Source organism: Dreissena polymorpha, chromosome 4 (assembly GCF_020536995.1).
Source record: "Dreissena polymorpha isolate Duluth1 chromosome 4, UMN_Dpol_1.0, whole genome shotgun sequence".
NCBI classification, from domain to species: Eukaryota; Metazoa; Mollusca; class Bivalvia; order Myida; family Dreissenidae; genus Dreissena; species Dreissena polymorpha.
Genome location: NC_068358.1, coordinates 124,393,021 through 124,465,109, shown reverse-complemented (window position 1 = coordinate 124,465,109; position 72,089 = coordinate 124,393,021). Strand labels below are relative to the sequence as shown.

The window sequence follows — 72,089 nt, the reverse complement described above, 5'->3', positions numbered from 1 at the left end:
TGGATGTGGGTGAAGGCATGGTAGTCGTGGTTCGTGTCCCTGAATAACATCGGAAAGTGGTTATGGATGTGGGTGAAGGCATTATAGTCGTGGGTCGTGTCCCTGAATACCATTGGAAAGTGGTTAGGGATGTGGGTGAAGGCATGGTAGTCATGAGTCGTGTCCCTGAATAACATTGGAAAGTGGTTAGGGATGTGGCTGAAGGCATGGTAGTCGTGGGTCGTGTCCCTGAATAATATTGGAAAGTGGATAGGGATGTGGCTGAAGGCAAGGTAGTCGTGGGTCGTGTCCCTGAATACCATTGGAAAGTGGTTAGGGATGTGGGTGAAGGCATGGTTGTCGTGGTCGTGTTCCTGAATAACAGTTGACAGTGGTAAGGGATGTGGGTGAAGGCATGGTAGTTGTAGGTCATGTTCCTGAATAACATTGAAAGTGGTTAGGGATGTGGGTGAAGGCATGGAAGTCGTGGGTCGTGTTCCTGAATAACATTGGAAAGTGGTTAGGTATGTGGGTGAAGGCATGGTAGTCGTGAGTCGTGTTCCTGAATAACATTGGAAAGTGGTCAGGGATGTGCGTGTACGCAAGGTAGTCGTAGGTCGTGTCCCTGAATAATATTGGACAGTGGTGATGGATGTGGGTGAAGGAAAGGTAGTCGTGAGTCCTGTCTCTGGATAACAAATGGCAGTTCAGGGATGTGCGTGTACTCATGGTAGTCGTGAGACCTTTTCCTGATTTACAGTGGACAGCGGTAAGTCATGTTGGTGAACGCAAGGTAGTCGTGGGGCGTGTCCCTGAACAACAGTTGACAGTGGTTAGGGATGTGCGTGTACGCAAGGTAGTCGTGGGTCCTGTTCCTGAATTACAGTGGACAGTGGTTAGGGAAGTGTATGTACGCAAGGTTATGGTAGTCAGGCGTTATGTCCCTGAATTACATTGGATAGTGGTTAGGGATGTGGGTGAGGCCAGGTAGTTGTGGTCCTGTTCATGGATAACATTCGAAAGTGATAAGGAATGTGCGTGTACGCAAGGTTATGGTAGTCGTTGGTCTTGTTCCTGAATAACAGTGGACTGTGGTTGGTGATGGTCGCGTACGCCAACTAGTTGTAAGTCGTGTTCATGTGTAACAGTGAACAGTCATAAGTGCTCGATGGGCGTGTACGCCACCTACCCGTAAGGCATGTGCCTGGGTACCAGTGAATTGTGCATTGTTACAGTGCTCGATGTGCCTGTACGTTATAAAACATGTGCCAAGGCGTTTAAAGATTGTCTCTGTAATGGAATTGTATAACACGAACCAGTAGAATTCTTTAATGTACCAACGTGTTGTTAGTCCTTCTGCTTTGCGGCAAAACATTCGGTAATGACTAATGCTAGTTCAAAGAAATAACAACATTTATTTTTAAATATCACAACATCATAAATCTGTCAGAGTCTTATATTGAATTTAACATATTGTCTTTTTTTTTCTCCTGATGAAGGTCTTTGACCGAAACGTTGAGTAAATTGATTTTGAAAAAGAGTGAAGTTGTTTCTCTGTTTTCTATAATTATTCACCGGACATGTTGTCTTTGACATGCGAAAATGGGTTTTATGTCATTTTCGGCCAGCATTGGTCCAGTACTGTCTTCACATCCTGGTCAGAAGCTACCCTGTCCGCTAATGAGACCACGGAATCTTACGTGACTTTATAGCGGACAGCGGAGCTCCTGACCCGACTGCGCGATTGCCCGCACATGGCACACAAATCATTTTCGCTTGACGCGCATCTTTCTTGTTCGTAAAGTATAATAATACAATCTATTAATACTACAGTCATAAAATATTTAACGAAAACCGATTATTTGAAAATATTCTTGTTTTGCGGTTAGGAAGGTGACTATATTACAGATTATACTATTTTGTTTGCAATTATGGTAACAATCGAACACAATGTAGATTGCTCACTCTGCGTAGCGTCCGCCCCATCCTGGAGAATTCAACGGCACTCCTTCGTAAGTTGCACTCACTGTCTCGTTGTAGCCTGAAAGAAAATACGACAAGCGGTTCGTTATTGTTCCGATGTTATAATAGCCATGGTGTTTTAACCCATTTATGTCTAGTGGACTCTGCCATCCTTCTAAATTGGATCAATTTATTTCCAAAATTAGGGATGTCTAGTATATTTATTTCTATATTTAGAATATTTCTTACAGAAATTCTTTTAAGCAAACAGCGCAGACCCCGATGAGACGCCGCATCATGCGGCGTCTCATCTGGGTCTACGCTGTTTGCCAAGGCCTTTTTTTCTAGACGCTAGGCATAAATGGGTTAAAGTCAGGTCGGTTAACCGATTGGCGTCTTGCGAAAATGGTTCTTATCGCATATGTTTGTGTAGCTCTAGACCATCCTGTGCAGTACCGTGCCCGCTATAAAGTCACGCAAGTATTCGCGGTGTCATAAGCGGACAGCGTTGTCCACGACCAGTCGGCGCGAATGCCATGCTGGTCTTGGGCTACGCTTGACACATATGGCATGAGACCGATTTTTGAATGACATGGGTCAACTAGTGAGTCCAATTTGCAACTTGCCCTAAAATCAAAGGCGAGCTGTTATGGCAGTTTTATGAGAACTGTATTTTATACATTTACATAAATGTATACTATTTTATACTGACACTAAAATGTTCTTTAATTTCTATAAATATTGTTTGGGCGTGGTATCAATTTAAAGGTGAAATGCAATTAAAACTGCAGTGGATATATTTATATCGTGCTAATTATGTATATATGCATTTGTTTAGAATGCATAGGGCATGAAAACAGTTTCAATACAAACCATATACGACAGTAAAATAAACGTCAACTTAACATTTCAAATTAGCTTACAATAAAATGCACACATTTTTTGTGTGGCAATAAAAACAATTAGCCCGTTTTAAATTGATAAATGACATATGGAAATGTATCGGTGCACTCGATAAAAACCAACTACCGGTATATACACGCTTGCGATGGATAAATACAAAAAAGGATACATATCTTACAAAATGCAATATTTGAACTAAGAATAACAATGGTTTATCTCGGTTAGTGTTCCTATGTACCTCTTCTCAAATAGCATCGCTTTGTTAATCGCATGCTATTTGTAGTATGGGGTGATATATTATTTAATTCCATTTGTGCACATCAATAAAGTGACTAAGAAAGCTTCTTTCAACGCTCGGGTCGTTAACGACTTATACAGTATTAACATAAATTAATCAATCTGTCATCGATAAGCAAATAAGGGTATATTATTTAAATGATAGTATAAATAAACATAGAAAATTAACGTCTGTTTCTACAAATATAGACTATTTATTCAACATTCTATATGTTTATGCATCATGTTTGAAGGTTTTGACTAGATTTTAGCAAGTTCATTTAGGTACTGATATCGGTTTCTTTCACCAAGATTAAGATATTTATTCATTTTCTCATAGCCATTAGGTTTGGACGTCCTCTGTCATTAATTATGTGGTATACTAGGTTTAACTTGTAAACGGACCTTTTAACCACTAAATGCCTGGTTAGAGACAGAGAAATAATATGATTATAAAAATACTTTTTTTTATTTTGAAAGATATTTTGCAAATATGTTTAACTTTATATTCGGCCTTGTTCCCCTTCATTCCGTGCTTCATCTCCACAGACGCCAATTAATTATTATTTTCGTTCAAACAAATACTCATAAACTTCGATAGGGTCTATGAGCTTTGTTAACAACATCCGGTTGCAAGCCGTGGCCTATTCTCGGAATGCACCATAAGAGTTATTTTTAGAATCATCTGTGCAGTGTCGTGGAGATAATATGCGTGACTATGGTGGAATGTAACTATATGCTCGCTTGCATCCAGTATTCGATGAAATATAATGGCGAATGAAATAATGCCTCACTTTCGTGACGCACTCACGCTACATGACGCTATACTTGCCGAGGACGAGAGGAAGCAGCTGCAGTAACAAGGCGGCGCTTCTCACTTCCAGTCCCATTGCTCAGCGCGGCGAGGTTTTCTGCGGAACACAATATACCGGTACGTTACCATCATCTTCTTATACACATTGCTTGTGTTTTATCACAACCATGTTAACGTTTAGTGCAAGGAGTTGCCTTTTGTCTGTTTGATGTTTTCAAGAAAAACGCGTTCTAATGTTAACTTATTGTAAAGCTACAAACAAATCAAACGTTTTATAAATGTGGCTAAAATGCAAGTGAGCATTGAAAATCTGTAAGTTATTAGTTATGGATACTGATTTATGAAAAATCGTGTCTATTTGTACTTTGAAGCACTTTGAACACCATTTTTGTTTCAGCGGATGAATTCACCATGCGACAAATGGCACCTTTTTAGTCTCACATTCAGATTTTTTTTCCGTGGAAGAATGGGCCATATAAGAAATAGCATCTTGTTGCTCTTAAATGCTTCATCAAAATATCAATTCTTGAAAATGTTTCTTTTGACAAATGGCATCTTGTTAAGCCCAATTTGTTTTAGCGAATTATATATTTTGTCTATGGAAAGAGTATCATACGCCATAATCCAATTGTTTTGCCCTCACCTTTTTGATACTTTGATCGATCAAAAAAAAAAAGGAATCACTTGTCATTTGTCTTCATTCTACATAATAAAATAATTTCTTTCCTAGAGCCGGAGTTGCCATTCGTAATGTGTGTGTGTGTGTGTGTGTGTGTGTGTGTGTGTGTGTATTTTTGTTAAATAAGACAGCCATCAAAACATGAATACATTTTTAGTAATTAAGAATCAATAAGCATCCTATATACGAATGTTTGCAATATTCATAGTAGAAACAACACACCAGGCTTTAATTTGATTAATGCATGTATATTTGAACCTCGTTTTAGGAAAACTGGCCTACATGCATGATCGATAAGTGTCGTCTCAGATAGGCCTGGGCAGTCCGCATGGGCTTTTCACGGACGATACTTTCCGCTTTTGAGGTGTTTTTCGTTGATACGAAGTCTCGTCGTAACGAAAATGCAGTTTAATCGAAAAGTATCGTCTCAAAGTAAGCTGTGCTAATCTAAAGTATCGTCTCAAAGTAAGCTGTGCTAATCTAAAGTATCGTCTCAAAGTAAGCTTTGCTAAACTAAAGTATCGTCTCAAAGTAAGCTGTGCTAATCTAAAGTATCGTCTCAAAGTAAGCTGTGCTTATCTAAAGTATCGTCTTAAAGTAAGCTGTGCTAATATACACATAAAGCATTCTTAATACATGTTGTATTTATTTTCTTTACATAACGAAATAATCTACTGCCCAGCATTATCGAATGACCATACTAAGTAGTTAAACTTGATTAATTACTCTGAAGAAACAACATGGCATACAAACATACTTCACAGGCACAGCATATGCACGGTCTTCTATATATTACGAATCGATGGTGATGAAGATCTTTCTATGCCCCTGTGTCGAAATAACAATTCGTAAGCAGCCCTTGAAAAGCTGCAAAATATACACCTCAAACAGAACAATTAAAATTTAAAGTTTAATACAAGATAAGATACAATATTTTTAGAGTATCATAATTATTTACGTTTTATTTGCACGTAATTTTTTTATTATCCTAAATCAATACCGAGAATACGAACTTATTTTCATCCCCACTGTATTTACAGTAGACAAAAGAGTGATTTAACCAAGCGGTCAGGCGTAGTGTAAGATTCTATATATAGCAGAAGACCATCGAATAATATTAAGTAAATAAAACATATAATTTCCAAACACGTTCACGCATATCAATGGGCATTATTGAGTTAAACCAATAGTCGATGGTCTGAGGTGTTGGTTGACCATTGGCTTATTAGCGAACAGGCGCCTTACTTACCGGTTAGATTGATTTACATGTGTTCAATAATGCATAGCAACCGATAGCAAACGCTTATTGTATGGTCAACACCATATTTGTCGGCTGAACAAATTTATGTAATTTAATTGTATATAAAGAGAGTTTCCATGATCCATATATATCACTTGATATTATTATAAGTGTTTGTTCTTGTTTATATATATATATATATATATATATATATATATATATATATATATATATATATATATTTATTTATTTATTTATTTATTTATTTATTTATTTATATAAACACACAAGAACAAACACTTTTAATTATATCAAGTGTAACATGCTTCTCAACATAATAACTGATTAGTCGATATAACTAAGTCGAGCTCTAAGGGTGAATAAAAGTCACATATAACATATGCAATCGACGTGAACATATGATAAAAGAAACATTTTCAACGCGATTCAATGAACGGAATCGATTGAGACAGAAATCCGTCTCTTACAACAATAGCATGCGATCATGAGTTGATGTGGCGTAGAGCTTACTTTAAACCCACACGGCGTGTTTGCATTGTGATGGCATTGAGGGTAGCAAAGTTTATAAACATGTTTATCGACTTTTAAATTGAAATTATTAATCAAGCCTTACTTTGTTTGTATTCTTTGTTGTATTCAAATATTTCATTAACGAATGTGTGTGGATTTATTCATCGTAGATAAAAATTACCTTAATCCAATATCGACAGAACGCAGAGACTACCTCAACATAGATAACAGTTAACGCATATTGGTCGGCGAATGCATTCTGTCCTACTACATACGAGCAAAAAAAAAATTGGGTTAGCCAATTGTTATTGTAATAACGACTAACTGAAGTATCCCATTTATACGGTAACTTAATTAACAAAAAAGTTGACTGTTGAATTAAACATTAATTCGCGCTAAATGTTGTTATTGTCATATGTAGCCAAGCAGCTTAATCGAACCATAACACTTGTCAATGTAGTGTTGGCATATCACAAACCCAGCTATATTGAGAATATATAAAGAACAAGCTTTATGTAGACTTGATATGTCACAAAAAGGTTCTATGTAGACTTGGTATGTCACAAAAAGGTTATATGGAGACTTGGTGTGTCACGAACAAGCTTTATGTAGACTTTATATGTTACAAAAAGGTTCTATGTAGACTTGGTATGTCACAAAAAAGTTATATGGAGACTTGGTATATCACGAACAAGCTATATGTAGACTTGATATGTCACAAAAAGGTTCTATGAAGACTTGATATGTCATAAACAATCTATATGTAGACTTGGTATGTCACAAAAAGGTTCTATGTAGACTTGGTATATCACGAACAAGCTTTATGTAGATTTGGTATGTCACAAAAAGGTTACATGTATTCTTGGTATGTCACAGACAATCTATATATAGACTTAGTATGTCACAAAAAGGTTCTATGTAGACTTGGTATGTCACAAACAATCTATATGTAGACTTGGTATGTCACACATAAGCTAAATGAAGACTTGGTATGTCACAAACAAGCTAAATGTAGACTTGGTATATCACGAACAATCTCTATGTTGACTTGGTATGTCACAAACAAGCTCTATGTAGACTTGGTATGTCACAAAAAGGTTCTATGTTTACTTAGTATGTCACAAACAATCTATGTGTAGACTTGGTATGTCACAAACAAGCTCCATGTAGACTTGGTATGTCACAAAAAAGCTCCATGTAGACTTGGTATGTCACAAACAAGCTCCATGTAGATTTGGTATGTCATAAACAGGCTCTATGCTATGTATTGTTGGTACATCACAACCAAACTGTTTGTTACGTAATCTTGGTACATCACAGCCAATGTCTATGCAGACTTTGGTATTTCACAACCCATAGCCTCGTGTAGTTTTGGTACATCACATCCAATGTCTATGCAGCTATTGGTATATTACAACCAATTCCATGTAGAAGTGAAATATCAAAACCAAGGTCTATATAGACATGAATTATCACAACGAGGCATTATGAAGACAACCGAGGTCTGTATATACTGGGTGTTCTCGAGTTATGTTATCGTGCGGTTTAAATCACCAACTGATATATTCCATTCGGTTTGTGTGAACGCAAATTAAAGTTTGGATGAGAATGGCGACTATAATATTTGAAAGTCGCCGTGTATCAACCAACATTAAATAAACTGTAAGTCGAATTTTTAGCAAACAAGCATTGCATACTGTGATATCGAAAACTTGCACACATGAACATCTTTCTTAAGCAGTTGTTTAATCACTTTAACACTGAATACAAGTATATTAATCTTATAATATAATAATAATAAAAGCAACTACAACAACAACAACAACAACAACAACAACAACAACAATAATAATAATAATAATAATAATAATAATAATAATAATAATAATAATAATAATAATAATCATCATATTAATGATGATGATGATGATGATGATGAAGATGATGATGATGATGAAGATGATGATGATGATGATGATGATGATGATGATGATGATGATGATGATGATGATGATGATGATGATATTGATGATGATGATTATGATGATAATAATAATAATAATAATAATAATAATAATAATAATAAACATTATTATTATAATCATTATTACTATATCATTTATTAATTATGCATCGTGTTCAATATCAGTTTTAGGGACTTGTTCGCATTTCTGCGTGGTGAATGATAACGTGCCTTTGGTTGTTTTGGATTCGACTCCATGGCAGGCATATTTGTTTGAAATTGTCTTTTTCATTATTATGATAATGATTTAAAAATATTCATAATATTATAGTTTTTTCTTAAAATCATTAAATGACATTTTAAGAAATAATACGTTAATCTGTCATCAAGTCGTTATAAATTTTTCCGCCATTTACATGAAACTATCATCTGTTTTACATGAACAATCACTTAAAACCCAGTTACGATTCAACTGTTAAATCCTACATGTACAACGCCAAATAAACGCAAGCCGGTTGTTTCTTTCGCATAGCGTACAGTCACAACCATTTTACAGTTTTTATTTTGCCATGTTTTGGCAAGACAACTCAACATAAGTATAAACCCGAAATAACTATTGGAACGTGCCTCATAATCGCTATTTATTGCTACTTAGTATTCCTATCATCAGATGTGTAAACTTGCATGTGTGCAAGTTGGAGCTCTTGGCTAATCGCACTCGACACCTTGCCACGGCGGCTATCAATTTGTGTCCACAAACTCCGGTCGTCAAACCACCGTTTATTGCTGCAACGAAAAGCTCTTAAAATACCGAAATCCAGTAGCTATTTTCAGTTGGCTAACACGTATCCCTTTCTGCTGCGATGGGGTATTGAGGCCTTGGTAGCACAGAATCGGCGCGATACGAACAAAATTTTCATCAGCCAATAACTTAACGTCTCGCAAGTGAATTTGTTATTTTTTTTATGACATAAACAACAAAACAAGACGACGCAAAAGTTTGATAATTGTTCATACCTATAAATCCTTTTAAAACTCAAAATGAACGTGGTTTATACGACATAGCCTCTAATTAAGATTTTTGCACAATATTAATGCTGGGTTAATTTATTATTAAGCATCTTGATTTGACTATTCTATTTAAAACATGAATTATTTGTGCAATACATCATGCACATGATTGCATTTTAAATTTTATTCTTATCGTTGCATCTATAGCCCCGATTCAGAAGTTAATATTTTTCCCGAAAACGCAAAACAAACCGAAAAAATACTCATAAATATTATAAGCACACGAAGTAAGTTAACCCTAAACGTTTTGTTACAGTAGCAGAACTATTTATGAACGTTTAATATCAGTTAACATACATTAATGCTCAAATCCGTATACTTAACTTGTTTTCATACAATTTGTAATTTCCCCGAAAAAACATTATGTTTTGAACGGATAATCTAAAACTTAAGCAAGTTTACATTAACAGCTTTTTCTTTAATAATTCATCTACATTCCACACGCTGTTAAACATGTATTTTTATACACGTGTTTATGCTGGTATATTTACAAGAATATTACTTACAAATTTAATTCTCTTTATCCGGTCTCACTTCCAAACTTTCGTAGACTGAACAGTGATGACAGCTCAAAGCACGTGACTACGTGATACATTGCTATTGGTCCATTGATTTGTCGGTGGACTGATATGGAAATATTCGATCTCTTATTTAGGGCTTTGAACTTTTATTGCAAAACACACTATTATACCTCGAACAAAGGTGCTATATAGATTTCTAGATTTCTCCAACTAGAGTTTAATCGTACTCATATATACACATCCGGCATTTCTATACAGCTGACAAATGGTTAATTTCAACCAACGTAATTCCTTTGTTTCCGCTGGTAACACTAATGTTTGTTTTAATTTCTCGATATTTCGCTTATCTTTGTTCTGTTAATGGATCGATGAGTTATATTCCATATAGGAGTGTATGGAAAAAGCAGATTTTTGCGGATTAACTTATGACTGGTTATACAACATCCGCGCTGTGAGTGCCATTTGATGTTTAATTTATTACACAATACTTTGGGACGAGAAACGAGACGCGCATGTACACACGCACACAAACAATAAGTCAGAGAAATTGTAGCAATGAATATAATACTTACTAATTTACTTAAAACTTGCGTGCCTAAATAACAACTTATAACATGTGCACGTTGGTCTTGTTTAATTATTTTCTTTTTTTTAAATAAGAAAACTTTATTTACCTCGTCAATAGGTATGTGTAGGTCGAGGCCATCCTACTCCATATCTTACAAACATTATGTGTTAGTAGCAATTAAATACAGCCTGTGTTAGTATACAACTAAATGATTTGAACGTTTATAAACAGCGGATGCAAGTTTATATTTAGCAATGTACAATGTATGCATGTATACATAGATACATAGTAGATGAAAAACTTTGTGAAAGCACAGAAAATACAAGTAGCAACTATACTTTCTATATAACACAGGGATCTTTATACTTAATATGGAGATTTCTACTACACATATCATTGTTTTCTTTTGTAAATGGTAAAGAAAGTGTAGATTTGAACAAAAAAATTATGTGAAAACAAAACCACAGTGTATAGTTGAAATCATTCATTTCAGTGCACATCAATGTAAAGCAAGAACATTTTAAGTTATGGGTTCATTGATTAATAATCTTACAACTGACCAATTTGGAAATTCCGATCCTTGGCAAATGGTGTGCTTTTGAATTTCCCATGCTAGTTGAAAACTCTTTTTAGCCCTGGAACTGTTGGGATTTTAATATGTTTTTTTACAGATAAAAACATACCTTTTCATTTCAAGAAATAAAATATTAATGGGGGTCATTTTTCAGAGCAAATCCCAAGTAGAACATCTTGGCAAAAAATGTTGGGCAAATTGATGTTGTTTAGATTCATTGAATGTTTTATATAGTTGATAATGGGTTGAATGTGTTCACATTCCCAGAAAAGATGAGTTAAGGTTTCCTCATGTTTTTTACAGAAAGAACATAGATTGTCTTTAACAATTTTCATTTTATATAACAGAGATTTTGTACCCAAGATTCTGTGTACAATTCTAGTTTGAAGCCATTGTATATATGTATCTCTGGAGTTTTCAAAAACAAAGTTATGTACAAACTTCCAGTCTATGTTATTAAATATTTCTTTCGACTTATTTTGACATGTAGGTTTTTCTTTATTAAATGTATATGTGCTAAACATTCAGATAGGTAGAGATAAATACTCCAGTGGTGTTTGGCTTGTTAACAGTAGCAAAACTTGATTTTTTAATAAAATCCGATACAGTTCTTTTAACTCCTTCATAGAATAAAAAATTTAGCACTTTTCCAGTGTAATTCTCAATATCATTCTTGGTCTTAAACCCTCCAGAGGTACATAATATGTCTCTAAAAAGTCGAATTCCTCTTTCATACATGTTCTTATCATAAATGCAATTCATACCAATTTTAAAGTTGTCATTGTAAAATAATGGCATATTTAATACATCATCAAATGTACAAATCTTAAATTTGTTAACATATATGCTATAGTAATATAATGTTTAATTAATTTATTTAATGCGCTTTCCATGAACAGGAAAAATCGCGTATGCATCGCTAAAAGCAAGTGGTGTGTAAATGATTCAGATCCTATCCGGAACCTAGTTCGCTACATGTCGGGAACGTTTTTAGCTACAAGTCGGGTGCGTGTTTCACGTCCAACCGGTAAACAGTAAACTAAAAGTTCGGTATCTGAGTAAATACGACTCGATTACCTGGTTTAATATAGGTCGGTTACCTTGTTCATTACAAGTCGGTTTAATGGTTTAGTACAAGTTGTTTTCCCGGTTCACTACAAGCTATGTGTCTGTTTTCTTTACATTTCAGAAACATGATTCAATGCAAGTAGGGTTTAGTATAAGTAATGCATCTGGTACATGTCGGATACATGGTTCATCACAAGTGGGGCTCCCGGTTCAAGTCGCTTACATACTTCTTTTAAAGTCGGGCATCTGGTTCAAAAGAAGGCGGTTATTTAGTTTAATACAAGTCAGGTACCTTATTCACTATAGGGTCCGATTTCTGGTTCATTGATCAGGTACATGGTCCACTAAAAAGTCGGGTACCAGGTTCAATTCAAGTCGGGTAAATGGTTCACAAAAAGTCGCGTAAATTGTTCGCAAGTCATGTAGAATGCAATTATTCTACCTGGTTTACTACAAGTTTTGTAAGAGGTTCATTACAAGTTATGTGCATGGTTTAAAAGAAGTCAGGAAACTGGTTCATTAAAAGTCATTGCTCAATACATGTCGTCGACATGGCTCAATGAAAGAAGTGTATATGGTTCACTACAAGTGTTGTAAATGTTTCACTAGAAGTCGGGTATAAGGGTCAATACAAGTCGTGTTCATGGCTAAATACGTGTCGTATACATAACTCAATTAAAGAAGTGTACATGGTGCACTACAAGTGTTGTACATGTTTCACTAGAAGTCGTGTATATGGTTCACTACAAATCGTGAACGTGGTTCACTGCAAGTCGTGACATGGTTCACTTCAAATCGTGTCCGTGGTTCACTGCAAGTCGTGTACATGGTTCACTACAAGTCGTGTACATGATTCACAACAAGTCGGGTACGTGGCTCACTACAAGCCGTGTACAGGGTTCACTACAAGTCGGGTACATAGTTCCCTACAAGTCATTTGCATGGTTCACTGCAAGTCGTGGGCATGGTTCACTACAAGTCGAGTACATTGTTCACTACAAGACGTGTGCATGGTTCATTACAAGTCGTGTACATGGTTTACTACAAGACGTGTGCATGGTTCATAACAAGTCGTGTACAGGGTTCACTTTAAGTCGTGGGCATGGTTCACTACAAGTCGTGTACATGGTTCACTACAAGACGTGTGCATGGTTCATTACAAGTCGAGTGCATTGTTCACTACAAGACGTGTGCATGGTTCATTACAAGTCGTGTACATGGTTCACTACAAGACGTGTGCATGGTTCATTACAAGTCGTGTACAGTGTTCACTGCAAGTCGTGGGCATGGTTCACTACAAGTCGTGTACATGGTTCACTACAAGACGTGTGCATGGTTTATTACAAGTCGTGTGCATGGTTCACTACAAGTCGGGTACATGGTTTATTACAAGTCGTATACATGGTTCACTGCAAGAAGCGTACATGATTCACTACAAGACGTGTACATAGTTCATTACAAGTCGTGTACATGGTTCACTGCAAGTCGTGTGCATGGTCCGATACAAGTCGTGTACATTGTTCACTACAAGTCATGTACGTGGTTCACTACAAGTCGTGTACATGGTTCACTGCGAGTCGTGTGCATGGTTCACTACAAGTCATGTAAATTGTTCACTACAAGTCGTGTGATGGTTCTCTATAAGTCGTGTACATGGTTCACTACAAGTCGTGTACATGGTTCACTGACAGTCGTGTGCATGGTTCATTACAAGTCGTGTACATTGTTCACTACAAGTCGTGTACGTGGTTCACTACAAGTCGTGTACATGGTTCACTATAAGTCGTGTACAAGGTTGACTACAAGTCGTATAAATGGTTCACTAAAAGTCGTGTACATGGTTCACTATAAGTCGGGTGCATGGTTCACTACAAGTCGTGTACATTGTTCACTAAAAGTCGTGTACATGGTTCACTGCAAGTAGCGTACATGGTTCACTACAAGTCGTGTACGTGGTTCATTACAAGTCGTGTATATGGTTCACTACAAGTCGTGTACGTTGTTCACTATAAGTCATGTACATGGTTTACTACAAGTCGTGTACATGGTTCGCTACGAGTCGTGTACATGGTTTACTACAAGTCGTGTGCATGGTTCACTACAAGTCGTGTGCATGGTTCACTGCAAGTCGTGTACGTGTTTCACTACAAGTCGTGTGCATGGTTCACTACAAGTTGTGTACATGGTTCACTACACGTCTTGTACGTGGTTCACTTTAAGTCATGTACATGGTTCACTACAACTCGTGTACATTGTTCACTACAAGTCGTGTGCATGGTTCAGTACAAGTCGTGTACATGGTTCACTACAAGTCGTGTACATGGTTCACTACAAGTCGTGTATATGGTTCACTACAAGTCTTGTGAATGGTTCACAACAAGTCGTGTACATGGTTCATTTCAAGTCGTGTGCATGATTCACTACAGTTCGGGTACAATGTTCACTACAAGTCGTGTACATGGTTCACTACACGTCTTGTACGTGGTTCACTACAAGTCGTGTACATGGTTCACTATAAGTCGTGTACATTGTTCACTACAAGTCGTGTACATGGTTCACTGCAAGTCGTGTGCATGGTCCGATACAAGTCGAGTACATTGTTCACTGCAAGTCATGTACATAGTTCATTACAAGTCGTGTACATGGTTCACTGCAAGTCGTGTGCATGGTTCACTACAAGTCATGTACATTGTTCACTACAAGTCGTGTTATGGTTCTCTATAAGTCGTGTACATGGTTCACTACAAGTTGTGTACATGGTTCACTGACGGTCGTGTTCATGGTTCACTACAAGTCGAGTACATCGTTCACTACAAGTCGTGTACGTGGTTCACTACAGGTCGTGTACATGGTTCACTATAAGTCGTGTACATGGTTGGCTACAAGTCGTATAAATGGTTCACTTTAAGTCGTGTACATGGTTCACTATAAGTCGGGTGCATGGTTCACTACATGTCGTGTACATTGTTCACTAAAAGTCGTGTACATGGTTCACTGCAAGTAGCGTACATGGTTCACTACAAGTCGAGTACGTGGTTCATTACAAGTCGTGTACATGGTTCACTACAAGTCGTGTACGTTGTTCACTATAAGTCATGTACATGGTTTACTACAAGTCGTGTACATGGTTCGCTACAAGTCGTGTACATGGTTTACTACAAGTCGTGTGCATGGTTCACTACAAGTCGTGTGCATGGTTCACTGCAAGTCGTGTACGTGTTTCACTACAAGTCGTGTGCGTGGTTTACTACAAGTTGTGTACATGGTTCACTACACGTCTTGTACGTGGTTCACTATAACTCATGTACATGGTTCACTACAAGTCGTGTACATTGTTCACTACAAGTCGTGTGCATGGTTCACTACAAGTCATGTACATGGTTCACTACAAGTTGTGTACATGGTTCACTACAAGTCGTGTATATGGTTCACTACAAGTCGTGTGCATGGTTAACTACAAGTCGTGTACATGGTTCATTGCAAGTCGTGTGCATGGTCCACTACAAGTCATTTGCATTGTTCACTGCAAGTCGTGTACATGGTTCACTACAGGTTGGGTACATTGTTCACTACATGTCGTGTGCATGGTTCTCTATAAGTCGTGTACATGGTTCACTATAAGTCGTGTACATGGTTTACTACAAGTCGGGTACGTGGTTCAATGGTTCACTACATGTCGGGTACATAGTTTACTACAAATCGGATACGTGTTTCACTACAAGTCGTGTACATGGTTCACTACACGTCTTGTATGTGGTTCATTACAAGTCGGGTACATGGTTCGCGACAAGTCGGGTACATGGTTCACATCAAGTCGTGTACATGGTTCATTACAAGTCGGGTACATGGTTCAAGACAAGTAGTGTACATGGTTCACTACAAGTCGTGTACATGATTCACTACAAGTCGTGTACATGGTTCATTACACGTCGTGTACGTGGTTCACTACAAGTCGTATGCATGATTCAATACAAGTCGTGTACATGGTTCACTACAAGTCGTGTACATGTTTCATTACACGTCGTATACGTGGTTCACTACAAGTCATGTACGTGGTTCACTACAAGTCGTATGCATGATTCAATACAAGTCGTGTACATGGTTCATTACAAGTCATGTACGTTGTTCACTACAAGTCGTATGCATAATTCACTACACGTCGTGTACATGGTTCATTACACGTCGTGTACGTGGTTCACTACAAGTCATGTACGTGGTTTATTACAAGTCGTATGCATTATTAATTACAAGTCGTGTACATGGTTCATTACAAATCGTGTACATGGTTCACTACAAGTCGTGTACATGGTTCATTACAAGTCGTGTACGTGGTTCACTACAAGTCGTATGCATGATTCACTACAAGTCGTGTACATGGTTCACTACTAGTCGGGTACATGGTTCGCGACATGTAGTGTACATGGTTCACTACAAGTTGTGTACATGATTCACTACAAGTCGTATGCATGGTTCATTACAAGTCGTGTACGTGGTTCACTTCACGTCGTATGCATGATTCACTACAAGTCGTGTACATGGTTCGCTACAAGTCGTGTACATGGTTCGCTACAAGTTGTGTACATGATTCACTACAAGTCGTATGCATGGTTCATTACAAGTCGTGTACGTGGTTCACTTCACGTCGTATGCATGATTCACTACAAGTCGTGTACATGATTCACTACAAGTCGTGTACATGGTTCGCTACAAGTCGTGTACGTGGTTCACTACAAGTCATGTACATGGTTCATTACATGTCATGTACATGGTTCACTTCAAGTCATGTACATGGTTCACTACAAGTCATGCACGTGGTTCACTACAAGTCATGGACATGGTTCACTACAAGCTGTGTACATGGTTCATTACAAGTCATGTGCGTGGTTCACTACAAGTCATGTGCGCGGTTCATTACAAGTCGTGTAAATTGTTCATTACAAGTCGTGTACATGGTTCACTACAAGTCGTGTGCATGCTTCACTACATGTCGTGTACATGGTTCCATACAGGGAATGTACGTGGTTCGCTACAAGTCGTATACATGGTTCATTACAATTCATGTACATGGTTCATTTCAAGTCGTGAACATGGTTCACTACAAGCCATGTACGTGGTCCGTTACAAGTCATGTACGTCGTGGTTCACTACAAGTCGTATACATGGTTCACTACAAGTCATGTACATGGTTCATTACAAGTCGTGTACATGGTTCACTACAAGTCATATACGTGGTTCATTACAAGTCATGTACGTGGTTCACTACAAGTCGTGTACAATGTTCATTACAAGTCATGTACATGGTTCACTACAAGTCATGTACGTGGTTCATAACAAGTAATGTACGTGGTTCACTACAAGTCGTATACATGGTTCGCTACAAGTCATGTACATTGTTCATTACAATACGTGTACATGGTTCACTACAAGTCATGTACGTGGTTCATTACACGTCATGTACGTGGTTCACTACAAGTCGTATACATGGTTCACTATAAGTCATGTACATGGTTCATTACAAGTCGTGTTCATGGTTCAGTACAAGTCATGTACGTGGTTCATTACAAGTCATGTACGTGGTTCACTACAAGTCGTGTACATGGTTCATAACAAGTCATGTACGTGGTTCACTACAAGTCGTATGCATGATTCAATACAAGTCGTGTACATCGTTCACTACACGTCGTATGCATGATTCACTACAAGTCGTGTACATGGTTCGCTACAAGTCGTGTACGTGGTTCACTACAAGTGATGTACATGGTTCACTACATGTCATGTTCATGGTTCACTTCAAGTCGTGTAATGGTTCACTACAAGTCATGCACGTGGTTCACTACAAGTCATGTACATGGTTCACTACAAGTTGTGTACATGGTTCATTACAAGTCATGTACGTTGTTCACTACAAGTCATGTGCGTGGTTCATTACAAGTCATGTACATTGTTCATTACAAGTCGTGAACATTGTTCATTACAAGTCGTGTAGATGGTTCACTACAAGTCGTGTGCATGCTTCACTACAGGTCGTGTACATGGTTCCATACAGGGAATGTTCGTGGTTCGCTACAAGTCGTATACATGGTTCATTACAAGTCATGTACATGGTTCATTACAAGTCGTGTACATGGTTCACTACAAGTCATGTGCGTTGTTCGTTACAAGTCATGTACGTCGTGGTTCACTTCAAGTCTTATACATGGTTCACTACAAGTATTGTACATTGTTCATTACAATTCGTGAACATTGTTCATTACAAGTCGTGTAGATCGTTCACTACAAGTCGTGTGCATGCTTCACTACAGGTCGTGTACATGGTTCCATACAGGGAATGTACGTGGTTCGCTACAAGTCGTAAACATGGTTCATTACAAGTCATGTACATGGTTCATTACAAGTCGTGTACATGGTTCACTACAAGTCATGTGCGTTGTTCGTTACAAGTCATGTACGTCGTGGTTCACTTCAAGTCTTATACATGGTTCACTACAAGTCATGTACATGGTTCATTACAAGTCGTGTACATGGTTTACTACAAGTCATGTACGTGGTTCATTACAAGTCATGTACGTGGTTCGCTACAAGTCGTGTACATTGTTCATTACAAGTCATGTACATGGTTCACTACAAGTCATGTACGTGGTTCATTACAAGTCGTATGCATAATTCATTACAAGTCGTGTACATGGTTCATTACAAATCGTGTACATGGTTCACTACAAGTCGTGTACATGGTTCATTACAAGTCGTGTACGTGGTTCACTACAAGATGTATGCATGATTCACTACAAGTCGTGTACATGGTTCACTACTAGTCGGGTACATGGTTAGCGACATGTAGTGTATAGGGTTCAATACAAGTTGTGTACATGGTTCACTACAAGTCGTATGCATGGTTCATTACAAGTTGTGTACGTGGTTCACTACACGTCGTATGCATGATTCACTACAAGTCGTGTACATGGTTCGCTACAAGTCGTGTACGTGGTTCACTACAAGTCATGTTTATGGTTCACTACATGTCATGTACATGGTTCACTTCAAGTAGTGTAATGGTTCTTTACAAGTCATGCACGTGGTTCACAACAAGTCATGTACATGGTTCACTACAAGTTGTGTACATGGTTCATTACAAGTCATGTACGTTGTTCACTACAAGTCATGTGCCTGGTTCATTACAAGTCTTGTACATTGTTCATTACAAGTCGTGAACATTGTTCATTACAAGTCGTGTAGATCGTTCACTACAAGTCGTGTGCATGCTTCACTACAGGTCGTGTACATGGTTCCATAGAGGGAATGTACGTGGTTCGCTACAAGTCGTATACATGGTTCATTACAAGTCATGTACATGGTTCATTACAAGTCGTGTACATGGTTCACTACAAGTCATGTGCGTTGTTCGTTACAAGTCATGTACGTCGTGGTTCACTTCAAGTCTTATACATGGTTCACTACAAGTCATGTACATGGTTCATTACAAGTCGTGTACATGGTTTACTACAAGTCATGTACGTGGTTCATTACAAGTCATGTACGTGGTTCGCTACAAGTCGTGTACATTGTTCATTTCAAGTCATGTACATGGTTCACTACAAGTCATGTACGTGGTTCATTACAAGTCGTATGCATAATTCATTACAAGTCGTGTACATGGTTCATTACAAATCGTGTACATGGTTCACTACAAGTCGTGTACATGGTTCATTACAAGTCGTGTGCGTGGTTCACTACAAGTCGTATGCATGATTCACTACAAGTCGTGTACATGGTTCACTATTAGTCGGGTACATGGTTAGCGACATGTAGTGTACATGGTTCACTACAAGTTGTGTACATGGTTCACTACAAGTCGTATGCATGGTTCATTACAAGTCGTGTACGTGGTTCACTACAGGTCGTATGCATGATTCACTACAAGTCGTGTACATGGTTCGCTACAAGTCGTGTACTTGGTTCACTACAAGTCATGTACATGGTTCACTACATGTCATGTACATGGTTCACTTCAAGTCGTGTAATGGTTCACTACAAGTCATGCACGTGGTTCACTACAAGTCATGTACATGGTTCACTACAAGTTGTGTACATGGTTCATTACAAGTCATGTACGTGGTTCACTACAAGTCATGTGCGTGGTTCATTACAAGTCATGTACATTGTTCATTACAAGTCGTGAAACATTGTTCATTACATGTCGTGTAGATGGTTCACTACAATTCGTGTGCATGCTTCACTACAAGTCGTGTACATGGTTCCATACAGGGAATGTACGTGGTTCGCTTCAAGTCGTATACATGGTTCATTACAAGTCATGTACATGGTTCACTACAAGTAATGTACATGGTTAATTACAAGTCATGTACATGGTTCACTACAAGTCATGTACATGGTTCATTACAAGTCATGTACGTGGTTCACTACAAGTCGTGTACATTGTTCATTACACGTCATGTACATGGTTCACTACAAGTCATATACGTGGTTCATAACAAGTAATGTACGTGGTTCGCTACAAGTCGTATACATGGTTCACTACAAGTCATGTACATTGTTCATAACAAGTCGTGTACATGGTTCACTACAAGTCATGTACGTGGTTCATTACACGTCATGTACGTGGTTCACTACAAGTCGTATACATGGTTCACTATAAGTCATGTATATGGTTCATTACAAGTCGTGTACATGGTTCATTACAAGTCATGTACGTGGTTCATTACAAGGCATGTACGTGGTTCACTATAAGTCGTGTATATGGTTCATTACAAGTCATGTACATGGTTCACTACAAGTCATGTACGTGGTTCATTACAAGTCATGTACGTGGTTCACTACAAGTCGTATACATGGTTCATTACAAGTCATGTACTTGGTTTACTCCAAGTCGGGTACATGGTTCACTACAAGTCTTATACATGGTTCATTACAAGTCATGTACATGGTTCATTAGAAGTCATGTACGTGGTTCACTACAAGTCGCATAATTTGTTTTCTTCTCGTCGTATACATGTTTCGCTACAATTGGTGTATGCAATTGGTGTACATGGTTAGCGACAAGTCTGGCACATATTTCACTAAAAGGGTTGTCTATTGTTCGCTACAAGTTTTGTATCTGGTTTACTAGAATGTATGTACATGGTTCTTTTCTAGTCGTTAACATTGTTCACTACAAGTTATTATAACTGATGAACGACATGTCGTGAAGCCTGTAACTACAAGACCAATTGAAGTTTTGGGTTCAAAATGAGCTTTAGTCAGGATTTCTTAATCAGGCTCCCCAAGAAATAATTCAGAGTCATTTTAGAATTTATACCAAGTGCTCAAAGGGAAGCATTCGCAGATTTTCGATTTACTCATTTAAAAATGTAATAAAATGACGTTATTACCAAAACTGCAATATTTTGACTAGTTATATGTTATTATATTAACGAGAAGAAAAGTTAAAATAAGTTGATGCCTGCCATTTGCGCTAGGTCAACTGTTTTGTCGGAAATACACGTTTTTGTCAATTATCAATGCAATGCGTTTCAGACAATTTATTATTTTCCGAGTATTAAAGGTGATTAGCAATAAACGAACATATATTTATTATATATTTATCAGCCAGGATTGATCTTTTGTTTTTGTTTGAATATAATGCACACACGAATTTTTTGATTCTATGACCTTTATAAATCGTCATTTTACCAAACTTTGAACGAGCCCAATCAACTTTAAATATAAAGTTGTACCTATATACGTGCTTTGATTTATCACTTTATGTTATGTTATTATTTGAGTCTTTATAACTAGACTATTTATTCTGTGCATATTTGTTTATTTACAAAGAGAAAAATAAAATGTTTTGTATTTATCATGTTTATGGCCATCTTTCCAACGACGGATTACGTTCTCAACGTCTGGTGCATGCTTTTTAAGTCGTATCTAGGATGTATTTCTGTTTTATAGAATGATACGATTTGGACTTAATCCTCAGCATGCACGAATTACCTCACGCGAATGCTATTGATTCATTATCAGCTCAAATGATTTAACCCACGTCAATAAATAATTTAATACTTAATTGAATCCGTACTGTATTACCAATCATTAAACGGCAACACAGAATGAAAGGTGGCACTTGGCTGATAAGGATAAAAATTGCGAGTGCACTGCACAAATGCACTCTTTGACATGAACAATATATGTATATTGTTTTATTATTTGAGAGAATTACAACCCGCATTGTTATCGCGGACTAAATTGATTTAATAAAAGGAAAACAAACACGCTGGACTATGTAATCAAATATTAGCATAAAACTTATAACTAAAGTTTGTTTCTCAAGAACTCAATTAACAAAATGAGATATTTTACACCCGGACAAATGTTAAGGCACATGTGTAAACCAATTCAAATCATTAGATCTTAAAACGTTAGAAAATCTTTAATCTTCATTATGTAACATTAAAATTATAATTTTTCATCATCCCCATAATGGTCATCACCAACAGCTTCAGCAACATAATAAGCAGTCCCTTAAAATATATTAGGATACATTTTACAAGTTTTCATGTTCGGAAATAATGCAAACTCAGAACAATTGTTCATTCGTCTAAATGTATATCAAAAGTAAAATCCTTCCAGATCTGAGAGAATTTTCGGTTTTTAAATCGTTCTCATTTAATGAAAATGAGCGAATTTGCGAAAAGATTATTTATATTTATTGTAAACACTTACAAATCTCCGAGAAAATTGAAATTAACGATTTAGCATTATTTTCAATAACATTAATAATTGCACAGTCTATGATCAGTGAAGGCAGGGATTAAGGCTTACGAAATAGTGACAATGTTTCCTTCTCTTAACGATCTAGTAATTAAACAAGAGTCATCACACGACCGTCACACTATATAATTAATATATCTGATGTCGTCTTACGGCGACCCAGGCCTCTTACCTATAATTGACAAGGACGTCGAGGGGCAGAGTCCCGGTCAACCCCGGACCAGCTACGGTTTATCCCGATGAAGCCCCGGCAGAGCCCCGGTTGTTGCCGGTAATGCCCAAATGGAGCCTCGGTGAAAGCCGGCAGCGTCCCGGCAGAGCCCCGGTATACCATAACTCCACCGGCACTCAACGGAGCTATACCGGCATCAAACCCCGGCAGAGCTACGGCAAAGCCCCGGTTAAAGCCCGGTCGTTACCGGTAATGCCCAGGCGGAGCCCCGGTGAATGCCGGTTGCGTCCCGGCAGAGCGCCGGTTAACTGATGTACCATAGATATACCGAGACACTGTCGGTATTCACTGGGGCTCCAGCGGGGCAACACCGGCGACAACCGGAGTTGTTGCCGTAGCTCTGCCGGGGTCTGTATGGGCCCCGGTGGAGCTACGGTGCCGTCCCGGTTGTTCCCGGTGCCGTCCCGGTTGTTGCCGGTGCCGCGCCGGTCGCTGCCGGTCCTTCTCGGTGACTCCCGGTTCATCACGGAGGTATTAAACATTTTCATACTTTCCAGGTGGAGCCCCGGTTGTTCCCGGTCGTCCCCGGTTCATCCCGGTCGTCCCCGGTGGAGCCCCGGTTCATCCCGGTAGAGCCCCGGTTCACCCCGGTAGATCCCGGATCACACACCGGGGCCCCACCGGCATCATAGTGAGACTGGGCCTTCATATATAATTGAATAAGCCATGCGCGTTTTCGTTTAATGAACAGCAGGAATAAAACCGCAAATTGAACGCGAACGCAATTAAATCGGATTTAAACAACTGAACATCGATCGATGAATCGCTGCAGGAGTGTGAATAAGTGTGGAAATGGTCATTTGAATATTGTCGACAATTTACATATCCATTAAATAACAATAATACATGCACGAACAAAATCGCAAGGCTTAACACATAATGCTATACAGTTAGTTAAGTACATGTATTCAATAAAGCCTGAAGTATTGAGTTAAGAAAATAAAGTAATAAAATAAAATATTTTACGTTTACATGAAATGTATAGTTAGAAAATAAGGCGACAATAAACATAAAGCGTGTAGATGAATTGCCGTATCGCCAAAAATCGTCTGCTGATCCAGAGTGCTATGGTTGGAGACTACTGAGAGAAACTTTGCGAAGGCAGGTTACACTCAACTTAACAATAGACGAATTATAAAAAAAACACAACAAAAACAAAAGGTGTGAACTTTGATTAGTAGAACAGAACATAACATAATAGTTTATTTTGACTCAATGACAGACATATATCTAAAAACAACACGTGTTTGAAGTAAATACAGAACATACCCGGTACATCATTTCGAGAAAGATCAATTAAAATAGACATGAAATAAACATGTTTTAGTAAAAAAGGTCACGTAGAGGATGTTAATACTTAGTGACCACATAATGTTAAACGCAGTTTAATAATTGCTAAAATAACATAATTAAATTATTCTATAATTACCGGTATTTTCTTTATGAAAAGTGTAATTATTTTATACTGTATATTTATGACATTAGATCGCGTTTTAAAGCACATATTTTAATATATATAATTTCAAGAAATATTTAACGATCCCAACATTATTGAATGTCTACAAGAGCAATCGACGGACTTCGGAATATAGCAATAATGAATGTGTTGACTTGTTAACATTAAAATACATTTACAAAAGTGACGGTGAACGCGCTAAATGTGTTTGGGCTTTACTAAATTATTAAGCCTCTCCTTTATAGTTTTAAATGGATGATACGTATGCGTTAAATAAATTAAACATGATATTTATGTGTAAGTTTAATGCTTTTGTTACGTTGAACAAAGAATGCATTTCTTTTAACCCTTTGCCCTATAGGGTATTTGCGGTTGGCACTGGTGATTAATCGCTTTACATGACCATCCCAATATAAGTAAAAATGTTCACAATTAAATGTCGAGTTCATTCTAATATATCATATAAAATACCTTTTGTTTATTTCGTAAATAAACCAGCATAGAAAGCTCTTAAAGAAAAAGTTACGGTTATGAATGTCCCTATGTGCACAATGGAATAATGACTTGTTATATTGTCGAAGGTTCGTTATCACATACGGATTGTGATTAGTATATTGTTACCTAAACCTTTTATCTTGTATAGTTGACGCATAAACACGGTTTAACTAACTCATTAATTCATTGGTGGAAACCAATGAGATCTCTGTAGCCGTTTATTATTTTTATTTTGAATTTTCTTTACAGACAATTTACAAAGAAAAACTAACTATTAAATTATAACAATTCAAACGGGTGAAATGTTGTTGTTTTTTTGTAACTTGATCAGCGCTTTTACGTTCAATCGCCGATGATGCAGTGATATTTTCATACGATCAAAACATAACAATTTATATCAGTTTGTATAGTTTCTTAACGATTTAATCTGATGGTTTCCGTTCATGTTGAGTGTAACTCGTGGCCCCTAAACACAGCTTTTTGACTGTCTTTCATTTTAACATCCGAAGCATGAGCAATAAGAAAAATTATATACGCGACACATTTGTTAATTGTACTTTACTAGCCAAAAAATTGTTTATTGGCGTCGCACTGGAGTGCGGTGACTAGTATGTAATGCGTTTTTTTCGCTTTTTGGAGGAAACATTATTTTACGGATCACTGTATATGTTTTTGTTTTAAGAATATCTTGCATAGTGGTGTTTTTTTTGTGTAAATCAGTGAAAATAAGTAGTGCATTTGTGCCTATTACATTTATTACAACATTTATTGCCAATTATGCAAAGCTAATTGTTTTAATCAATAACTGATCACAGGGGAAAGATCACAGGGACTGGGCAAATACACGAAACTTTCTGCTTTTGTATAAAAACAAAACATAATCAAAACATATTTATTTTGTGGATTTTCTAACAATAGCGCAGACTTTTGCTGTTCGAGTTTTTGTTAACGCGTATTTTTTTCAATTTTACAAGACGACAGCGATTACACGGTTTATTGCTTTATTGATAACCGTTACACAACAGTCACTTATTAAGGCAGTAGGTGCCTAGTGAGATCGGGAATAGTCGGTCGATATCGCCATATTCGGAAAGCGTTTCGGCTATAAGCGATATCTACGGTTAAGTCCGGAAATTATACTAAATACACGAAATAAATTTGTATTTTTTATTTAAGAGTTAAATTTGCTTATCTCTTTAAGATTTAATAACTATACAATACAAATATAAGTTAAATTAATTCGTTTCATAAAATATTTGTGTTCATGACGTCACGGTTGTTGACATTTTCTTAGCAAAATGAAAGTGCGAAATAAAAGCAAGCGATCTGCAAAATCGAAAAAGAAGCAAACACCGATCGACAACGTTGTGTTCGATAACAATTATTCATTTACCGAGCTCTGCGATGGCGATTTGTGTGAAAGTGACTCACGTAAAAGCTATTCGCATTTGCTAAATGGCGTGAAAAGAGTAAGCAGAAGTGGGGGGGGGGGGGGATAGAAGAAGATTGATTGACTCGTTGAGCTGGAGGTTTTACTAAACAAATTACAGTATGGTCAGTTTTGTAATCTGTTTCCCATTCCTTTGACAATATATAACATTGTTGGCGAACTACAAAATGGCCTCAGTGGTTATTTTTACGTTGTTTGTGAAAACCCTGACTCTAGAGAAGTCAACCGTGTTGCTTATGGAAAGCAGCACCATCTCAAGATCAGGGGAATGCCATGCTTTGACGTAAATACCAAGCTTGGAACAGGTTGCATGTCTTCATTTTTCAACCTGCCATTTCTATCAATGTTTAATCATTGTACAATTGCCATTGATCTTTGGACTTCTTACACATTTTCAGACCCCTTAAAATTTCAGGTGTCATTCTCTGTGAATATTTGTTTATCGTGTAATATATAAGGAAACATTCCGGTGTCCATCATATTCAGTTTTCAAATTTAGTTTCGCATTTGTGTTGTTAAATCCAATTGATTGCTCATTCATGTTATTGGCGTCGCTCTGGAGAGCGGCGACTAGTATGTAATGCATTTTTTCGCTTATGGGAGGAGAAGTTATTTTACGGATCACTGTATATATTTTTGTTTTAAGAATATCTTGCATAGTGGTGATTTTTTGTGTAAATTAGTGTAAATAAGTACTGCATTTGTGCCTATTACATTTGTTACAACATGTATTGCCAATAATGCAAAGCTAATTGTTTTAATTAATAACTGATCCACAACTGATCACAGGGGAAAGATCACAGGACTGGGCAAATACGCGAAACTTTCTGGTTTTGTATAAAAACGAAACATAATCAAAATATATTTATTTTGTGGTTTTTCTAATTTTCTTATTTAGTGGAGAATCAATGTAGTACGATATTTGACGACCTATCGCGCAAGCAAGTTTATTGGAAGGCGTAGTGATACGAACACGTACAATGTATTAGTTTATTAATAGACATCTTATAACGATCGCTATACACAACTTCACCAAATAGCAGAACCTAAATGATGTCATCCGGAATAGCTCAGTTGGGAGAGCGTTAGACTGAAGTTGTTTACGCAACATTCATCTTCAGGCCCCCGGTTCAATCCCGGGTTCCGGCACGAACGGAACATTTCGGCGGCTGACAATTTTTTCCAGTCAGGTTAATAATTATAATAAAGCTTTATTTTATGTAGACATTTTAAAATCCATTTTACCACAATTGGATATTTTTAATAAAATTAATGGATGCCGCGTGGTGAATGAAACGTTAATTAAAATTTCTAACATAACTTAAATATCTTATAAAAAAATACGTGGATTCTTTCTTTATTATAGTCTCAATTACATACAATACAACAATACAAACATTCACTTATATATATACAATAGACAATTGTATGTAACCTTTCTAAATAAGAAATATCAGAGACTTTTGCATTCTAATCATATAAAACCATATATATACATGTATAAAATCACCAGCGTTCCAACTCTGTACAAAACAGTTCTATATTACATGATAAACCTAAGAGGCTGTTACTAATCCTAAGCATCGTAAAAATAATTAATAAAAAAAATAAAAATAAAATAAAATAAAAAATAAAAATGAATTCAAATACGAGCACTGCTGCGCAATAAAGAAATTGTTAGAAAATCGAGTACACGTATCACCCCGATCAGATCGTAGATGACCTGATTAGTAACAACTTCTTAGAAACCTCTAAAATACATTATTATTACTTAAAAACAGCGAAAAGACATTATTTACAAGTATATAAAAGACGACGTTTTAAAATATCATAACAGGTTTTGGCACAACTTCTTATCATTAATGGGGTTGTGAAGAGAAAAACTAACTGATCGTTTTTAGACATAGATAGAAAGTTAGGATTTACACTTACAGCTTTGTCAAATAACATATGTCTTAAGTCATGATATAAGTAACAATCAAGAATAACATGGCTCTCATCCTCAACATTATCGCAAAAGGGGCACTTGTTTTTATATTAACAAATAAATGCAAACAACACATCTATTATCCATGTATTTTTATGGTTGTCCATCATAGGCCCTAAGTACTATCCCTACCACATGTAGAGCGCGAAGCGCGACACGTTTTATTGATTGTAACAATGAGTTGCGATAAAGGAAGCAGCCGCTTATCAAGGAGGAGCTGTGTCCCAGCAACCCTTTTTCCTAGAATCAAGCACTCCTCTGAGTTTTTTTTTTAAGAACCACATATAGAGCGCGAAGCGCGACACGTATTACTATCCAGGTGGTATGAGCTCTTTAGCATTATCCGACCATTACGTCCATATCTTCCTTAGAACTTGAGAAATTTTGAAATCGTTGTTCGAAGTCCAAAATTTTCATCCGATTGTTCCCAAACTTTCACAGGTTTTTTATCAATGAGGACCCAACCCAGACTCTCTATATGAGCAATATCGGACCATAAGTCCAGAATTATGTCTCTTTGAATTTAAAAATAAAAGTGAAAAACTGCTTGGTTAGGTGATTATGTCAACATTTTTCATCAGATTCTTTCCAAACTTACAGTGTCTTCATATCAATGAGCATTTTTACCTCATTAAAAATGAGAAACATCGGGACAATAAGTCCAGATTTTTCTTCTATTAAATTTGACAAAATAAACAGTTTCCACTTGTTTAAAAGATTTCACAACTTTCGTCTGAATCTTTCCAAACTTGTTAAGTGTTTTTATATCAGTATTACTCGAACCGTATTGAAAATGATGACATTTGGAGCAATAAATCTATTATGATTTTTTACTGAATTTCAAAGTATTGTGAAATGCAGCTTCTTTATGCAAATTACAGTTTTCATTCATTTTTTTCAAACTTTTACAGTGTTTTCATATCAATGAATACTCAACCCCTATCGTGATTGAGCAACGTAAGAATAAGTTCAGAATCATCTCCCCTTGAAGTTGAGAAAAATATGAAATTACGCTTCAAGATGAAGCAGATTTTTTTTTAAACCTTCACAGTTCTGTTCCATTAATGAAAACTGCACACGGATGCCAGTAAAAAAAGGAAACCGATGTAAATAAAATGAACTATGAAATATTCTGGGGTTACAACACAAAATCATAGATAATGGTTATTTGGGGGTTATAACACAACATCATATATAATGGTTATTTGGGGGTTATAACACACAATCATAGATCATGGTTATACCAGTATCTTTTTCTATTTTGTTTAAAATAATCGGCCAATATATGAATATTTACAGTAGAAAAAAAAATCGTTTCGTGTAACTTCATCGAGTGCCTTTTACACTGAAATTCACGACGCCCTTTGATGCTTTGCATCAATACTTATCTTGTATATACACTCATATAGGTAAAGGATTTCATGACAAACAAAGCACGTGCATGTTCTTGCAGATTTATTGAAATTACTCTTAATATTTACTTAATGCATGTAAACAAATAGAGCAAACACTTGCTTGTTTCTTTCATCGCAGCCAAATCTGGACTTGTTTTTTTTTAATATCGGATATAACACAGACACAATCGCTATTTGACAGAAGCCGTTTATCTTTTGTTGAAACTCACAGGTCTTTGATTTAGCTATAATGACATAAACAAATGGATAATATTCTCGCTTGTCATCCAACAAATTTGGAACACGAACAAGTTAAACTTTAATCTAAACCGCCTTACTCTCAGCCAAAAACAAAACAAAAACAAAACGGATCGTACTTAATTCCATATTAGAATATGCATCAATTGTCATTGAAAATTGTGCGCAATACGGAAAAATCTTATGGAACAACTTCAATATCACCGGGGATGAACAACTTTTGTCACGTGACCGCAAAAGTCAACGCCGGTTGCAGAAACAGATTGTAATCTTGTACATTAAGGTAAGTTTTGTTGTTTTTTCATATAATCAAAATTTCAGTTTTTAACAAGTGATAGCCTATGACACAGTATACTAAATAAACTTTTATTTGAAATGATTCCATTGCCTTTACTGTTTCCACTTTCCGAGAACACTTCGACACAAAATTCTGAAATGCATTGCAAACGCTGTTTGTTTATGTGGTGTTGATGATTTTCTTTCAACAATATTGGTTTAACGACTGAATTAGTATGATTTTACACTTCATTTTAATATATTTAATAAGATTCATGACAAAAATAGCGGTGCAAATTGAAAAATATCTTATTTTTTTGTTTGTTTTGTTTTGCAAACGCAGGTTGGTATTTCTTGAGCAATAGGAAATGGCAAACGCAGGTTGCGAGAATATTCAAAGGATAATGAAACGCACACTGTACACATTTTTGAAAGTCTTCTAAAATATGATATGGTTACAAATACGAAAATATTAACTATTCAACACAATATATGACTACGGAACTTCAATTGAGGACATTTAAACAGAGCGGAAATATGCTTATCAACACATTAAGTACTGTTACAAGTATATTGAACCACAACGTGCGTTGCCTCCTTTAAGCGGACCTCGAATGACGCTAAACGCGCCAAAACTCACGAAAATCCCGTGCATTAGTAAACACGCATGTTTATTGAACTGTGACGAAAAGAATAGCAGATAGTGTGTCACATCCAATCACTTGCGTTTCATATCTCTTTTGGTGTAGTCTTTAAAACTTTATAAAAACATTTTAGAAATATATTTTAACAAAAAGTAATTCTTTCATTACAGAAACATGACGCTCGTGTGTGAAATCTGTGGAAAGACATTTAAATCGAAGTGGGGGTTAAAGCTTCATGATAAGCGCCACAGAGGGACTGGACGATTCGCCTGTTGTGGAAAAACATTTTACACAAAACAGGCGTTCAACAGACACAGGTTTGTATTTTTTTTGTTTTTTGTACAATGCTAGGTTCTGTCGGTTTAAAAATCAAGATACAATTCAACATAGGTCATTGCATTCTGAGCGAAAGTATGTTTTTATAACCTAGTTGCAAAGCACTATTTAAAATGTTTTGAATGGTGTTTTCGAAAAAAGCCGGCTTTAAAACACTTAACACATTATTACTAGTGTGGTGCATATTGGTGTGCTCATTATAGTATTTAGTTTTTAACGACCATAATTGTCCAGATAAATTTCAATGCAAATTGTCACTGAACAATTGGAATTTACACCGTATAAATCCAGAATGTACGCGTTCCGATACTTCACGTATGTAATTGGACCCTTAAACATATTATTTAATGCGTATTTTGGATTTTGAAATGCGTAAATACGCGTTAACGCGCCTTATCTGGAGCGCTTCTGACGACCATCATTTTGTTAAGTTCCACATTGTTATGGATAATATTCTGTGTGTATTTTTCTGTATTGAATAATAATTCAACAGTTCCATTTGTTTTTGTTATATAGATGCAGCATTCATGGTGTTGAAAAGCCGTTCCCCTGTGAACAATGCGGCAAAAAGTTTTCAACCAAAGATGACCTGAATCGTCACGTCCGGAGGGAGGTTGCTGCAAAGCAATTTACCTGCTCAATTTGCAATGCAACGCTCCGGGAGAAAATTGACCTTCAGGCCCACCTTGCCACCCACAATGGAGAGAAAAACTTTGCTTGTGATATGTGTGAAAAGAGGTACAGGCACCGCAGTAGTCTATCAAAGCACAGATCTGCAAAGCACCGGGCCTAGTCATCTGTTGCATGACGATGATAAGACCAAGAATTATTTTTAATTCTTACCAATGTGCCGTGGTTATTTTCTTAATTATTGAAAATACAGACTGTCATACAATAATATATAGTATTACGCGTGTTTTTGCGTCTTAAACATTGTGTTTCATATCGTTTATCTTGTGTTGTTTTGTTTGATATTCCTGTTTTTAATAAGATTATTGTTGTAATATTTATCATTCTAATTTAAAATGATTATGATAATGGTTGATCTCATACAAATTATTGTGTTCATTATTGCTCATCTGTGATTACTGTTGATCTCAGCCCATGAATTGTGATTTATATTGATTATCTGTGATTATTGTTGATCTTATCAAAATAATTGTAATTTATGTTGATTATCTTTGAATTTTTTATCTTAACCTATTAATAGTGATTTATATTATCTGTGATTATTGTTGATCTTATCAAAATCATTGTGATTTATGTTGATTATCTGTGATTATTGTTGATCTCAACCGATTAATTGTGATTTATATAACCAGTGATTATTGTTGATCTTATCAAAATCATTGTAATTTATGTTGATTATCTGTGATTATTGTTGATCTTTTCGAAATCATTGTAATTTATGTTGATTATCTGTGATTATTGTTGATCTTTTCGAAATCATTGTAATTTATGTTGATTATCTGTGATTATTGTTGATCTTTTCAAAATCATTGTAATTTATGTTGATTATCTGTGATTATTGTTGATCTCACCATATCCGCTGGAATATACATTTGAGCCGCGCTCTGTGAAAAGGGGGTTTAATGCATGTGCGTAAAGTGCAGTCCACATAGGCTAATCAGGGACGGCACTTTCCGCTTTTATGATATGTTTTGTTAAAAGAAAGTCTCTTCTGAGCAAAAATCGAGTTTATCGGAAAGGTTTGTCCCTAATTAGCCTGTACGGAATGCACAGGCTAATATGTGACGACACCTTACGCACATGCATTAAACCCCCTTTTCACAGAGCGAGACTCATTTGTAATCTGCGATTTTTGTTTATCTATTTCGAATCAATATGATTAAAATATATTTTTGGTGAGTTAGCTTTTTGTCTCATTGGAATCATTGTGCGAATTGTCAACAATTACATGTAAATCTGTAATTCCTTCTCAAGTTGCACATAGGCCAGTTTAATGTTTTGCGTATAAGCTATTATTGCGATACGGGATATTCTTTGCAGCAATAAAACAATTAATCTGCATATGTTTGGTTCGTTTTGTTGTTAAAGACACTGATCTTGTTTGCGTTCAACCGCTGGGTTTTTCAATGTTTTTCACAGTATAGTTAGACTTATCTCGGTGAAGTGTACTTTGTCATGGATGTAGTATGCCTTCAGCTTTATTTTAAGTATTATCTCCAACAATCATATTGTAAGATTGTCAGGATTCTCACGTTACACATAAAGACATTATATTGTATGACCAATATGAAGACACTAGTGATTTGCAAGGCGCCCATGTAAAGGTCAATAGTTATTATTATATTTAAAGTTTCGGATCAAAAGATAATGGTATACACCTAAAATGAAAACTATGTCTTGCAGAATAAGAGGAATCGATTGTTTTATTTGCTTCATGATACCTCTCTCCTTATAGGTCCACATTATTTATCATTATGCAACTAAAAGAAAGATACCTTTTTTTTAATTAACAAGATACAAGATACATGGCATTTTTTAGAAACTGTAATTTTAAAACTTGAAACAAATAACAGCAAACAAAATAAAGTTAGATCCAATATGTCTGTTGTTGTTTCAAATCCCCCAAAAAGGTTGAATATACCGGTAGGCCTCGTTAAATGAAGCATCCCACAGCGTCAATATAGGCAGCATATTATACGGCCCCAATATTGGTAGCTCCTCAATGCATAAACATAGAAAGAGCAACACAAAATCAAATTCAGTAGCATTACACGGAATCAATATAGGTAACGTTGGTTAACGAATATCAAAAATGACAGCTGTCTTTTAAAGAACTACAAACTGTCGTATGATATTATGATTTCCTTTTACGGGTCAATGTCAATTCCCATTTTTGATGTTAGAAGCATTTTGCTGTCATTTCGTCTTGCCCTCTCCCATCGGACACCCAACGTTCCCTTCTGGAGAGCGTTTCTGCTTGTTGACACGGTGTCAAATTTTCGTTTAGGTTCCTTCCGTTTTGGAATGTCAAATTCGTGGTCCCTGAAACATGATATTTGTAGAGATGATTCTCACAGTTCTTCTATAAATTGTTCCCTCAATCTTCACAGCTGAGCAAAACATATGCATACAATTGTGTTCATTCAAATTGCATTCTTTAACTACCAAATCTTAATATTAAGATAATATTTAATATTAAATATATTTGGACAACTAACAAAACAGCATGAGAAAAATAACATTCCGACAAATTATTTTTCAATTCTTTTGAGATCTTCATTTTACAATACTCCGCTCCGAATCGCGATTTATTTTATGATGATAATGGCGATGAAGATGGAGATGATGATGATGAAGATGTTGATGATGATTTGATTTGAACAGTACATATCGAGTATCGCTTCGTGTGTCGTGTGTCGCGGTCTGAAATTAGACCGCGTTACACGAAATTCGGATAATATGGGCGATATTTGAATAATAAAATATCGCGCGTCGCCGCGACTGTCGCGCAAAATATCGTGTATCGCTTCGTGTGTCGTGTGTCGCCCTTGATGAAAGAAGGGCAAGAATATAGATTCCGTAATCTTAACCAACCTGCGTTTGCCATAATCCAGCTTCAGCAAACTGCGTTTGCTCAACCAACCCGCGTTTGTAAATTTTTGAAATAGCAAGAACTGCCCAAATTAAATATAACAACAACAACTTATATCGCAAATACAATAAATCATCAAAAATTAAGCATCGTGTGCTCTCATTTTTCTAGAAATATGATTTATTCGTGAATGGAAAGTAAAAAAATATAAAATCAAACTGCGTTTGCATCGAAAATCTAAAGTTTGTGTCGAAGTGTTCTTAAAAACTGCAAAGCTTCGAAACAAGTGCAATGCGTCTTAATATGCGAAAAGGTATGAAGCATGTCATAAGCTTTGTATTGTCCAGAAATTTTAACATATTCTCTATAAAAAGATGAAAATTACCTGACGGAGCGGGATTCCTGATGTAATTCAACAACCTGCGTTGACTTTTGTGGTCACGTGACAAAAGTTGTTCATCCCCGGTGAATATGACGCAGCAAGAATTTAAAAGGATTTATCAGATCTTCTTCAATAAACAATCTACTAACTGAAATCGGCTGGATTAAATTAGAACAAAGACCTAACATTCATAAGCTGCTTATAGTTTGTAAACTTATCAATGGAATCCTAAATGGGATTTTTTTCTGATATATTTCCTACATCAGTCAACGAAAATGTTTCATACAATTTACAATACAATAACTGGTGACATTCTTAGCACATTAAAAAGGTGTCTTAAAAATACCAAAACGCTTCCATACCACCAGTTATCCGCTCATGGGATGAATTTGATTCCAATACACCCAGCTCCGGTACATTTCAATTAATTTATATCCAAACGTACATGCTAGAATCAGAAGCAAATGAAGCGATCTTTATTTGAAAATCACTTAACTTACTCACCTTATTCTAGTTGTGGTATCCACACCTTGATTGCAGATCATTATTTCTTTAATCTCCCAACAATTTCGATGAGCGTTTAGATATGTTTAGAAACACCCATATTTTCAACCTAATGAATACTACAATACCTTGTTCGGTATACCAACCATTAATTATGAAAATAAACGTTAAGCTTTTTGATGAAGACCATGCAGCTCTTTACTTAACGTGCTCAGCGATTTAGTAACGGATCAATACCATCTTTCTAGCACCCTGCTGCGTATTATCACTGTTGCATGTTTGTATTATTGTCGAATGCACACAGGTGGTCCGGCTTGCCAGAAGATGATGCAACAAAAATATTTGTTTTTGTAATGTCTTTTCTTTCTGTTCATCTCTGTTTTTTTCAATGCAAATATACAGTACCTACATAACAACTAAACGCTCTGGAGAAGAATTCTGTCTTTGAAATCTTGCTAATCTTGATATTATCTTATCTACAGACCCAATACTTAAGTTATATTATTGCAATCCATATAGACTTCAATTTTATGTCAACAAAACTAAAATTATGGCATCGGAAAATGACAAACTTAAGATACATTATTACACTCTTTTTAAGAAACAAAAATTTAAATCGAAAACTTAATTTTTAAGCATTTGATGAAAATCGAAATTGAAAGCGAACGCACTTCGCAATCCGCGTCTTTCGCACAATCAGATTTATTAAAGTGATATTATAGGCGTTTTGCACTGTTGAATTGAACTGAAAAGAATTAACAGGTCGAAAGAGTTAGTTAAAATGTGGTTACTGATCAATTATCTGCAACTCATCTTCCTACCAGTTGTTTATACAAATATATTTTATATTCGATATTCTTACGTGATCCACCCAGTCCTGTAAGCCGAAATGATCCGTAAAACAAAATTGTGTCTTTGTCGTATTAACGAATCTGCACTAAAACTAAATTTAGGTTCAAATCGTACATGCATGATCAGTTGTCAAACGAAAGTACGGTTGATATTCAAATGCGTTATTTTTCTCTTTCCGAGATATTGTTTTAGTATGTTGATGCTGCATTAACAAATATAAGTGTATATGAAGTGAAAACACATGCGAATATCATAATTCGCAGCAAATCAAATTGTTCGATACTTTAGTAACATGCATCTACAGATAGTAAGTCGAAATACAAATGTTTATTCAAAGAAAAAATATCATATATAAACATTTTATAAAAAAAAAAAACCACATTACATCTCAAAAAGCACTGTCCTATTGGTAACAAAAAAAAAGGGCGTACGAAATTATAAGCATAATACATGAAATAAAACTAGTGATTATAGTGATAATGTTGGAATGTCAGATGAATTCACATATAGAATACCTAGCAATCAACCTATTGTGTGTTTAAACATTAACTAGAAAAACACTGAGAAACAACTTGTGCTGAAAAGAACAACACACGGATTGGTGAACATTCAAACATCCGCTAATCGTTTCGCGATTTAAAAGGTATACATACAAATATACTTAGAAATAATCGATTGTTCTTATTGTCACATTGATTTAATAGAAAATGAATATTGCTTTTCGCTTTTTGTTTCATCAACATTAACAATGAAAAACAAAGATATACAGGATATTTGTTGGATTAAGTGGAATATCGATTTTAATCCACGAGTGATCATAGAAAATGATAGTTTCACGAGTAGCGCAGCCACGGGTGTAAATATATTTTTTTCTATGATCACGAATGAATTAAAATCGATATTCCGAGAAACCCAAACATTTTTTATTTTATTTTATGCTTACAAATGATTATTTTGGGATTTTTGCCATTCCTGACAATATAATTCCCTGTTGGGCGCCCCGAAATGTTATTACATGTATGTTCAAATGAAGCTAATCCGTATGATGTTTTAAACATTCAATGCAGAGTGGTCGCCCTTGGTACAATCGGGGATCACGATGGGGAAACCAACGATATCTAAAAATCATTCCGGTAAAACAATGACAATTATCGAATATTTTCACTGTTATTTTTCACTGTTTGAAACAGTGAACTATCACTGATTTTTATTTATCTATAAACCATCGGAAAGCATAACATAAAATGATATATTTATGACATTTTTTGAAACATTTTAGAAACAGCTTTGCGATTTGACTATGAGGTATTGCGGAAATTGGTGGGAGGCTGCTACGCAGCTGCTTGGTTAACATAGTATATTACTGTGAACTTCTTGCAAACATTTGCTACACAGCTGTGCGATATACTAGTATGCATTATGCAAGATTTAATTTTCATGAAACATATGCGAAACTGTCGTTCAATCGAATTAATCTAAACGTGTGGACTCATGTTAAACATCCTTGGCACGGCTGTGAACTCCAGTTAGTTTGATCATATAAAAAAGCTGTGCGATCACACTATGTATTATTGCGGGACTGTGTGGAATGTCTGGTGCACAGTTGTGACATCTTAATTCATTTACTTTGAACAAACATCGACATATCTAACAGACGACTTTGCCGCATGGAATTGATACGAGCAAAGCTCGGAACCAGTCAAATCACAGCGCTGTTATAGTGCTATTAATAAATTACATATATAGTTAGCTGCTATATTTATAACGAAATAAGATCAGACACAGTTACCACTTACTCTTTTAATATTTTATTCGTATACGAATACAGTTAAGAATGTAGATATGAAGTGATTGTATGAAATATCTATAACAAGATTTTTAGAATGTAAATATTATAAGAACTTGACAAATTAATACAAGTAGACTGATCAAAATAACGGTGATAACAATACACGTTTTATTGTCGGGTTGGAAAACACATTTTTATTGCATATGGCTTGGCATGAAGATGGCATACTCGGTATTCATTCTAAATTATTGAATTAATCGCAGGATTAAATCCTCCTACACACATATACAGAATAAAAATTGTGAGCATTTCAAGTGTCAAAAACTAGAAATGTATTAATAATAGAACGATAGACCACTGTCTAAAGAGACCGTTCCTTTAGAAAAATTGAATATCATTAATAAAATTATTCGTACCCATCATCCCAATATTTTTTATTAAGTAATATGAAACGAGCAAGGTTATATAGCAAGTTGTCTATGTTTTCATAAAAAAAACCCATTTCAATATTGAAAGGGAAATTAATAATATAAGAGATGTCATGTAATAGAGTTGCTTTTTATGACACTTCTATAACACTGTTATAGTACACTTATGTCCGTCAAAGTCTGCATGTTTGCATGATAATGAAGAAATGCATCATACATATCATAGTTGTTTGAAGGCCTAATTGAAAATAAGATTGCCATTGTTAAACTGTTTGCATGGCTTTGTATCAATGTGTTGTCTTAATGAGTTACCTTCAGAAAATAAAGAGATTGTTATTATTATTAGTATTATTATTATTCAGAAATCAGAGTCAGAGTCAGACGAAGTATCGGCCACTTCCGGTTCCGGTAGGGACAATTGTGACGTGGACCTATTTATTGCGGATACCTCGTTGTTAGCATTCCCGGGTGGGCCATTCTGTATGGTTGGTATTACTCGGGATGGTTGGTCCTCGGTTGTTCTAGATTGTGCCTGGTGACCAAAAGTACCTGTTCCGCTATTATGAGTGTGAGCGGGCGGTACCTGAGGCTGGCTGACGCGCGATGGCCGACTGGTTCGCCTGGAAAGTCTCGCGACGTTTCTCGGCACTCTAGCGTCCAGGGTAGCATGCGGCTCCACCGCGCGGCCAGTGTTCCCAATAGAAGTAACTGTCAGATTACTGGAAGGAGATACCCTGTTCGTAGGACCTAATGTATTGGTTTGAGAATGATGCTGTGGCGGGATATTAGTTCCCGGTGCTCTCTGAACAGATATGGTATTAGCACTCATACTGATATGGTTACTATCTTGCGCATCCACTTGAAAGCCAGTGACAATACTGATGCGGTGGTGGTGGTGGTGATGATGATGATGGTGGTGGTGGTGTCCAAACCCGTCGGCGATAAACGCTGCTCTAGGCGGAAGAGGTTCGGTAGGGTTTGGATTCGGATCTTCTGCCGAGTACTCCGGTGGCGGCGACAGCGCCGATGAAAAGGCCTCCCCGTATGCCGGCGGTGCGGGCGCATCGAGGACATTCCAGGCGTCCCGATTGGTGTACGGAGCGACGAGTAACACACTCCTCTCTCGGCGGCGCCGCGTGTGCGCCTTGTACACGGAGCACGTGACTCCAATCACGACGAGAAAAAAGACGAAACCGCCTGCAAAGGCAGCCATGTACGGTATTAAGTTGGGTGAATCCGCAACGACATCTTTGTCTATCAGTGTATCTAGAAAAGAAACATACATTAAAGAAAATTGATAGCGAAAATCTGCAGTAATGACCATATAGTCTGCATAAAAATAGAAACGACTTGAGATAGACTTCTAAGCATCATCATTTTTTTTAAAGATGTTTAGTAACAGTATCTTAATGGCAGTAATGACTTGCAAAAACGAGGCTACCCTATACAAATAACGGATATACTTATGACGAAAATTTCGTCTTGACGGACTGGACAAAAAAGCTTACAAAGGAATCCCATATTCCAGTATTATTTTTAACACATGATTTTGCATTAATAAATATATTATATCAATGCCCAAATCTATACCGTTAATAATTTTTTCTTATATATTCTTTATATAAATACGCACCATTGACAAGATCGAACTCTTATTGATAAACAATAAGGACCAAATATTTATTCGTACCCATACTTAAATTGCGATCGATAAGCTTTACAGATTAAACATATGATCGTATATGTACTATAGCTCTTTGTGATAGCAATTCAACAGAAACACAAAGAGTGTGACACATATGTAAAACACTATACATATGTTTGTAAAAATAAATAAAGAGGTTTATTCGTAAACGTATTTGTAAGCAATACTCTCCCTTACTACGAAGAATAGTATTCAACAAACACACATTGGTCGCCTTGGTGTAATGTATATGGTGTCCGCCTAGCGACCGGGAGGTCACGGGTTCGATCCCCACCGAGGGAGCGTTCTTAAGATTTCCCCCCATAGACACCAAGTACTGGTTCTAGGCCCAGGAAACGGATTCGAGAGCGTTTACATAAGCCTTAGGCTTTCGATGCAATCGAGCTAAAATAAATAGGTTTAAACTAACAAACAAACAACAAAAGCACCTTTAAAGTATTTCATGTAATTATTCAGAATTTAGTCAAATAGTCAGCAAGCTTTATCATTCCTAAACCTACGAGTATGAATTGAAATTCGAGTTTCGATACCGGATATTAGAATCTACTTCAATTATATTATTATGTAACAATCACTACTATCACATTTCAGCCCAAACAAATTTACTTAACAGATGAGACCGAATTATTTAGACGAGTATGCCATCTTAGATATATGAAAAATATAATCATGCACACCTCTTTTGCCTGAACGGAAGGTTGCAGTAAAACCCTTTAAGGGCTGGCTGTAGTCCGACTTGAAGTTCACAAGCAGCCAGTTGCGAGTGCTCACGAAATTCTTGCGAGTCGAGCCGCAAAACTTACCAAGGGTCGGCGACACCGTCGCGTTGTTACCTGTCGAATACAACCAGTTACATATTCTTATTTCTAAAAAGGTATTGCGACCGTAGTGTAAAATCACAAAGAGACATACATTAACCCATTTATGCCTAACGTCTAGAAAAAAGACCTTGGCAAACAGCGTAAACCCAGATGAGACGCCGCATAATGCGGCGTCTCATCAGGGTCTGCGCTGTTTGCTTTAAAGAATTTCTGTATAAAAGTCTAAATATAGAAATAAATATAATAGACATCCCTTATTTTGGAAATAAATTGATCCAATTTAGAAGGATGGGAGAGTCCACAAGGCATAAATGGGTTAATTAAAACAGCCTGTAAAAATATGCTAGACTCGCCCTTCTCTTCTCACTTGACATCCCTTAATCCAAGTATCGAAACAACACATTTTTATTAATTCAAGTCTTTAAAAGGTATCACACGAATGGCTTGAAGTAAGGGAATCAGACAAAAAAGAACAGGTGATTGTCGCAATACCGAATCATTTTTTAAAACTCCAGACCTAATTAATATTTCGCTTATTGCGACCGAAAAAATTCTTATGTAAGCTCTTTGCAATCCGGCTTTGACCGTTATAACACACGACAAAAACAACAACAACAACAACAAACAAACATTTCAGGTACCGTCAAAGACCTCCCCAGCGTCGTAAACACAATCCGCGTGGTACTCGATGTCCATCTTCGTGACGTCAACGCGAACAGCGTCCGTCTCGTTCTGGGCAACGATCAACCACTCGCAGTACGCGTTGCTAAAGAAATACATACAGTCGTTGATTTAACCCATTTATGCCCAGTGGACTCTCCCATCCTTATAAATTGGATCAATTTATTTCCAAAATTAGGGATGTCTAGTATATTTATTTCTATATTAAGAATATTTCTTAAAGAAATTCCTTTAAGAAAACAGCGCGGACCCTGATGAGACGCCGCATCATGCGGCGTCTTATTTGGGTCTACGCTGTTTGCCAAGGCCTTTTTTCTAGACGCTAGACATAAATGGGTTAAAATAATACACGAAGGGAAGGACGCTTATTCTAGAATTGAACGTTATTATGTTTAAATAATAAACCAAGGCCAACATTAGTTTCCATCGTCTTGCTATTTGAAAAACTAGAATGAAAGAAGGATGAGTGTAGAAATATGATAAGTTAAATTAGCCACGCTAAGACAACCGGGACCACGAGATTTTAATGACTATTATTTCAAGTTCTTTTTTTTTACTGAGCAATGATATATTTCAGCGCTATCTGTTTCAATTTAAATGTTTAAACCACACGTGGGCAACGTATGATTACATTTGTCTTCCTGGGGAACTTAATGTTTTTATTCCGCCTGTTTGTGTTCTTATTAAGAAAAAATACCTTTATATAAATATACGTCATTTGTATAAGATATTGCTAATATGTTCTGTATTTCATAAACACACATGTGCATTTATCATATGGGTTGTTCATTCACCAATAATTATGTGATAAAACACAAACACATGCACGCATTTGCGCTGGATTGATCTACAATATGCATCATGTTAAAGCAAACATATTGATTCGATAGTTAAAATAATCATGCAAAAAAAGGGTATAATTAAAACGTTCGGGTACTCACTTTGGGTAGCTGTTAGGGTAGTTGGGTGACGTGAACGTCTGCTTACTTCCGTTCGCCGCAAGGTTCAGCGGGGAACCATTACACTGAGCTCCAACTACAAGAGAGGTATAGTAATGCCCCGAATCTCGATGACTTGCAGTGATTTAAGTATTCGTCGGTAAGGTCAAACAAGTTTTTCTGTCATTCACATATGAGCCATGATAAAACCGAGCTTAATGTATTTGCCTAAAGTGTCGTCCAAGATTAGCCTGTGCAGTGTGGTGAAATGGTTAAGCAGTTTCGTTAGAACACTCATTGTATTGTATCTTCGACCTCGGGATTGGGAGAGCGCGAGAAGACGAAACGAAGGAGCAAATTCCAGAGGCTTGAACGCTAGACGACGATGAGAGATCGCAAGATCACGATATAAATATTGCATCATGATCTCTATGCCTCGCCCTTGCATTATATTGGTCGAAAATACGATCAAACGATGCGAGAACACGATATTAACACAGCCATTTCGCATCTAATTATCGTAACATCGAACCGTGTTCTTGCGATCTCGCGTATAATTTTCGCAATCTTGAATCTCGTTTTTGTGACGTCGCGTCGAAATATCGTGTCTTCATACAATGCTCTCGCCCTTGTCATTCGTTCATCGACGGTTTGAAATAAAGATGCGAGATTACGATAGGTAAGTGCGAGAGTACGCAGCGAAATCGCGATATTACGACACAAAGTCGAACTCGTGATATGAATTAATGTAATGAAGAGGTCGACAATGAAAAACGAATGGCATTAACGGAACACCGCTAATTGATCATTACACATAATTGTTGACCATCTTTTCGCGCTTTAAATATATTGAACATAACGAAGAGAAATATTTATCCAATGAAAAAAACTATCAGCGATGAGCATGTTATTATAATGTAAGAATTGACAATATTCATTACCTTTAGCTGATAATAGGCCGCCCAAGGCAAACAGTAGCAGCGCGGATCTCATCTCTGGTCACGTGCTCTTGGCTCACAGTCGGTGTCGGCAGGCGTTCTAATCTCTATGCGCCTAATACCAGTTTTCGATTTAAAGCACTACAGAACCCCACTACCACACTATAAAGCATACGTTTAAGTTATACGTAATCAGTATGGGAAGCGGACAACGACAACGAGCGAGGCATGGTATTGTAATGCGCATGGGGGTTAGAGGGTTAGGGTAAGGGTTAGGGTTAGAGTTAGGGGTCGGATTTGGGTTAGGGTAAGCCTTAACCCATACCTTAACCCTAACCCGACCCCTAACCCTAACCTAACCTAACCATAACCCAGGGTTATCTCCCCTATACCAAGCCTCGCTCGTTGTAATTGTCCTCTTCCCAATCAGTATTGCCATAATATTTAACATAGATTATTTTAAAAACACATGTGCTTGCATGTCAATTTTAAGCTCACTTCCGAAACAAGGAATTTTAACATCCACCAGTAGTTTCATTTTTAACATGGGCTTTATATGCGACTTGTTAAGGAACGTAACTTCTTAACATTGACCTACAAGTACTTTACAGATAATTTTATAAAAAATACATTCACAATAAAGGCCTTTCACGTCGGCGCATTTGCTGTTATAACTAAATCGTACTTAAGTACAATACAGAGGACAAATATTTAAAAGCTGTTTGTGCTTAACGTAACCTCGTGATATGAAAATATGTATAACTATTATTGTAGTTTATAAAAACGGACGTTTATACACGTAATAATAACGAGTCGGGAGGGCTATTTGCGTGCATGATCGGTCATCCGTAGAGGGGGATGGAGGTTATTGAAAATATTGTTTGTGCAGGTTGTAACAATATTACGTGATGCAATATTGTAGTATGTTTTCTTAATTATATTATATTATAGGTATCTATTTGTGTCATTAACCCATTAATGCCTAGCGTCTAGAAAAAAGGCATTGGCAAAGAGCGTAGACCCAGATGAGACGCCGCATGATGCGGCGTCTCATCAAGGTTTGTGCTGTTTTCTTAAAGGGATTTCTGTAAGAAATATTCTAAATATAGAAATAAATATACTAGACATCACTAATTTGGGAAATAAATTGATCCAATTTAAAAGGATGGGAGAGTCCACTAGGCATAAATGGGTTAATAATCGAAGAAAAATATCATACCAGTGTCCTGTATTATTGCAGGATACCTATCAGGTGCTAATATGGCGTTGTAACATACATCTTGCCAGGTAATTCCTTCATAATAATGAAAAGCTTAAAAAAAAAAAACCAGCCACTTTAGATGTACACCGGTTAAAAAGAAATAACAGGTTAATGTTCACGGAAGAAATAATGTTTTGTAATACTGCATGCAAGCATCCGTTTTTATTTCCCGCATAATATCCATTAATCAAATCAAAGTTCTGATTTCACAAAACAGTTTAGGAATTAAAACACACAACATAGTCTGGCATAAAATTACATTCCCATTCAAAGCAAAATTAGTATTTTTCAAGAGACGTTATAGTAATGTTTCAATATATTGCGTTAATCCGGATTAAGATGGTTTCTGTATGGCGAGTTTAAGCAGCGGTCAGAAAAACAAGATTTGGATCAATCAATTATTTACCCAATCTACCTATTTCAGTTCAATTGAAATGCTTATTGGTTCGCGTAATTAAAATACAGAAGTTTTCGTTTATTTCCTGGTGAAATCAGATGCAGACGTTACGTTGCTTGAGTATATTATTACAAATACAACAACAACAAGAAAAACAACAACAGTAACAACAACAACAACTTCTACTACTACTACTACTACTACTACTACTACTACTACTACTACTACTACTACTACTACTACTACTACTACTACTACTACTACTACTACTACTTCTACTACTACTACTACTACTACTATTACTACTACTACTACTACTACTACTACTACTACTACTACTACTACTACTACTACTACTACAACTACTACTACTACTACTACTACTACTACTACTACTACAACAACTGCTACTTCTACTACTGCTGCTTCTGCTTCTGCAATTTCACCACGCTAATTGCAATTTGAATTTAAAAATGTGGTTTACAACTAAGGATATCGATTTCATGGTTATTGAAATTCAGTGACCAACAACAAGGTAGGGTGGATAAGTGCTGTGTGATATAACCGATATTTCATCGCGATAACGTCCCTTTCTAACATACTCGTTTTGTAAATGTTATTCCTAAATTTTAAGACAGAATATATGCGGATGTGAACGGTATCTGACAAATCAAAGTGACTAAAAGTCTTATACAAGTAAATCATCTGGGCAATACATGTGCCTATAGGCATTATATTGGAAGTTCCAGAACAGGACTTTAAGGGTCTTTACCAATCGACAGCTTCGTATACAGAGCTGTGCAGATGATCCATAAACCCATGAAAGTACATGACCCTGTTTGTCTGTGTGGGATCATCCATTCATCAATTCTAATAAAACAGTATACTATGCATCCTAGTTATTGGCCTGTGTAAGTTCCAGCACTGCTTCTTGCTCAAATAGTGATCACAGAACAATTAGGTCGCCGTGGTGTAATGGATATGGTGTTCGCCTACCGTCCGGGAGGTCACGGGTTCGATTCCCACCGTGGGAACGTTCATTAGATCTCCCCCAAAGACACCAAGTACTGGAAAGCCCAGGAAATGGACTCGAGAGCGTTTATATAAGCCTAAGGCTTTCAATGCAACCGAGCTAAAATAAATAGGTTTAAACTAAACAGAACAATTAGCGCTTAAATAACATTTCTCGTATTTGTTGGTTGCATGCTGAGTGTTATTTTATTGTAAGATCAGGAAACTCTTTAGGAGAGAAGACATATTGCGACTTATAATCGTTGTGCCATTTAACACGTCACAGCTTGTAATTTAACTAGTGCAGTGGTTGGTGCAATCACTTCGTTGTTTTTGCCAATTTGCTCATGGGGGTTTGGTTGCTGGTCACCACAATCGACAGGGTATTCTTGTATCCTTTACACCACAAGACTCCACCGAAAATGAACAAGAGGGCCATGATGGTCCTTTATCGCTCCACTGTTTTTTTATGCGAAAAAAAAACGTGCAAAACGCATGGGTTGAAATGTACTCAAGCATGTGACTTTCTCTTTCTATCCCTCGTCCCACTGGGCGCTTAAAGTTGGAAGGGTGAGCATTTTTATATATGGAAAACGTTACAACGGTGTTAACTAAACAGACTAAAAAGCCCGGGAATGGTCGCACAGGTTCTTTGCTTATAACGTAGGTACATTTATCTCTCCAAAATATATTGTCGTTTTTTCTATTTCACATATTTTTAGATGCTGAAGATCAAATTTACGCATTTGATTTGAAACAGATTCACAAGACCCATAGGAATCAAAATGCCTTAACCCTTTACCAAACGACACATTTTGGACTGTCCCAATTTGAACGAGGTTGCAGATGACAATTAAATTGTAATGGAATATGAAGGAAATGATCAGGTAGGGTAGCAATAATTGTGATAAAAGGAGAAATTGCTCAGCTACAAACCCGTAAAATCCTGTTAGTGTCTGGTAAAGGGTTAATAATCTCTGGTTCCTTCTAAGAGCCTTTCACACATTTATAACAAATACAATAGTAGCATCTTTCTTTGTAAATAATCATCTCAAAATATAATTAACAACCCACACATTCCTTAGACCAACAGGCCTGAGAATATTATGATAATCTAAAGATCATTTCTTTATATTTATAAATGTATTTAATTAAGTAATACATTTATTTGACTGCTAAGATCAATTCATAACTTATATTAAGAAAATTATAAAATGGTCAGAAATATATATGGATCGTTGAGCAATTGACAATCATATCCACAATTCATGAGTCACGATTCACAAATGGAACAATAAATCATTAGTAATTAAAAAGCAGCCTATACGATAGTTAAGAACATTGAACTTCATTAATTTCAACACCTTCTGGCCTCTGGCCAGTGGAGCTAAAAAGTATTTAAGTAAACAATCTATAACTGAATATTAAAGCTACTTGAAAAAACAAAACAACAACAAACAATTCAAACACCTTTTGATGAGACTGACAGTAAATGTATCCCGCTTGCTGCGTCACGACCGTTCCTCATTTTAAAATGTCGTTGTTACAACCTCACCCAACTACAATGTAATGAATTTTTTTCACACTTGTTATGTTGAGCACAGTTTAAAACCGGACTAAATGACTTTTGGCGAATTATTCCGTTGTGGGATAGATCGCCCGTGTGGTTTTAAAAGAAAACGTGCACAGAAAGACATATAATTCGTTATGCGTTAAATAGCAGCGGTTATTATAAATGTTATTTTAATGCAGTACTTGAACTCAGATTCTATACGCCGTGAGCTGATTGCGGTCACATCGTGACGTGGTCGGGCCGTGTTCAGAGGCGTGTAGTTCACGTCATTAGAGGTATGATGGGTGTGTTCATCCGCATTGAGAAACGTAGTTTAGCTTGTTTGTGGAGCAAAGTGCATTGAATTTTCAATGATGCAATTTTATATTTATCACAAGTGAACTTTTCTTCATGTTTTTAAGTTCAAGATCGATCATGTTCTGACGGAAACTAACACTTCCGTTTAATATAGTTATAAATACAGAAGCGTCATATGGCCACATTATGTTTCAATTGTTGCACTACATTACCTCACAAAAATAAGATTCATAACTCGACGATACACAGTCGTTAAGTTGAAGGCCCCTATTAGAAGATATTTAGTCCAAGTTTGAATATATTTAGTCCAAGTTTGGATATATTTAGTCCAAGTTTGGATATATTTAGTCCAAGTTTGGATATATTTAGTCCGAGTCAGGAGTCCATATTACGTTAATATTAAGTCCGAGTCACGTGATACTTTCTTTCCAGAAGGAAGAAGCCTATCTTCTAACTTCAAATGCTTATTTCGGAACAGTGCATCATGTAATTATATTCAACAACTTATCAGATGTAGAAGCGAAGGGCTACCATCATAACGACATTGGACTGAAGTGCGGCAGTCATATGGAATGAACGTTTTTGGCCTTTTGTAAGTGCTATTTTATGACAAGTTTGTTTAATTTTTGTTTGTAGTTTTACAATTTTTATTGTCAAAATAAAGATAAATACTAATTGAGATGGTGGTAATTTCTTGTTAGGAAACAACACTTTTTTAAAAACTTATGCTCCCGAAAAGTAAACATAGCGATCAATTATATAAATACACATGTACTTGAAGATGTAGACGTCACTGCGTTAATATTACAGAACGCAGATAGGACGGTTTGGAACTAACTAATGGCTTTTTGAGAATGTTTCTAATTATGTTGATTTATCTTTTTTTTTTGATAATAATAAAATAATATTCTTTTGCGAAACATCTTGTGATTCATATCGATTTACCTTATAATATTCTTCGACCATCTGTGTAGTTATAAATATGAGCCGCGTTCTGATAAAACTGGGCATAATGCATTTGCGGAAAGTGTCGTCCCAGAATAGCATGTGCAGTCCGCACAGACTAATCAGGGACGACAATTTCCGCCTACATTGGATATTTGCTAAGAATAGACTTCCTTTTAACGAAAAATGTCATACAAGCGGAAAGTGTCGTCCTTGATTAGCCTGTGTGGACTGCACAGGCTAATCTCGGACGACACTTTACGCACATGCATTATGCCCAGTTTTCTTAGAACGCGACTCATATATATTTAATAGTTTACTTCTGTCCGATGTTGAGCAATCGCTTATAAGTTTCATATTTCAGAAAAGTTGTCTCTGTTTAATGTAATGCATGTGAATGTGGTCTAGAGAAATATTCAATGAAGTTGGAATTATTGTACGGTTTGTTTCTTCAGTTTACCTTAAACAAAAGAAGTGCATCTTCGGCATTCTTGGACACCAATTCCTTTTTTATTTTCTTTATAATAATAAATAATAATGCAGCTCGATAAATATGAAGTTTCATCTTGATACCACATATTATGTTCAATATATACAGTGGACACACTTTTAGCATGTACATTGTTAATAGAAATATGTTTGAAATTGTGAAAACATGAGTACTGGTTGTTAAACACAGCACTTTTCATCATTACGATGGACATATAGTAAGGTTCAAGTTGATACCTCGTAGAACGCTGAATGTATAACAAAGGACAACAGCTCTTTATTTAGGAAGCATGAGTTATGGTCCTTAAGCACTGTACATTCCTTTGATGAGATAGACATAATGTCAATGTTCAAGATATGCTCTAGACAAACTTTCAATACAAAAACATACCAAGGGAAATAGTTATACAAATATGGCAGCAAGAGTTATCGTTCTTGACCATTTCACTCAATGAAATTCAACTAATATGAAAGTTAACTCAATCACAAAGACAATCACTCGAACATATTGGAGCTGCTTTGTGGTTCTTGTTCATTATGTTCTCCCCATTAAGATCGACTTACGTTTGAATTTTCAAGTGGACACATCTTTTAGTTTTGAGGTTATGCTTGATAAAACATTTCAATATAAAAATGAAACAAAGGGGACGAAGGTGTTGCTTCTTTCTGAAATTGAGTACAACACTTACAAGATACTGTGGTAGTGTGATGTTTAAACTGGTATTTTATTATGTTGAGGATTATAATGATGCCTATGATGATGGTGATAACGATGATGCTGAGGATGATGATCTAGATAGTGACGGATTAAGGAACATGAACAACAACAAAATGTCATATGATATTGAAATACTCAAATTTAATAATTCCACTGTGTGTGTGTTTCATACTTGGCTGCAAAAAAATACCTTTTTTCTAGGATTATTAGCTGCTCACACGTTGGTTCCTCTAAACTAGAGATTTTGGGAGGTGGCGAAGCGACCTATAACACATGTTTTGCGCATAATTCTTCAAACGTAAATCCGCCATAAACAGTAAGAAAAATGAATGAAAAGAAGGATCGCGTTTCCCGCTTGCAGCTACTTGAATCGGTTACAACCGATTTTAATGGAGTATAATGGACACTCCTCTTGATTGGCGTTAATAGAACAAGCAATCAAATATTACCATTGCTTTAAACACAATTAATGCATCCCTTATTGCAGTTGGCGGAATGCCAAAGTATGTAAGATATGTATGCATGGCTTTGCTTGTTTGTTTATTAAGAGGTCCTCCACAATGTTTGTTGGAATTTTATCACAGGTCTTAAATTACCTCGCCCCGTGTTCACCAAATTTATATTGACGTTTGATAAGAAAAAACACTTCTTTTAAGAAAACGCAAATCACATTTCCTATGTGGTAATAAGTATAATCTAGATTGTTTCGACAGTGATTGTTTAAAATATGCACTACGGTCAGACATGGCCTCGCCCATAGGGCCGCTAGTTTTATATTACATCGTTGTAATCGGGTTGCGTCGGGTTAAGGTAATGGTAACTGTCACGAAGAAAAGGAAAAAAAAACACACTTAATAACATAAGGTAAAACGTAGATACTGCAACAAGTTTTGCATAAAGATCGCTTACATAACGACCTAGATTGGGATTGCGATCACGGCCAGTGAAAGTCATGTTCACTTATGAAAGAGACAAACCACACAATATGCATTTTGATCAATTTTTTTTTACATTGACCAATCTTCACGAACATATTGGCAGCGTGCGTTGAAATCTTGAAAGTTTTTTATTTCGGGCCTGTCGAGCCGTTTTCAAGGTTACTGTCTGCTAACAAAAGAAAAGCAATTGTATAATTTTAGTTAAAATAGAAATATTGCACTGCATTTTTTGTGTTGGTAGATTACATGTAGACTGACTTAGAATTGTAAATCGATGGTCATGATCACTGTTACAAACGCAGAATGCGAGTAATTAACTGTAAGTCATTTATGTTTGCATATACCGATCTGGATAAAACTTCGGATAAAGCAAGCTTGCACGGGTCTTTACTTTTGAATTGCAGATGGGGCATATCAAGTAAAGGTCATGTCACTGTTCAATGGTTTCCGTTCAATAAGTTGAGTTTCGATGATGGTATTGCACTTACATTTAGTGAGTAGGTTGCTAATATGCAGAGTCTAGTAACGGCCAATGGCACTTTACTCAAAAAAAGACAAAAAGGTTGCTGGTCAAGAACTTCAGTTTGGTTAAATGCATTATGTTTCGGTTTTGTGTTAATGTAGCTTAAATGTAATGTTGCCAAAAATAAGGATAAACCCCTTCTTCCGCCTAACAACTTGCGTTTGGATAGATATATTTCGCTAAATGTGGCGTTAATTTAATACCTAGCATACCTAGCATAACATTACACAATTAATTTCTTAATCCAAATGCGGAAGGATATAGTTTTGGCGCTGTCCATCCTTCCGTCCGACCGTCCGTATGTACTCCGTCCGTCACAAAGTTTTCAGGGCGATATCTCAGAAACCCCATAAGCTTTCAATATGAAACGTGCATGGGTGTATAGATATTAATGAGGAGAAGTACCATGCAAACGGATCATAACCCAACACTGTTTTTGTATAATGTATCTTTTCAGGGCTTTATCTTACCTACTATACAATAGTTAAATATGAAACGTCATGGGTGTATAGATATCAATAAGGATAAGGGGCATGCATAATAACCATAATTCTCTTCTTTCTTATATTAGAGTAACTGTTCTCTGTTTTTGTATACTGTAAACTTTAAGGGCTATTTCTCAGATACGATAAAAACAGCAAACTTTATAGGTGTATATATATAGCAATGAGTAAAAGCACCATGCACAAGAACCATAAACCTACATTTTCCAAAATACGAGTTATTGCCTATTTTTGTTTTTGTATGTTGTAATTTTTATGGGATATTTGTCAGATATTATACAACTTCAATATAAATCAAGTGATGTTGTACTACATTTCTACAATATTTCTCCTTTATCTGGGCTGTTTGGCTCATGTAAGACTCAGGTCCCTATGGTCTAGGTCAAGGGTAAACACTGAGGTCAAATGTTACAAATTTTGATAAAATATGCCTAATTGTGTTAGGATTTTACAACACTTAAAGGGATTTTCAAATGTCTGGATGTTTTTGTACATCGCTACCAGGCCGTGAAGCATATACAAAACATATGTCCCTATGGCAAAGGTCTTCATTTTCTTGTCTGCTGCAAAATCATCATAGGTACAAATTTGATGGCTGAAATAATATCTTAAACGCTGCAAACATGGTTTTATGCAATTGTCATCTTCTTTTATATCAAATAATGCACATGGGAGTAACAATTTGCAACAGCCGTGTGATAATGTGCACTATTTTATATAAACGTGCATAAAAGATATGTTCAAATAAAGCCGCTTTCGTCAAAAGTATCCCCACACGAGGGACGGGAGTATTATACCACTGACTTTGTTTCTATGGTGAGCGTTTCGGTATCCAATCCGTGCTCTTGTTTTGTCTGAGACAAACTTTCAAGACAATTTGTAAATGAAACACATGTCTAAAGCTAAAAAAGCTTAATATTGTATTGGAGGTGTTCCAGGATTCTCTGGCTGTATTGAACACACATGCGCTATTAGCCAGTTAATCAGGGAAGCTAAGATCAACAAGACAGATCTCACAGTTGTATGGCTGGATCTAGCAAATGCGTATGGCACGGTACCCCACCAGGTAATAGAGTTTGCTCTGAAACACCACCATGTACAAGAACATATTCAGAGCATTGTCAAAGAACTTTACAACATCCTGGATACAGCTTCAGAAGGGGATTGTAACCGGCTGCACAGTGTCAGTAATGCTGTTCATTGCCGCTATGAATCTCATCATCAAAGCAGGAGACAGGGAGTCAAGGGGACCGAAGACCCAGAGAGATATCAGACTTCCACCACAGAGGGGATTTATGGATGATCTGACTATCACAACAGAGTCCCACATACAAGTTCGATGGATCCTATCAGCCTTTGAAGATGTTGTGTCATGGGCTAGAATGACCTTCAAACCAAGGAAGTCAAGATTTTTTATCTTGAGAAGAGGCAAAGTCTGGCAGAAGATAACACTCAGGGTGCAGGGCGAGGATATCCCATCACTTATTGACAACCCCGTCAAGTGCTTGGGTTAATGGTTTGACACCACACTGGGTGATAGCAGAAATAACACAGAGCGCATCAGGCAGCAACTGAGGAATGGGCTTGCAAAGATAGAGGGAACGGGCCTACCAGGGAAGTCCAAGGCATGGCTTTTTCAGCATGGCCTCCTGCCCCGTCTTCTGTGGCCACTAATGTTGTATGAGATCCCAACATCGACGGTTGACAGCTTGGAAAGCATGATAAACAAGAGCCTGAGACGATGGTTCGGACTTACATCATGTATGACAAGTATTGCAGCTCCCTCTTTCATCAATCGTAGAGGAGTACAAAGTTAGTAAGGCAAGGCTCGTGTTGACCCTACGAGACTCTAGTGACATGAGCATCATAAATGCAGGGATAGAGGTCAGAACTGGAAGAAGATGGTCAGCATCCAATGCAGTTGAGCAGGCAGAGAGTCGACCGAGACATCAAGACATAGTGGGAACAAGTTGTCAAGGTAGACAGGGACTCGGCTTGAACACTAGACAACCGTGGAGTTTAGCCACAACAGTCCAAAGAAGAGAACTTGTTCAGAGCGAAATCCGAAAGGAAGAAGAAGAGACAAGAAAGGTGAAAGCAGTCCAGATGGGGAGCCAGGGAAGCTGGACGAAGTGGCAGACAACAGGGAGGAAACTGTCATGGACAGATATCTGGAAGTACCAGTTTTTCAACTGCAGTTCCTGATCCGGGCAGTTTATGATGTCTTGCCAACACCGGCGAATCTCCAGAGATGGGGGCTGATAGAGACAGCAGAATGCAGCCTATGTGGAGGAAGAGCTACCCTGGACCACATCTTGTCCTCGTGTAAGGAAGCACTTGCCCAGCGGAGATATCGCTGGAGACATGACCAGGTACTCCGAGAGGTAGCTGATACACTTGAGAGACACAAGAAAAAGGCGCGAGTACATGCAGGGGCAAAGCACATCAACTTTTACCAGCAGGGACAGTAATGAAGGGTACAAAGGGAGGACATCCGAGTATCATAGACGGCACAAATGACTGGGAACTACGGGCAGATCTTAGAAAACAGCTGCAGTTTCCAGACATTGTCCACACTACCCTACGTCCAGACATTGTGATGGTCTCCGAAAAGACAAAGATGATCATACTGGTAGAGCTGACTGTACCGTGGGAAGAAAGATGTACTCAGGCACATGAGAGAAAGAAGGTCAAGTACGAAGATCTCGTCCAGGAATGTAGAGAGGCCGGGTGGAGAGCATGTAAATACCCGATTGAAGTGGGCTGCAGAGGGTTTCCTGCACCATCGCTGGGAAAGATGTTCCAGGATATGGGAATAGTGGGACAGGCGAGAAAGCTGGCCATTAAGAAAGTATCACAGGCAGCAGAAAGAAGCTCCAGCTGGTTGTGGCTAAGGAGGAACGCCAGTAGCTGGAAGCCATCAACTAATGGGTAGTGTCTGATCATCAGTGGTACCTAGCTGACGACATTAGTGGAAAGCAGTTTATCTGTATTTTACAACATACGTTCTTGATGTATTTCGTATTAAATCAGTAATATATTATTTTGACGCATATTTCAGAGTTTGATCAAGTCTCAGCGCATATTTAAGGCCAACATTGTTTTATTGTTGAATTATATACAGATTTATAATTTATGATACGACGTCCTAACTGTTATGTTAGGAACCGCAGGAATGTAAGAGAACATGTGTTTAGGCTTGCTTGTGAAGGACTACATGAACTTAGTTTGTAATTACACGTTTGTTTTAAGCTGGGATCAGGCAATCTTTTTACTGATGTTATAATACCATGCTGCGCTTTTAGATCATACATAAAAAACTACAATGCGACGTGCATAGATAAAGGCATAGAGTTTGCAGTTCACCCATAATGTCTTACTAAAATTTACAACGTTTCTTGTACAAAATTGATAGAAAATTAGAGCTGTATAATGAACGTTCACGCATAAACAGACGTTTCCGTAACGATTACATATTACAATATACTACTTTTGGGGTGAAATAATAGCTAACGCCACAATGCATTAATAGATTCCGAAATAAATTTGCACATGGATAAACCCCCGTGAGAGGGTGTTTTAAGCACAATAAGCATGTTCAACTGTTATCTTGATAGGCTAACGCGAATGCCATACTTTGTGGACAAATGGCAGTCACAGTGAGTAGTTTTCATTGCTGAATCTTTGTTAAAACTGTAAGCATGTGGTTTCTTTTTGTATTATTAACTAAAAATTCTAGTTTTTAAATAATTACTTCACACAACTATTAGTTTCGCATATGAACTGCGTATTCCGAAACAAAGAGACGGAGTCTTTTGAATTGTTTTATTCTCTGTTTCACGTATTCAACACATGTTTTAACACAACAAATCGAAATGAGGTACACATGATATACCGGTAGTAGTTAACGTATATAAATACATGCTTTTCTCGTAAAACTATATTTTTAATGATAAGATGTCCACATGGTTCGCCCTGTTCTATGACCTGGCGTATAACAGTATGCGATGAAAACTAAACCACAACAGATCTCGTTTATAGGTTATAATTGTGTGTTGTCGTCCAAAATATCTTCATAATCTTGCGTCTCCATATTCAGCATTCTGGAGCTTTTCAGACGCCGGACAACATCAATAACATTTGACACAAATAACTTAGTTAAATATATACAGATGACGCAATGACCCATGTACGCGGTACAAATGCGATGCTTAGCATATATATTTTATCCACATCATGCATAGTGCCTGAAACGTTATATCCGTCTCCGCTCTGCTGCAGGCATACTATATTTAAGCCCTATTACAAAGCTTGGCTACACCCTTATAGTTCATATTTGGCACCAGTAGAACGCAAAACAATACACGTTTGATCTTAAGAACTTTTCTTGCATCTGAGAAAAGGTTTTCGTTGCTCTCTACATACGCCTCCGCGTTGGGCTCAATGACCAGAGTCTTGTAAAATGTAATCATAATGAATATTAAAGCTGAGTTTATGAATCGCATGCATATACATGAATGTCAATTTGATGATTACATAATAATGTATTGATCTACACATTAGTTTTATTAAAATAATGGGAACTATTTTCGTGCCTATGTATGGAGAGGCGACCTGTTTGCAACTGATGATTCAACGCAATACCACACGGAAAATGAAGATGGTAGTGCGCGTTGAGTTTTGAATGTTTTTGGTGTCGTGAGTTAATTTACGTGAGCTGGGGCTTCTTTCTGAGCCCTGTACAATGGCAAATGGAAGGTAATCGGTGGGCAAGCGATGGCGGTGTTCACTCTGGTCCGGATACCTATAAACACCTCCCCCGAATTCTCTAAAGCCTGTCTCGGTCTCGTTTGCGGCGGGTGCTGAACGGACAGAAACCGTTTGCAACGTTAAACTCGCCTGCGTAGCTTTCAGGAACTATGCACTTGCCTTCTTTTATGCATCTGTAAGTTAAAATACACAAACAGTAAATATTTTATCGCATTCAAAAATAAACTATATGATATTGATTATTTGATTTTTTTTATGTATATAGTTCTCCTAAAAGGTATATGTGCACTTCTGTTTACACTAAACGATTCAAAGTAAGTCGTCATAGTATAAACCTATACAAAAATACATATAACATGAAACTTTAATACGAGCGTGCTCATTCTTCATTGCACGAAGCAGCTGTGATAAATCAATATAATAATCAGTTCCTTTACAGTACCGGTAACCCTTAAAATCGTGTTCAAATGGTTAGTAAATTGAATGCGTTTTAAGTCAATTTTATTATTGTTTAATTCGAGTTGCAATGATATGAGGTTAAATTTTATTTACACTAAAATGTATTATAATTATTCCTGGGCCAAGTGTGAGGTTGAGCGCTCTAAAACCGGTTTAAACCCCCAATGCTTTGAATTTACCGTTCCAAGGCGGTGACCCCAGCTTTATTCTTATATGTGTTTATGTTGTTTTGTATTGTGCTGTTTTGTACTGTTTTTGCACATGGCCACTTTCCTTAAATAAAGGACCAACTAATTGTATATAATGAGAATTCAATACTGCTCCAGCAGCTGGAGTTTCACTTCTTAATACTTTATTATGATATATGAAATATGAAAGCTGTGGTGGAAATGTGTGGATATGCAAAGGTTATACAGTATTTAGAATATATTATCAACTAAAGGGGAGATAACTCACAACTCATAAAGGGCAACTGGACGGTTAGTTTAGTCTTAGTTAAACCTACACTAAATCTTCGTCGTCCAATGCTTGTTTCCCGTGCATGATTCTCTGACACTTTCGATGTTGATGTCGACAGTCGCATATGCAGTCCCGACCTGGTCGCTCTTTTTTGAACGAGTGTGGGCAAAACTTTGCACAGCTGCAATGAAAGTGTTACAATCATAGCAAATGGGATGCAATAAATGACGTATATTAAGAACGATATCAATAAAACCCATAAATATTGTATTCAACTGAAATAAAACCACTAAAGTAAAATTAATAGCATACAATACTTAATTTGGATTTTTTTTTTGGGGGGGGGGCTGCGGTAAAACTTATTACATTTCATACCAAGAGAAAATAATGAGCGTAGTAAGGTGATTGCATCAGTCTTGAAAGTTGAATTGAATTTCCATTTAATATCCTATCGTTTTTATATTTATTACATAGGCCACACTACATTTGTATTATTGTATGTTTTAAAAAGAGCTTACTTCGACGTAAAATCCACTTTAACGCATTCGCAGGCCGTGTGATTCTGGTAGCTTTTGGAATAGATGAAATCTTTGCTGGCAGGCTTCATTCTATCTGACCCAGAAACGGCCTCTAAAACCTGCAACGATAAATGGCAGATTAGTAGCTACGTGATATATAGAACTTTCCATTACAGATATAAATAAGATATAATCAAGGTCAGCGTATCGGCATATTTCATATAAGAGAGGATGAGCGGATCTTTTTGATGGAAATCGGTAGATAGGAAACTTGACATGATTTACATTATCTCTCCGTAATCATGCACCAGCTACCTGTTATGCCGGGTTTCATAAAGGAGTGACACACAGTTTCCACGAACTTATCGGAAGTTAACGATAAAACGAAATAAGCATCACACGCAGCCTCGTTGAAAAGAACCCCCCCAACTTATTTTCAATAAAAGGGTTTTCTCAGTCAATGCATACCGATAGTGTTATCTTTAAACCGGCCTTATGTATTATTTATATCTTCATTCGTGTTTTGGACGTTTTGAAAAAAAAAGTTCTACTTTGCGTCAGGGCCAAAAGCATGTTCGTTTTGAATTATCATTGTTCATTGCAGTTTAAAGGGGCCTTTTCACAGTTTTGGGCATTTTTTAACTTATTCATTAAATGCTTTATATCGATAAATGTAAACATTGGATCGTAAAAGCTCCAGTAAAAAATCAAGAATAAAATTTAAAAAAGGAAAAGAACATTGCCCGGACCAGGTTTCGAACCAGTGACCCCTGGAGTCCTGCCAGAGTCCTGAAGTAAAAACGCTTTAGCCTACTGAGCTATTCCGCCGAGTACATATACTTGAAGTATTTTATACCTTATATAAGCAATCTTCGTAGTTTCACAAAACTTAACGACAAAAACAGAACTCTCCAAATAATTCAATCGTTTCGCGTTGCAACGCTTTATAATTTTTAGGTTTTAAAATCGTCAAAAGATGCATATAATGGTTATATTAGACCATGGTAAATGTTCAGTATTACTGTTTCCTCACAAATATCATAACTAAAACGAAAATTTGCGAATCTGAAACAAATTTTTTCAATTTTGTCAATTTACCAAAGCGTGAAAAGATCCCTTTAAATGGTTGACGATCAGAGGCTTGTTTTCAATTCTGGAACTATTCACAAAATTTCTTCAAGATGCAATGGCTTTACCCATCAAACAGACTCAATAGCGCCTCAATGATCAAAAGGCTTTTGATGCAATCGATGCAAACAATCAATTGATTTAAGCTAAACTGTATATCTCACAGATTACTGACCATAAAGTAGCGGTCGATTATTTGGATTCCGTTCTCCTTTTTTGGAACGCATTCAAACCCCTTTGGACAACAAGAAGTGGTGTTCCTACACCGGTGCACGATGGTACACGAAGGCAAGAAGGTGCGGGGCCCCAGCTCGTGTTGGTGGTCATCCATTCGTTCCACTTCCGGCTTTGGTTCACAGCCGGCAACAGGACTTGCTTCAACTTCCCGGTAATGCTTGAAAGCTTCATCCATATCTGCAAATAGAAAACCCCCGAAAAGAGTCAACAATGAAGCGTCAAACCCCAATGGCGTGTCCGTATATCTAAAAAGAAAACAAAATAAGCCCCCCATAATGGCATTGACAGATTCTTCCCGAAATTTGGCTAGCATATCGGTTCAAAACTCAATGTTCAATCCTTATATATTGCAATTTAGCACATGTGGTAGTATAATTTTATTAATTCTTGCCGTCTTCTGGTGGTCAAACTTGTCAGAAATGTTGTCAGTCAATAAAGGTCATGAAGGTCAAACCATTGATTAGACGTCCACAATGAAAAAAGACAAAAACAGTAATATCCAAGTTCGCAAGTACTGTTTGATCCGAGGTCGCTCATCATGTGTCCTTGCCGAGACGACGTCTCCCCATTGGACGCATACAACCCCTGGTGGCTCTTCATGAACATTATCTGGCGCACTTGCTCTTCCGTTAGGTTCGGATCATCGAAGAAAATCTTTAACATATCTGCGACGCTCTTAGAACGCGCCAGATGTCTTTGGAAATCTTATACTGACACGCTTCGGAACGGCTTGTCCTGTAACAGGGACATTCAATTCTCAAAGCAAAGTTACAATCATAAAAATAAACACTCGGCCACTTATGTTACTTATATTGCTTTTGCACCTGTCATACTACAAGTTTTCTCTAATAGCACGAATACTTTTCGATTTAAAGCAACAACAACAACAATGACAACCCCACCAAAAACAACAACAATCATTACTACTTCTACTACTACTTCTACTACTACTACTATAACTACTACTACTGCTACTACTTTTACAACAACAACAACAACTAGCACTTCTTGTACTAAAACTACTACTACTACTACTTCTACTACTACTACCATGTCATTAACCAGCAAATCAAACGAACGTCGGTTTTTTTTAATGTAGCCAAGTAATATTTCAATCAAATCTACATACATTTACAAACTGGCTTATCAATGCGATAAGCTGCAGCTGCTGAATGCACTGATCGATACCAGGTCTAACAATCGCTTATCTTCGTATATACATTTCAATAAAATCTGGCATGCAATCAATATACATTTATAAGTTAAATGAAGAAAATGCTTCACCCAACGTACTATGCATACATCTGCAGGCAGCTATTTTGGGCTCGACATATGATCACGTATTTATGTAGTGGTTAACAGTATCGCATTACAAGCACATTTGAATAATAAAGATATCAAGGATTTGTTTTAATTGCAGCTACATCCCTAGTCAATATCTATCGCAGTGTTTGAAATGACGAATGAAAGCTCTCGAAATCTGAACCCAAAGTAAGCAAACAATATATGCTTAAACATTAAACACACACATTTCCTATACCTTGTTTTACCCTTTCTGGGGCTTTATAGTAATTAACATGTATTATCTCTTGTGATAAAAAAAATAATAGTCGTATTCTTTAATATGGAAGAACAATTGTTGTAATCCTGATCGTCAAAGCTATTTAAAAAGTAGCATGGACGACAAATGACAGCCATTTCATTGTTTTTGAAACTCGGATGAAGGGCTGATATACTTCGTCCCTAAAGATTTTTTTTTATAATTAAATCGACATGGGGCAGGAGATTGATAACCAAAACGATTGATCTGTTCACAGTTTATTTAGGCATTGTCAAGTTTGTAGAACAGTACTTTTTAGTTTCTGAAGACAAGCCGCTAACAACTCAACACATTTCACAACAGGTATAAACCATAAGTTCGACATTTTAAAGAAGCTAATGTACCAATATACAAATGGATTTGTTGATGCCAATCTTATGTTTTTGAGATCAAAATAGCCCCAATTAATGTAGCAGTTGGTCATGGACATTTTTACGGCCGCTAGTGTTCGACCCGCCATCTCTATCATCTTCCATCCTCCTCTTTTGATACCGTTGTTAGTCGATACAGGCAGACACGTCGTTATATTCTCAGAAATCTCCAAATATCGTTCAAACAAAATCACGTTTCTACAGATTTATATTTACATTTAAGTACACACTGGTGAGTTTCCAGATTTCCCAGAAGTGCATCCAATAAGTGGAGCAAAGCATCCTCATTGCCTCTCTTTTTTAAATGTGTTCCGCTGCGGTAAGCCCATGTTACTTTTTACACAAAAGTGAAATGCCCCTCTTAACGCTCTTTACCACTTACATATTTTGATGCATTTGTAATCGTTTAGAAAGTGTTATTCAAAGACCTTTCTTACTGGATTCAAATTTGAAAGGCTACGTTGCCAATCATTAGATACTGATGAGCAGCAAACAGCATACAACCTGAACAGTCTGCGAGTAACTCACAGTCATTTTCATTTTGCTTCTTAGTGGGAAAGGGTTAACAGAAAATACAAATAGTCTTTGCACTTATATAATTGTTTCACCAATGTTTTCATATTTTTAATATTAATTAAATTATAACGGAAACGCGTGAACGCAACACTCGTATCACATAAAAATATCGTCGACATGCTATGTATTAAATAAGTGCCGATGTAAACAACTACATGCGAATTTTTTCATTTGAGGTTTTCGAGATCGTTCGATCAGTCACACGTAACTGATTAATGTTATCTTTTAGGCTTTGCACTTCGATGTGATGCGTAACCATACGTTATGATATTCTGCCTTTAAGCTCTGTTCACCATGAGATTTTGCACGTTTTAATTGGGTCTCGATGAAATTAGATTATCAAAATCGGGTTTAGTACGTTTTTGTTCCTGGTAATACGTTTATCAAGATTCGATGCGCTCCGTACGATACAATACGATACGATACGAGTGTGGTTGCGATATATTTCACGATTCACTCATTCAAGATAAGAGCCACGATTGGACCCGATTGCCATGAATACAGCCCGACACGTTATCAATTCCATTATTTTTGAAATCGCAACATATTTACAGAACGTCAGATTGGTTTTTCATAGATGGAATGCAATCACCAAGATTCGGAAAGACGAATCATCAAGATTTGTCGTACTTTATTACGACTAAATACGATTGAGGAGATGATACCGACATAACAATTTATTGCAGTTTATCGTCTTCTTCGAGAAAAAAAAACCTTCAAAGATAAACATGATTGACACGATTGGCTTCAAGATCAGATAAATACTATAAGATCTTATAGAATCACCACATTGCGGCGACAATGGTGATAACGGGAACGTAGAATAAGACTAATCACATTGCCTATTAATATTCCCGTGCACGAACATAGAGTGTGGTCGCGTGCGCAATTACGATAATGCTATTACTTGTGACAAACTGAATAATGCACAATTTATGTAACAGTTGGTTAGCGGTGCAGTTTTTACGACTAGTTAACAATACTGTGTCTGCATATGCACGCCGGGTATGCGGATACTTTGATAACAGATGGCACTTCGATACCAGATAACAACAAAAGCCACGCGCGAGAGTTGAGTCCTTCAGCTTTTTTGCATTTATGTTCTGTTCATTTGGTTTTCAGACACCTAACATTGTTTGGTCGATTAATGGTACAGAACTTCGTATTGCGGAGCAAGAAAGTCGTGAAAATAAAACAGTGGATTATAAAAAAGATATTAAATTTTATCGATAATCGTCATGAATTCGATAATCAGTACGTATTTCAACATAATAAAAATACTTGGAAATAAATCAAGAACTTGCCAACTAATCAAAATAAAAGATCAATATGTCCATTTATGTTACAACATGTTAAATTTTAGTTGAATAACGTATTTGACGACATTCAAATGTTTTAAGAGTCGGATGCCAAATTATCATGGACATTTCTTTTACCGATCATCTCAAAGACAATGGCACTTCGATTCCAGATAACTCGACACTTTTTACCAGATATAACACACTCTATTTAGTGAATCAGAAATGCAGAATTCGCTGTGGAATACTGCTATAGTAAGCAGGCAATAAATAAAAATGTATGTACCGACGTAAATTAAAAACGAATTACCGAAACATGTTCTTTGGAATATGATAATACAAGGGAAGGGGAAGAGTACAGCTCAATAAAGAGGGAGTTTTCCAATCTCTTTTAAATTTTGTGGCTACGCATAAGTATCGTCTTCATGATGCGATTCTAATGAGCACCGATGCCAAAGGATTTCATGAGGTGTATTGGCCGCTTTAAGACCCCTTGCTCCCCTTATCTAGAGTCCTGCTATAAGTTCAATTGAACACAGGCGTGTTGATCCACATGATCCGTTGTATTTTCAATTCTCTTTATCTCAATTTACCACTTAAAAACAAGTTTATCTTTTAGACAACTATTTTCTGTTGTCACTTGAAATATATTACTTCAGAAATAAGCATTTGAATCTTATTCAAAATGTGCACTTATAATATTAATTATATAAATAAATAGTAATACGATTTTTGAAAACGAACAACGCCATATATTTTACATGTGTAAGTAATTGCGCTATGCATAGATTCCCAATGTGTCGGGTTTGACAATGCAAATTGATTCGTACTTCAAAATGTTTGGTAAGAATAGCCATAATATACATAAATGCATTTCAGGTAGAAGATAAAACTCGGTTAACAGAGTGCCCAATTTGTTGAAAGTCTCTGTTATCCGAAAGTGCCCTATATCGGGAATCAAAGTATCCGCAACTTCATTAATACCACATAATAAAACATGCTCTATCTTCGTTTATATTTCATTGAAAAAATTTCAGTATTTGAAGCACAGTGATTACTCTACATGCTGGAATATCAAAAAAATTCTTGCAATATTTCTAAGTAGTTTTATTTTGTTGAAATGTTTACTGTTTATTCAGTTTATGTTGTTTTCCGACCTAATTTTCTATTTATGGGAAAAAAAATCTACCATTCTTCCGTGATGTTTTTCTTTGCAATATAAAAGGATACACCATTTATAAACTCAACCATGCGCCTTGTCTAAAAATCTAATCTTTATGATATAACTTAAAAAAAAAAACTGATGAACTTACCTCTCGCGCGTGGCTTTTGTTGTTCTCTGGTATTGAAGTGCCATCTGTTATCAAAGTATCCGCATACCCAGCGTGATATGGGTGACACTAATGTATGTAACGATGAGTTAAAGCGAATGTCGCTTTGAAAGCTTTCGGTATCTCCCTTATTTATAACCATAGCATTGTCTTGTCAAATGCAATTTTCATGTTTTATATTCTGTATAAGAATAACATTTGTTCTACTTATTTTTCATTTTCAAATACGTTTATAAACCATTCAAAACGTCGGTCGGATAAACTTCCACGGCATTGTTAACATCTTGTCATGAACATTTAACAAAATAAAATACTAGTATTGTTACGTTATTCTTGGGCAATGGCTTCTTCTTTAGCATACCATGTGATTTCATGTTATCGATACCGACTCGCAAATCTTTGTACAAACATCGTCCGCGTGCCTACCAATGAAGTTATCCCTTCCATAAAATATGATGACAAACACATATCGAGTAGGAGGCTAAATTGTTCCATAAACCAAAATCGCAGCCATATTTTGATAGCCATTTCTATATATGAGTGTTAAACATTTGGTTCCTCAAGCTTTATTGTCTAATACATTTGTTTTAGCAATCGATAAAGTAATTAATTGGTGCTTTTCATCAATAAAATAGTTTTTTATTACTACTTAGAACTGGACAAACGTATGCTAACACTGATTTAAAAAAGTTTGGCGATTATATACACGGGATTTGCGATTAACAGACACAATTTTATGTAAATGAACAGTTCCCCCCGGAAGTTCAAGCGCGGAGGGCCAGACTTTTCCCTAAAGTGAAGGCTGCCAAGCGAGAAGGAAAACGTGCATGGATTTCTTACGACACGCTGTACGTTGACGGCAAGCCCGTCAGGGACTAGGATTACGTGGGAGATGAACATTCTATTTTATCCTGGAATATACATGGACATAACAGCGACAAAAAAATCATGTTAACTTGTTATGTCCCCCACCACTATAGTGGGGGACATATTGTTTTTGCCCTGTCTGTTGGTCTGTTTTTTGGTTGGTTTGCGCCAACTTTAACATTTGCAATAACTTTTGCAATATTGAAGATAGCAACTTGATATTTGGCATGCATATGTATCTCATGGAGCTGCACATTTTGAGTGGTGAAAGGTCAAGTTCAAGGTCATCCTTCAAGGTCAAAGGTAAAAAAAACTAAATCAAAGCGGCGCACAAGGGGACATAGTGTTTCTGACAAACACATTTCTTGTTGTTGATATTTTAGCTTAAAATGATATATGTTTTCTATATGAATCATGGTGTAATGTTAACAGTAACATTGAGCTTAATGGTTACATTTCACATAACTTTTACAGAAAATTTCAACATAAAAATGCTAGGCGTTGTAGTGGTGGTGTAATACTTTACTATAGAGAATGTTTAAAAAATGGTATAGAGATTGTAAAAAATCACTTTGACTCTATTATTTGGGTGAAATTAGATCATGTATTTTTTAACATGGAAAAAGATGTATATTTATGTGGTGCTTATATATGGGGCGATGACTCGCCTGTTTATAATACTTTGAATGTTGATTTCTTTAATATATTGGAAATTGATTTAAACGTTTACGATAAATGTGGATCAGTGTATTTATGTGGTGATTTTAATAGTAGAGTTGGGCAAAAATGTGATTTTATCATCCATGACAAGTTTAACTGTATTGTTGACGATGTTGATGATAGCTCCGACTGTAGTACTAGACGGGCCTCATTGGACCACACAGTTAACAGTCACGGTGTTAAATTTGTGTAGATTTGTGTAAAGCGTCCGGTTTGCGTATTAAGAATAGGCGGCTAGCTAATACAAAACACCATACGTTTTTATCACATAACGATTGTTCTGTAATTGACTATTTACTGACATTTGATCACGATATGTCACAGTTTTAATATTGATGGTTCTAATGAATGGAGCGATCATGCACCATTGCGCTTTACCTTGTGTTGTAACTATGTTACTACTACTATACTTGACCATGAAGAGATTAAATTTAAGTGGGATGTCAATTTACGGGAGCATTTTCGCTCTGGTATTTATGATAATTTAGTAATTTTTAATGAAATTATACAAAATACAGATTGTTTGAATAGAGAATCCGTAAATACTATGCTTAATAATTTTACGGATACAGTGAGAAGTATAGCAGATCCTTTGTTTGCCAAAAAATGTTATTTTAAGCAAGATGTCCGTTTCAGTACGTCACCTGTACATGAAAATAATTGGTTTGATCCAGTTTGTAAGACAGCTCGCAATAGTTATTTGTATGCCTTTAGGCAGTTCAATTTAGATAAGTCGCAAGAAAATCGTATATTTTTATGTGAACGTAAAAAGCATTATAAAGGTATTATTCGGAAAAAGAAAAACGCAAGTTATAAAAGGAAAATGAATGAGATTGAGGATCTTAGAAGAAAATGACCGAAAGATTTTTGGCAACACTTTAGATAAAAAAAAAAATAAATCTGGAAATATACCTTTAGATGCTTTTCGCGACTTTTTTAAGAACTTAGGAGGAAATGTTTTTAATTGTGAAAATGATGAATCTGAGTTTTTTAATGAACATAATAATTTTGATTTGCCGAATAACGTTTATCCGGAGCTAGATAGACTTATCTCTGTCGAAGAAATTGTTAAAGCCGTTAAACTACTCAAGCGGAACAAAGCCCATGGACTTGATAATTTGTTGAATGAATACTTTATAGAATCTATTGACATTTTAGCTTTGCCTTTGAGTGATATGTTCAATAAGATAATAGACTCTGGAGTTTTCCCTGAAGCGTGGAAAGTCCGGTATGATTGTTCCATTACACAAAAAGGGCTCCGAGTCAGATGTAAACAACTACAGAGGTATTACACTTGTAAGCTGTCTTTCTAAACTGTTTACCTCAGTTATTAATAAGAGAGTTGAAAATGTCTGCAATGAATATAACATTATTTCGGACGCCCAGTTCGGATTTCGAAAAGGACGTTCTAATGTAGATGCAATATTTATACTTCAGTCATAAGTTCAGAACTATATGTTTGAAAATAAACGCCTGTATGTTATTTTTGTCGATATGTTGAAATGTTTTGATTCTATTTATAGAAACGGTCTTTGGTTGAAAATATATAAATTTGGAATTCAGGGGTAAAGTTTTACGAGTTGTTAGAGATATTTATAACAATGTTAAATCATGTGTTAAGTCATTTTCTTCATTTTCTGATTATTTCTCATACTTAGTAGGGCTTGCGTCAAGGGGAGGTAATGTCCCCAATCTATTTTCTCTCTTTGTTGAGGACTTGGAACTTAATCTCCAAGATGATATTAATGCAGGCATAAATTTAGATGATGTTATGATTGTATTACTTTTGTTTGCTGACGACATGGCTATTATAGGTAAAAATCCAACAGAAATTCAAAACCATTTAGACCATTTGTACACTTACTGCAATAATTGGGGATTGCAGGTTAACATAAATAAGACCAAAATTATGGTTTTTCGTAAGCGAGGTGAATTACTGACCTCAGAGAAGTGGACCTACAATAGCTAGCCAATAGAAGTTGTTAGTGATTTTAACGATTTAGGAGTTGTTCTAAATTATACTGGTAGTTTGAATCTTAATCAAGAATATTTAGTTGGTAAAGAGCTTTAGGTCATGAATGTTTTACTTTGTAAATGTCAGGACTATGATTTGAAGCCTAGTTACTCTTTGTCAATTGTTTGATGCCTTTGTTGGCTCTATTATAAATTATGAAGCAGAAGTTTGGGAATAAACTAAGTCAAAAGAATTAAAAAGGCTGCATCTAAAATTCGTAAAACGTATATTAAAAGTTAGACTTAATACATGTAATAATATGGTGTATGGCGAACTTTGGAGATATCCGCTTTATATACATAGATATGTACGTATACTGAAATATTGGTTTAAGCTGCAGTCAAGCGACAACATCATTGTAAAATATGTATACAGCGAAGCCGTTAGATATTGGGAAAAGTGTTGCACAAATTGGGTATATAATGATAAAAAGATGTTAAATGATTATGGTTTTTCAGATGAATTCGAAAATGTGCATGCTTTTGATATAAAATCATTTTTGTTTATATTTAAATGTAGAATGTTTGACTCTTTTTAACTTAAATGGTACAATGATGGGAAAGAAAGCTCTATGATGGATATTTATAGGCAGTTTAAAACTTCTCTAGTATATGAACCATATCTAAATATTTTACTTAAATCATTGAGAGCATATGCTAGTAGATTACGTTTATCTGTACACCCTTTGAGAATTCAAATGGGTAGATACGCTAGAAATGTAGAGGAAAGATCTGTAAGATACTGCATGTTCTGTGTTTTGAATGACATTGAGGATGAATATCATTTAGTTTGTGTATGCCCTATGTATAATGATTTTAGAAATAAAAAATACATAAAAAGCAACTATAATATCAAACCATCTGTTTGTAAATATTTGAATTTGTTAAAAAACAGAGGATAAAATGGAACTTATTAATCTGTCACTGTTTGTCATAAACGCGCTATCTATACGATCAAGACTGATAAATGATATGTCATAATATATTCATCTCCTATATACTTATAATGTATGTAATATATTACCAACTGCATTTGTAACAATCTTATTTTAAAAACCACTAGTTTTGCTTTTTGTGTTTGTTTTTTTTGTATCTAACATTTTTTCTGCTTATTTATTTTTTTGTATAAAATCACGTGACAATATATATGTGCGATTGTATATATATAGACGATGCACTTTGTATAAGTCTTGAATAAAAAATCTGTCTGTCTGTCTGTCTGTCTTAAAATTATACGAGAAACAACACTTTCATGGTAATAGTTGCACTAACCGTCATTACCACCACCATCAACATCATGTACACAATTAACAACATTTTCATAACCGATATCATCAACGGACAGCAGCACTTAAAAATGATTTTTGATCTGAATGTTAATTTGTTAATCCTCATAGGTTTAAAATATCCCGGAATATCAAACCATCAAACGATTTCTCATTACCAAAATGCCATATGTTATAAATTATCACTAACATAGTTATAATATTTATTACTATCACATGCCATACCATGTTTCCCATGTAATATACTTTTTAAGCGTTTTCATTGGCTTATTTTCGTTCGATTGACCAATCGCATTTTGTTATTTTGCTGAAATGACGTTGCAACGTCAAATGACGTCACGAAATGTAAACAACATTCGGGAATTATCATTATGTTCGTAAATATTTATTTAATGTGCTCATTTAAAAGCATGTGATAAAAAAGATCTGACACGAGTTTTCAAATCATATCATATTTTATTAAACTCGCCCAGGAAATTCGTTAGTAAGCAGGCCAAAGGCTCGCTTACTAACAAAATCCTAAACTCGTTTAATAAAATATGGTATGATATGAAAACTCGTGTCAGATCCTATATTTATGACAAGTAATCTATAAATGTTATCGAAAAATTAGGTATAGAGGCTGTTGACCTCAACTGAATTCGAAGTGTGGACCTTTGAGAGCACATCGTTAGTCCCTAACACTTGTCTGACCCAAAACAAAGTTCGAGAATAAATCCATTGAAAATAACATAACTACTCAAAATCAACGAACAGTACGCAAAATATTACGTAACATAAAGTCAACCCATAAACAAATCAGTGTTCCTTATATCTATAGCCAACAGTTCAACGCTAGATGTGGTATGGAAACATAAATTAAACGAGTGCAAAATGCTCGTTTTTTTGTGGCACAATAAATTTTATTAAAATTTCCCGCAACGATATCTATTCATATGACACATGTACATCACTAATATGGCACATGAACATGGGTTGAATATATTGTCCGGCAAAATACAAAAAAGAGCAATTGTATTTTGTTAACCAGACCACATCAAGCGTTGAAATTTTGGTTATGGCTATAAAGAACATTGATTGTTTATGTGTTAACTTTTTTTTCAAAATATGGTATGGAAAATTCGGTGGTTTAGCGTCAATGGGCTTTTAAAAGTGAATTTCATCCGTGTTTACGGTACTTAGTGTTGTTAACAAATAGTTATCATAGTAATCCATTGACACATAGATGTATTAATTATAAAGTGACGCAGATAAAGCATGTGTTGGTTTGAAGTTATGTCGTTTCCACAATTGTGTAAATCGAACTGCTTAATTTTGATTGATTTATTAAGTCGTTGCAACGCGGAAGTTCTCGTCAAACGAACTTGTAAGTTAATTATGTATTTAATTGCAACTTAAAACGAATTCATACGTCGTTACCAAAAATTGTTTACTTCGTTGTTAGATATATTGTATAAATTAATTTAGTGGGGTTTACGAAGTAAAATTCTTAATTTAATTAAATCGATGTATAACGCCCGCCATAAAATCAAAAGTTAAACATGGAAATATGTTGATCGACAGCTTTGAATGCATGCTTGGTGAAAGACGGGGTGAATGGTTATTGTAATTTTTGTTTTCATTGTATGTTAATCACTTGGAAGCTGAATTCGACACGAACGGCATTTTCTATCGGTGTTATATCTTTTTAAATGTTATTGTACGCCGAATATATGATAATGTTTGGAAGTATCGCTGAATAATTACAAAACGGCTTG

General features: G+C 36.2%; 2 protein-coding genes and 2 long non-coding RNA genes across 4 annotated transcripts in view; 1 reads left to right on the top strand and 3 right to left on the bottom strand.

Annotated features, from left to right (window-relative positions):
- Positions 1–5,498, bottom strand: part of LOC127875887 (uncharacterized) — a 20,182-nt gene extending 14,684 nt beyond the window's left edge. Inside the window, exons 1-3 of the mRNA XM_052420636.1 lie at positions 5,371–5,498; positions 3,953–4,031; positions 1,945–2,020 (exon numbers count right to left, since the gene is read on the bottom strand). Coding sequence (XP_052276596.1) covers positions 1,945–2,020; positions 3,953–4,010 — 134 coding nt within the window. The 5' untranslated portion in view covers positions 4,011–4,031; positions 5,371–5,498. The remainder of the gene's footprint in view (positions 1–1,944; positions 2,021–3,952; positions 4,032–5,370) is intronic.
- Positions 5,499–30,381: 24,883 nt separating this feature from the next.
- On the top strand, positions 30,382–33,475 carry LOC127875888 (uncharacterized). Its single transcript, XR_008047492.1, has 3 exons — positions 30,382–30,471; positions 31,279–31,425; positions 31,961–33,475. It is a non-coding gene; the product is annotated as an uncharacterized LOC127875888 (long non-coding RNA).
- A 426-nt stretch (positions 33,476–33,901) lies between these two features.
- Positions 33,902–35,482, bottom strand: LOC127875889 (uncharacterized). Its single transcript, XR_008047493.1, has 2 exons — positions 35,392–35,482; positions 33,902–34,456 (listed from the first exon to the last, which is right to left on the bottom strand). It is a non-coding gene; the product is annotated as an uncharacterized LOC127875889 (long non-coding RNA).
- Positions 35,483–37,686: 2,204 nt separating this feature from the next.
- Positions 37,687–44,517, bottom strand: LOC127875885 (uncharacterized). Its single transcript, XM_052420631.1, has 5 exons — positions 44,048–44,517; positions 43,110–43,203; positions 42,129–42,253; positions 41,344–41,499; positions 37,687–40,227 (listed from the first exon to the last, which is right to left on the bottom strand). Exons 1-5 carry the CDS (start codon positions 44,097–44,099, stop codon positions 39,320–39,322), a joined length of 1,335 nt encoding a protein of 444 aa, XP_052276591.1. The 5' UTR covers positions 44,100–44,517; the 3' UTR covers positions 37,687–39,319.
- Between the last annotated feature and the right edge of the window lie 27,572 nt (positions 44,518–72,089).

Excerpts from the sequence above, each read along its gene's own strand:
- LOC127875885 (XM_052420631.1), bottom strand. The coding sequence starts at position 44,099 with ATGAGATCCGCGCTGCTACTGTTTGCCTTGGGCGGCCTATTATCAGCT. Across the intron at positions 43,204-44,047 it reads CGGCCTATTATCAGCTAAAG|TTGGAGCTCAGTGTAATGGT; the intron begins GTAATGAATATT and ends CCTCTCTTGTAG. Across the intron at positions 41,500-42,128 it reads CGCTGGGGAGGTCTTTGACG|GTAACAACGCGACGGTGTCG; the intron begins GTACCTGAAATG and ends TGTATTCGACAG.